Below are 65,685 nucleotides of genomic sequence, written 5' to 3'. Positions count from 1 at the left end.
TTTGTTAATGCAGTAGCTGACAGGAAGTGATCTTGGATCGAAGCTACTGCCCTACCAACCAAATGGCAATGAAACAGTCTATACTCAGTTTATCCTGCTGAAATGTAACCAACAATGGAACCTGCAGTGTGTGCTTCCTATGAAAACAGATTAGTCCCTGAAATACCAATGAAAAAATGTTATTGTTGTTATCCTTACTATTTTAGGGTTATGAATTACAGAAATATAAGGAAACCTGTCTAACAAGAGACAGCGTTAGGAAATGAATTGGAGTAGTGAACTTTGAAAACGTATTACAACAAAGGGTCTGTCTGAAATATGCAGGTATGCCCTATGTTAGATTGTTAGAAAATGTTAAAAGGACTTTTTTCTACAAATTAAGATTATCAAATGAAACGTATTGTTTTGCTTATTCCAGTTCCCACATCTGCTGTTTCCGATACGGGAACTGGAATAAGCACACAACATTCTCGCTCTCAGTGCCCATGTCACCAAGCATCCATTTGAACAAATCATTATTTGAATAGGACGCGCATTTCTGCGTCTAATGCTGGGCTTGCATTAGGCGTGTGTTTATATACTGTATGTATAGAGCTACACCGCAGGGCAAGACTGAGCCTTCTCATCTTCTCTTCAGCCTCACTCATTAAGGTCCACATATCAATAACTGGTCCCTTTTGATCACCCCATTACTTCATTTTTCATTTGAAATGCAATCAGTTATCCAGGGCTAACAGCTCCCCGCTGAATGCATACGTATACAGCAATTGGACTTCCCAGTTATGTGTCACTCATTTCCACTATTGCTCCTCTGATCTCACCTTTATAGCCTCCAGTTTGCTCTCCCATCCATCCGTTCATCGATTCATCCATCGATTCATCCATCCATCCATTCATACATGCACACATCCTCCCCTCACATCTTCTGTCCAGTCAAGAACACTTAGTGCTGCACTTTGGTTTCTTTCCCATCAATCCCCTGATGCGTAACCATCTTTCTCTGAATCTCTTTGGCTCGCTGTCTTCAACTCACTTTCTATTTCTCTGTCCGTGCCTCTCTCTGCAAAAGCATTTTGACGACACCATGTTTCAAGCAATGGCCGTGTCCGTGGCCCACACTTTGGCCTGTAGATTTGCTGTCATGTGACAAATGGAAATGTCACAGGACTGCTCATGAGACGGACAGTGATAAATCTCCCTTAAATGACTTGTGACGGCTGCCATGTCCAGGAGGACCACGTATAATTTAATGTGATGTAGTCTCTAGGCCGCCTGTGCGCTAGCCTCCGCTCTGAGCCAGCTGGTATGTCTCCCCATGACTGTTGTTTTCTGTTGTCTTCCTTCAGAAAAGAAATGGACATGAAGTTGTACTTTAACATTCCTCTCTCAACTCTTTGTTTCCCAGAAGGTCTACCTACTCAGGCTCCATGCCCTAGGCTTTTTATCTGAGGCAGAGCTTAAGGCACTTCTTCTTTTCCCTTTTGTCTCTTCTCAGTCTTTTTACTCTTGTCGTTCCACTCGTTGATCCCAAAGTATCAACTGGTTTCAGTCCGGTCTCCTTTGTATCTCACTGTAGCGTTTGAAGTTCCTGTCAGGCAGTCTTGTTATCATCCCCCTACATTTCCGCATAATTCCACTTTTCATCTCTTTGCAGTCCAAAGTTTTGGCGAAGTGTTTTTATGTGTGACATTAGCTGCCTGGTCCCCCAAGAACAGTATATTCACAAAAGTATAATTAAAATGCTTTGAAGACAATGTTCATAGAGCATGGCACAGCATTCTGTTTGGGACTGGGAGCAGAAACCCACCTGCAGGACTACGAACCACAAATGCATTTGGTGCATCAGTGAAATAGCTTATTAAAAGTACACACCCTCAGAGGATTAGAAACAACCAACCCGTTCTCATTCCCAACCCGTCACATACATCCGCTTGGTCGGGACTTCTTGGCGTAACTTTTTAGCGCACCGGGTAGCCTACCCCTTGACTTCACTTAGGTTTATGCAACAAAACTACTTAGTACTACTTAGATTAAAATAAGTACTCTTGTTTTGCAACTTCAGTTATGTATCCTGCGTAGCAATGGGTGTTTTGAATGGGGTTTTGTTAAGATGCCTGAAATAAGGTCTGTGGTTAACACAAGCTTAAGAGATTTTAATACGGTATAAAATACGTGAGTAAATACCCCCCACAGGAATTTTGAAGCTTTAACGTGTCTTGAAAAGGGTGGTTGCTAACAAGTGGCTAAATGAGACTGCTATACCTCATCACGTTGACTAGTCCGCCTTTACAGCCTCGTTTTGTTTACTTGCTCATGCGACCGTAGTGTAGTTTGTTCATAGCCTAGCTTTAGCATTAACGTTTTACTTTTGCCAATTGCTTTGAAAGTGGTGTCAATTGTGAAGATTATCTTGCTGAACAAAACGTGTCATAAACATTTGTTTACCACAAAACTGCAATTATCCAAAATCCAGTGGAGAAATACCATTGGCTTCTTTGTCGAGAGAACCAGTGCGACTCTAAATTATTGGGTTGGCCTACAAAAGTACGTCATCCCTGCAGCACTCTTTTCAGGAAAGTATTACAGGCCCCTGGCTGTTTGAATTGTTTAGTCTTGCATTTAAACTAGCTATTATGTAAGCATTAGTCTGCAATTTTGCACATCAGTTAATAAATGAATAAATATTGGTAAAGATCACCGTCTTTACACTTCAGCAAAATTACAAATAATCCTTTGAGTTGATTAATGATAGGTCACCTGATGTTTTTTTTCTTGTGCCTTGTATGAACAATTAATTATATACTGTATTATTAACAGCAGGATTTACACTGAAAAGTGACCTTTTAAGTAGAGTAAAAAAACTGTTTAAGCGGTCAATTTGGATTTGCTAAAAAAGCAGCTGCTGCGACGCTCTCCCATTGGGATTTGTACCGAAGCCCAGCGGAGATGAAAAATAGAATAATCCTTTGAGAAATAAGCTGCTTACTCCCTCGATGTTAACATCGTATTGTCTGTCTTCAGCCAGCCGCCACTTGTAATGGCTGGGAGTTTATTCAAGCTTTAAACCCTTGTATCCCCCAAATTGGAAAACATCATGGCATCATGAGTACTGTGTGCAACAACGCAACAACCATGGGTAATTTAATGGATTGGTTTTGTAGCCAGTGATGTGAGATAATAACCTTCAGAAAAGGCAAACTGACACTGTGACTCAAGGTGAAGGCATCTACCTGAGTAAGTCAGTAAGTCACGGACTCTTTGACCCAAGATGTCGCTGGTAGGGCTGATCAAATTTGCATGATTTTAACAGACTTCTAATCTCAGATAATAACACCCAATTACCCATCTGCCTCCAATCCTATCTTTATCAAACTAACATTTATCCCTTTATCCTTAGGGATAAGCTCTGCACATTCTGTAATAGGCAAATTTTGTGTTGATACAATAATAATTTTACACCGTAATATATGAATGCATACCGCACTTATTTTTTGGAAAAGTGCATGTTTAGCCAGTAAAAAACAGTAAGAGACACATTCTCCTGTCCACTTAGCTCCTGCCTGCTCTGCCCTCAGGTCCACTCAGGCTCTTATTAGAGCTGTCAGCAGCAGAGAAGACTGAAAGCTCCTCTCTGTGAACAGAACTTACAGAGACCTACCAGGAAGGAAAGTCCACCTATCATATCAGACTCTAACCTATATCACACTAGCCAACCACTTGGGAATCTGAGCATTCCAGCATCAATCAGGCTGCAGTTTTCAATCTTTCATTCGATCCATAAATCTCGTCTGTCAGCACGGCATAATAACGGAACGGAAAGGAAATGTCAAGGCAGGGGTTTACGTTTGCAGGGAAATGCTTTTAGATGTGCGTGCCAATGTTAAACTACAAGGTGCCGGTGGGACTAGTTAACAGCAGGTGGATGTAGTGTGGAGAAAAAGGTAGAAGCTATAATAGTGTGAGGATAATCTCCAAGGAATGGAGCGCCAAGGTGGTAGAGCTTCCTATACAAACACATTGGTGCTTTAGGAAAAAACAGATCCGTTCTCTTTAGCCGTGCTGGGGAGTCTTGGTTATTACCAACTATTTGACTTCCTGTCACTGTCTCTATCCTGGCTCTATTGTTCTTCCTGTTTCCACGAGTTCCCTGCCTCTTCTCTGTGCGATCCACCGAGACTCTCTTTTTCTGTATGGTAACTATGAAGTTGTCGCTAGCTAGCTGGTTAGCTTAGCATAAATAGGCTACCGGAAACGGGGGAAACAGCTAAACAGCTATCCTGGTTATATAATTCACCTTTCAGCACCTCTAACACTCACTAATTCACACTTTATATCTAGCTTGTTTAATTTGTACGAATCCGAAGCGCAAAATCAACACATTGTCAATTTACGTGCAAAGGAAACAACCCTGTGAATCGACAATGTGTCACTTTTTCACCTATTTCTTTTTGTATGTAAAGAAACAAGATATAACATATCTACCTCTCTTTTAACCTTCCTTTCTCACTCCATCTCTAGCTGTCTCTCCTCTCAGTTGTCTACTTCCAGCTATCAGTCAGTCCTCCTTTTGACAGTCAAGTGAAAGGTTATGTCCATTCCTCTAAGTGCTCCGGTGTGTATTTATCAAGTAACTGAAGTGTGAATCCATCAACCTGCCTGGTGGATCCCTCGAGGTCTCACACAGATTCAGGTCGTCTAATCAGCCATAGCCCAGGCAACAGCCAGGGAAAAAAAGGACAGGTCAAGGGTGTAAACGCCCCCAGTTTTGCTTTAAATGAGAATGTTGTGGGGAGCGTGGTTATTTCTGCTCATTGTAAACCCTGCACTGTAATGTCAATTACATTATGACTCATTCGCTCTCCACCAATTCCCTTTTCTCCTGACCTGCATCTGTGTATTCGTCGGACCTAAAATGTAATTCCATGGCTGTATTTAGATTATCGTGGCACTTCTTACCTTTATCAAATCAGTCTACTGATCCATGGTCTCTCCTTCCAGAATAACCCATTCTCCCCGAAGCGAGTCTTGTCCCTTTTGCCTTCACTTGAAATTCAGATGAGTGGAATGTCAGCAGTGGTTATCGTCTGGACCTGGGGTGACATCTCATTTAATCCCACGGGAGGGAGAGGTGAACAGGGAATTCGTTCCCTTGTCACCTTCATCCTGCCAGCTCTGATGGGCCACGGGTGCTGAGAAAAAAGAAATAATGCCATGAGGGCCTCATCTTATTCTGTCTTTATGTTGTGTACGTGTGGAAAGTCTACTTTTGTAATTTATTGTCATTTTTAAATTTCTGTAAAACTTTTTTGCTAATTGATTTAATTTCAACCATATGCTTTATAAATTGTAATCCGTATTGTTTTGGTTTTGTGATGATTCCACTATCAAGATCTGATATTTTTTGGTTTAGTTTTATTGTTAATTTGGTGATAGAAAATTAAAATGTGTGACAACCTACAATATAATCACCACGGATTTCTTAGCCATTATAGTTCAGTTGTAGCGGTTATGACTGATGTGTATCCTCTTTTTCATTTATTTACTTAAATTTGAGTTTAACGGAATAGTTTGACATGTTGGGAAATTCGCTCATTCTTATTGCCAATAGTTAAATGAGATGATCGATAGGCTGCTCTCATATCTGTCCGTAAAATGTAAGGCTGTGTAAGGCTAACAGGTGGTTAGCTTAGCATAGAGACTGAAAACAGTAGGAAACAGCTAGCCTAGTTGAATGACAAACATGGCTGATGACGGTTTGTAGGGTAAAGCTCAGTTCTGTGACCGCTGACTCTCTCTCTGATCACTTCACTTGACTTTCAATCAAGCCACTCACACGATACAGATTATGGCACTGATGAAAGCTTGAATCACAGGTGCCACCTCCATCCAGACATTAATGATAACTTATGGGTTGCTGCATGCAATGAATATTTTAATCTTTTTTTTTTTTTTACAATTATCTTCCAACACCTGCGTAATGCTATTGGTTTCAAACACTATACAGGCGATGAAAGAGAGTTGGAAGCCACTAAAAGTTGGTTTCTCAGAAATTCCGACAAGTACAGCTTCTTCACCAACGACGGTGACTGATTGATAAAACATTTCCTGGCATTTTCAAAAGCACCCTTACTGGTGATTATTTGAGAAAAGTGTTTTATTTAAACACATTCACATTAGCAAGAACATGGTATTCACCTACTTGAAGTGCATCTGTGTGTGTTGCACACCCATACTGGTCCTCCTTTTGCCACAGGGATAAAGACACACCAATTAGCATGCACCAGTTGATTTACTCAGGAACTGGAGAAAAGCCCAGCGGGGGAGGTGAGGGTTCAGGAGGCCGAGGCGGTGCGCCTGGGCCGGGCAAACATTAGAGTGGCACTGCAGTAAGAATAATTAGCCACACAGTTGTTTCTTGGATGCGTAATGACTTTTGAGGAAACTTTAGCCACATAGCCAATTACCGTGTAACGGCCATTAAAACCCACACAGACAGCTGCAGTGGCTCTCGTCCTCTTTGTGTTCACAAACTCTTCTCCATGGAGATGAATAGGTGCAGATAGACGAGAGCAAATACATTTTCCTGTGCCGGTTCTCCCGGCTGAATATGTAAATTCCATGTCATACGCATGATGCATTACCCTCAATACATGAACAATGTGTAAGCTTTTCAGGGATTAACCTATAGACAGTCTTATTTTCTCACAAACAGCTGTTCATGTATGTGGTTTAATTGGGTTTTTCAAAAGTTGTTAGGCAATTACAACTTTGCTTTCATTCTCAATTTATTGTCACAAGGTTTTTTTATTAGGAACGAATTTTCTCTTTGCAAATGAGATCCAACGAATAAATGAAGGACACGGGTGAATGTGCAGCCACCTTCTAGGCTGCATTCATTCTGACAGATGTAGGAATTTGTGTTTGCAGTGTGGCTGGCTGGCTACTTAGGTGTGCACTGGACTTCTTGGTAGAAAATATATTCTGTTTTAATGATTGCTCTGGGAGCTTCTCGTGCTCCCTGGTGTCTTCTGAGTGTGGTCACACTCCAGTGGCTTTTGTTTCGATACAGATTCTCTTGTATTGAATCTTGCTTTTTCTTTTACTTTTCTGTTGCCCCCCCAATTCCATATTTCTTCCTCCAATGCGCCTTATCGAACGTTCGTAAATAATTCGCTGTCCTGCGCCCACATTCGTTATTCCTCCGGCCTGCTCTTGCTCTTACCCTCTCCGTTAGAACCTAACTTCCATTCTTTGCCTTATCTATATGGAAATGAGTCAGTGTGAAAGTGTGGGAATGCTGATAGCAGTGCAGGTTACAGTATATGTAACTCAGACATGTGCAGTGTGTATGTGATGCTCATTGAGGCCCACCATCCAGTCACAGGCTCTGGCTGATGGAACAATTAACTTTGACATCAATGAGTTCACGCTCAAAGTCAAATCCTGCATTTCTCCGGTTCAAATTGCCGCGATCAATTATTCAATCTTGCATCAATGAAGCACAAAACTGCCCAAAAATGCTGCTGTATGAATCATATTCTCTTCATCACACTCACTACACCATTAATACAATAAAAATCATGCTTGCCTTTGTTTATAGACCCGCTAAGTGGCCACCATACAAGGGGTCCAGTCTTCCAGGATTGATTATCTTCCCAGTTCAGTCATGTGAAAAAAAACACACTTCACCGGGACAAAGCAGCCAATTCATTTACCATTGATTTTCCCTTTAACCTCCAGAGATCTGCAAAGTAATGAAAATGCAATTAAACTTGAATAAAAAAAAAAAAAGGAGGTTGGTGGCTTTTGTGTCTTCATTATGGTAATACAAATAGCATGGTGAACACACACACCCACATGCACCACTGCATATACGCTGAGATAGCTTGAAATGCTGTATGTGTAAACTGTAATGGTTCAATGACCACTAAGCAGACTCTTTCCTTTTAGGATACCTGTTCCTACATGTTACTCCAGGGCAGGTTGCTCCACACTTGAGGAAAGACGAGTAGTTTGGATTTGCTGTATCCTGACTGTCTGGTACTGTTGTGCAACACCCACATGCCTTACTGAGCTTAAGCAAACCTCTGGAAGTGCACCATATACTTTCTTAGAAACCAGGATTACAAAAAACGTTTTTTTACCCGATCTGCTAAGCACCCCTTCCTTCTGAACAATTTTCTGTTGGTGAAAAAGTTCCTTGATGCCTATTTAGTCTAACAGTCATATCAAGAGGTTGTTGTTTTTTGCCCCTAATGGATCTGAGACTAGAAATAAAACAAAATATCCATATAGTTTCCTGCAGTCATAAAATGGGATGTTATTAAATCATCCAAGAACGATGGTTATTGAGGGGCACGCAACTTTTTTAACACTACCTAACTAACTTTATTGTCGTAAATCTGTCTTGCAGCCACATAATCTACATAACAATCATTTGTACATAATAAATACACAAAACAAAATACGTCAAACCAACAAGCTCACATAAAGCGATCTGTGACAACATAAACATTCATGGCACAAGGAGACAAAGAATCCCTCACCCTGTTAGGCCTCACATGGGCTGATAACATATTGCCTATCTCTGTCAAACTCATCACGATTTAAAAAAAAGCTGTTTCTTTTGCCAACTGAGCCAAACTGCTGTCAGACGTTAAATAAATGACTTGCATTATCGCTCATTGTATCAAACAAGATTTTTATCTGGCTAGCCAACTTATCGCCTGAGTTGTAGAGCATCAAACACAGACTTAATTTAAACGTTTTAATAAAAGACACAACATACAGGGAAATCCCTATCGGTACCCATCTAACCAGTGGAGTCAGGATCCTTGTTTTTGTCACTGAAGTCACAGCGGTGTGTCACAACACACGGCTTATGAGGGTTTGGAAGACATTACCACATCTGATGTCTCCGAGCGTGACAGGGCCGACGGTTTCATCGAGACGTTTACTGTTGGTGTGACATCTAATCCGTCAGCGGTGACCTCCAGGCCCCCCCAGCATGGCTTCAGACTGAAAGCTTTACGATTGTAAGTGATGTCTCCTCCGCTGAGATGTATTATCTCTGACACCTGCTCACATTTGTGCATGTTTGCCCGTGAAATCTGAATATGTGGCAGAGGCATTGAGTCCACTATGGTTTGATATTCACATGTTACATTCAAAAAACTAAATTATAAGAGCTTATAGGCAACTTCTCGTGTGCAGCCACAAAACCAAACTGATTTTCTCTCCCTCTTTTCCAGTGCAGAAGGCTGCTGGAAGCCTCCAAGTGAGAAGATTCTGTTGACACTTACATATGCTGCAGCTTATCTGCTTGTTTACAACATAGAGAAGTGTGAGTAGTTTCAAGAACACCCATTGAGCTCTACGCACATTGGTGAGTCCTTCGAAATTCTCAGTGTGTGTGTGTGTGTGTGTGTGTGTGTGTGTGGCCGATGCAGCACCAGCTTGCTGCATTAAATGTGCAGCATGCGTGAAATGCAATATTAAGAACTGGATTAGTTATCAGGGGCAAAATGCATGGATTCAACTTTAATAAGTCTGTTAAAGCCTTTTAACAAAAAATCAGTAGATAACCATGTATAACTAAAACCTGTGATTGTAGTAAATATCTATACGTCCTGGTTAGATGTATCACATGCATTACTGAATATTTTCTGCTAAATGCTTGAACAAACCGTTTTTATGAACACCACAAGCATCATCATTGAAGAAACTAAAACAAACAAATAAAAGAAACCACATGTAAAACAAAAAATAAACTGTGAGGTTTGGGTTACATCGCCTTCCAGGTCTGAGCCAAATCAGCTACAAAAAGCACGAGCATGGAAAATTCTTACGCCGACATCTGCCCGAGGCTAAATTTCAGTCGTAGTCCATGTCTGAAGCTTAATGGTCACATTTTCAGACTGGAAACTGAGCCAATTATTGTTTGTTTTTCTTTCTCTTTTTTGGGTTTGGTTTTCTGTTGAGCAATTCATCTTCTAAATGGATACAGTTTGGATCTCGCTCATGCTGCCTGGTCCGGTTTCAGAGCTGGTTAATGGAAATAAATGTGAGTGCATTAGTGCACATGCTGCCTGCTGAACAGACACTGTCCTCACCCTGCATGCTAAAACGCAGCCTCGTAAAAGTCTGTGTGATTCAGATGGTATGTGGAGGATTTGCTATGCAATTCTTTTTTTTCCATCCAGAAGGATTAACGGTAGATAAAGCTTCATGAGAAGAATAAAATGTTCCATTACATTTCCTCTTCGCTTCGCATTTTAATAAAGACAGACAGGTTTTAAACACTCTATCATCAGAGGCAATAACTGAAGTGCCTAAATAAAAGAACAGCCCTTATCATTTTCTAAGCATGTTCCTTCATGATTAACCATTATAATACAAAGCATTCAACAGTTGTTGAGACATTCCAGTCATGACCAAAGTGGTGCACCGACCACCCGACTGACAGACCTAATGTACACGCCCTCCTGAATCTCCGGACTTTGTTGTTTATTGTAATTCTGCTGAGACTGAACCCCCCCACCATGTCCAGTACATGCCTCCCATCAGGTAAACTGTGACAAAGTTCAATTCTCAGGCAATACGATGCATCCTTCTTTTTCCCTCCCTCACCTCCAAGCCCTGTTCATATCGCCACGTTTGCTGCATGTTGACATGGAAAATATTTTAGGGTGCAATAGCGATGATTCATATATACACACAGTCTCAAAGCGCTCTGTGTTTGTCTTTAAACTTCTCTTTTCCCCAAATCGTGTATATAAGCCATGTTTAGGAAGGGGAATATCATTCCCTGGAGCCTGAGACGCCTGGATGCACTGTTTTTACACAGAAGGAGCCGCTGCTGTTTTACATGTTTTAATGGAGAACTTTAATGAGATTTTGGCAAACTGGGACTTTTCCTTCTTTATCTAAACTGGGACTAAGATTGGTGATGGCAAGGTGGCGACTGTCTGAGAACTCAGACGTCGTCAAAGCATTTTGTGTGTGTCAAACGTCTGCCGACAGCGCTTCAAGACAAGCGTGTAAGAAACTGTGCTACAGTAAGAACACTGGATTCTAACGTTTTTTCCTATTGACCTCTAAAGGAGCACAAAAAAAGGTTGTTCAATGACTTCCAGATAAAAGGCAAGGTGTTTCACTCCTTTCATCACCTGTATGCGTGTGTCTGGAGTGTGTGTGGATGTTTACACATAACAGCGAGCTGGTAATGCAGAGCTGAAGCACTGGGCATGACGACATGTCTCCAGGCCTTGACGTTCTCTGCTGCCGTTTACTAAACAGCCTCGATAGGACATGACTGTTTTAGTAAATACAGAAGGTGTGTGTGTGTTTTGGGTTGATCTGGTACCAGGACAGTTAGCTTCGTTTTTCAGGGTTAGCGGTTATCCAAAGTGAAGTAGTGCATCGCTTCACTTTCAGAGGGGATAAACAGATTCACGAGCTGCAGGAGAGCGAGGTGTGGAATATGTTTGACGCCGCAATAATCAGGACACTTCTTACACACACACACACACACACACACACACACACACACACACACACAAATCTCTCATTGCATACCAGTTTGTTCTCTGTCTGAGTTTACAATATAAACACCACTCACTTGTGTGCCCTGCAGTGCACACACACACACACACACACACACACACACACACACACACACACCGTCTGTGTGTGTGTGTGTGTGTGTGTGTGTGTGAGGGGGGCGTGCATTCCGTTAGTTCGACAGGTGTGTGGAAGACTGCCACGAGCCGGGCAGCAGGTGGAGATGAGGATTTATAGATTTTAATCGCATCACTCTGTTGAGCAATAATTCTACTGCTCGAGGCAAAGACGGTCTATCGCTACAGTAGCGTGTGATTGATGGATGTTGCCTCGGGTATCCCTGAATCATTGAGAAACTAGCCTGCCCTACAATACGTGTGTGCTGCAATGTACGACAGCTTCATTTTCTCACCGAATGCACGTTGAGGTAATCAAACAGGTGAGAGTTTTGATGAAGGTTTTAAGTGGTTTTGTCTACTGGAAAAGAATAAAAAAAAGGATATGAGAAGAAATGCCAGGAGGAAAAACTGTATAATAATTGGATGTTATATTAAATTTGAAAGGGTTGTGATCTGTATATGAGGTCTGTCCAAATAAAGATTATACAAGCAACAGACCAGGGGGAGTTCCAAAATATCTGAGAATGTATTGTGTTGTGTGTTTCAATAAAGAGCTAATTGACTTTGGTTTTCAGGAAGCCGGAGGAGGTAAATCCCTCAGTTTTTTAACCGTTTCTTATCTGGAGAGCTTCATCTGGAATGATGCACTCTCCCCCTGACCTTGTCATCAGCACGGCGTGATTAACGGCTGTGAATTTGCATCAGTTTGAAACTGTCTGAATAAGACGGCAGAAGGCGACGTGTGCTGTTAATGAAGTCGCAGAGACAACAGCAGCCTCGCAACATTCCGGTTGGCAGATCAAAAAGGACAAGGCAGAAGGTCACCCCTGCTCTTGATGCCACGTCTTTCACCTGCCAGCAGCACAGTCTGAACGAGATAAAGAGACAAAAACAAACCAATTGGCTGCATTGGGGCGACATGGGAAGGAAGTGCGACATGTTGGGACAGTGATGTTCTGATATTTACCCTGCTTTTCTTTTTTGTCTCCCCCTCCTCTCTGCTTATCTCCCGCTCCTTTTGCTGCTCTGTCTTTCGTAAAAATCTTGTGATCCCCTCTGTGCGGGAAGAGATCATCTATTTGCATACGGACCTGGCACAGCCAGGATTCCCTGAATGACTACTGAGGTTTAAGGCGCAGGCATTTCACTCATTTAAATCAGATAGTGTGCTTCCACAGCTAATAAAGCGGGACTTTATGATCCATCCAAGTGCAACCTCATCACTTGTTTTGAAATCAGTTATGCAAATTTTGAGAGGTTGACCCTTTAACCTTCAACCACTGAAGCACTTTGCCAATTGCACCAGGATGTTAAACTCGTCTTGTTCTGGGTTGTTCTCCAATGTGTTCTCTTTTCTCTTTCTTTCTGTGTTTAGTGTAAATGACTGTCATGCTGCCTGTGTTTCAGGGTAAATACAGGCCTCAGGCTGACACCTATCAAAGGATTTATATTGATATAGATAACACACTGTCTGTGCAGGATAGCTAAAGAAAAGAATAAAACTAAGTAATATGATTATTATCATGATTTGTGACAGTTGAAAGTTGCGTTCAACTTTTGTTTATTCAATTTAGAAAATGGTTATTACTGATTGAAAAAGTCCAAATTTACAATTGGACAGGGGAATCATAGACTCATGTGTTCTAGATGTTGGGAAATAAAATGTATTCAACAATATTATATTACTGTATGAATTACAAATGCTGTATCAAGACACATAACAGAAAATAGTCCATCTGACTTATTGCACATTTACACATCTGACTTTACACAAGTACATTGCAGTTGTTGGTTTTACGGTCTCTTTATTTTCAAAACTGTTCTTATCTTACATTATGATTGTTTCTTCTACTGCACATTACTGTTGTTATTCTCTTCATGTAACCTTTTTAAGAATAACAGTTTACAGAAGAAAGGCACCTATGAATTTCTTTGTACAGCAGAAACCTGTTTCTCTGTGCCTGTGGCAATAAAGTTTTTAAATTTGACTTAATAAAACCTACTGCGTGTACAGAATGTTCTTGGTTTTTCTTTCATGGTCTCAACTATCTATGATGTTGAAAAACGTTGAATAATATTGGTTAAAATTCACCAATAGTGAAGTGTTAAAGCGAGTGTTTAATTCACGCTTCAGCATCTTTACAGCTTTTTTTTTTTCCGGGTTGGTCCGCCTCTCCCCAAATGACGCTTCTTGCATCCACTCAGCAGTGTGTGAACAGATTGTGTGACGGACAGGGATTTCAGTGTTGTTTTGTGGAGCAAAGAGGGACATGGGAATGTTTAGGAGAATCAGTTAACTATCCATCACACAAAGATCGTGTTACACCGACATGCAGGTTCTACTCTGCCGGTCATCAGTTTTCTGACAGGACTGTTTTCTGTCGGTGGGCGCTTATTGCCTTGCTTACTTTCTGTCTTTTTGTCGTTTCTGAGATTAGGCTGCGGTGTTTGAGAGAAATCTGAGTCATAATTATTCTTCATGAAAATAAATTGAGAAATTGAGAAAATGTGTAGAACTCTAAAACCTTTTATTCATATCAAAAACACAACGCATATAGCATGTACCATTCATTAGGAATACATTTTATACAATAACAGTTGTACCGACAAACCAACAATATAAATGCATAACAATACACAAAACATTAACATATTTACAAAGCACAATAACCACTAAAAGACATCAGATTATTTAAGCTTTAGTACTACAAAAAACAACTTCTACCTTTTACCTTCTGTTAATTCCAACACACTCCCATACGTAGACAATGGTGTAATTAACTACTCCTCTAAATGTGCTGTCTGAGCGTTGTTTGTATGGTTGATACCATCAAAGAATCACAGATAGCAGTGTGAAATGACCTGGTGTCAGCAGATCAGATTCAGGATCTGCTAATAATGAGTCAGATCTGATAGAGGCCGGCTTTAGATTGAGTAAAAGCTGACTGAGGATCTGATAGCGGGGCTGACTACGGTTTCAGGGAGTGACACCCGTAGTAGCTGACTCAGCTGTTACTGTGGGAGTCTAACCCCTTTTTACTCGGCTGTCACACGCTATAGTGATCTCAACTGTCTCAGTCAGCGCAATCTGTGAGTGTGTGTGTGTGTGTGTGTGTTGTCTTTCACAACCGAATCTCTCTCTCTGACAAAAGTGACCAGACAGGTGACATTTCCCATCAAGAGTCTTTTCAAACCCAAACTTTCCCCCCTTAATGTCTCATTAAACCTCTGTGCCCTCGCGATGGTAGATGATTCCTGTCGAGCTCAGCGTAGGGTAAAAATGCCCACTGGACCCACTGTACTGGCTGAGGATGGGGCTGGCGTAGCCTAGGGAGGCGTGGGTGGGTGAAGAGGAGAGCACGGGGGGAGGCGGCCCTTGCGGCGCCCACTCTGGCCCAACTGAGTTGGGGGAGTAGCCCCCAAAGCTTCCAGGTTGCGTGGGTCTATGAGACCCATCTAAAGGCAGGTTGATCTGCAGCGGCCTGCTCAGCACGTCGCCTCCCACCTCGCCGGCTGCTCCGGCCGTCATGCCGGACATCTCGGACAGGAAGCTGCTGAGGCAAGGTGCGGGGCCTGACAATGAAGGGGAGGGGATCCTGTCCGGCGTGGAAGAGATGTTCAGGCCGGCCGAGTGTTTGGGGCTTCCCCTTTCGCTGTCACCTGACTCTGGAGCCCCCGAGCCGCCATCAGCGCCTGAGAGGGAATCGGACTTCCTCTTTCTTTTGCGACGGAAGTTTCCGTTGTCAAACATCTTCTCACAGTTTGGGTCAAGCGTCCAGTAGTTGCCCTTGCCTGTAGCGTGAGAATGCTGAGTTAGTGAGGCTCAATTTAAATTTGAAAATGGAAAAATGTCTTTAAACACACCGATGAAACACTACAGCACATTAAACACAAATATTACCTGGATCGTCCTCGTCTCTTGGTACTTTCTTGAAGCAGTCGTTGAGTGACAGGTTGTGTCTGATGGAGTTCTGCCAGCCTGCTTTGCTCTTGTTGTAGAAAGGGAAGTTGTCGGCCACATACTGATAGATCTGACTCAATGTCAGTCTCCGGTCTGGTGCTCCGTGGATGGCCATGGCGATGAGAGCGGAGTAGGAGTACGGCGGCCGGACCAGCTTCATCAGGTCTTCTTGTGAGGGGAGAGAGAACCAGCTCAGCTCCCCTCCCGGACCCCCGGCTCCGGCGGGACCCAGGTAAGGCCTCTGCATGCCATAGTGCTGAGGGACGAAGGGGGGGCCGGGGTTACCGGGCGGGCCGGCGGTAGCTAGGTACTGCGGCGTGTTGATCCCGGAGCCGTTGAACCAGAGGTAAGGGTTCGGGGAGGAGGTGGTGTAGTCGCTCAGGTCGTAGGAGGTCGGAGTGGTGCGCTGAGGACTTGGCAGCGAGGGAGGAGGGTAGTAGCAGTCGCTGTACATGCTGAGCTCAGGGGGCTCCTGGCCGAGGCTGGGGAACTGTGGGCCACACCGAGGAGGAGACTGTCCCTGGGCCTCAAACGCAGACATCGTAAAAATGTCTTCTTACTGCTCAGAGTCTGCTCGAAAAGTCCTTCTCCTTGTTCAGACCTTTGCAGGTATTTGAATGTGAGCTGGTCCAAATGATGGTCTCGACACTTCCAAGTTGTAAGCTACTCTTCTCCTCCCCCTTTCTGGTCCGTTTGCCCTTGCTTTATGTCAAGATGTCACCTGTCATACCTGCTTTATCTGTTCCTCTGGAAACGCCCCCTGCCTCGTTTGATTGGTTGTTTTTTCAGGTGAGAAGCCTGTTCCTACTTTCTCTCAGTTTTTTTCCTGGTGTCAGCTGGTTCACTTCCTCCAGGGGTTTTGTTCACCCTCAATTAAATAATTTTCCACTCAAGCTGTTCAGTCATCTGGCCTTTATTGATGATTATGATGTAAATTGAAACACAATGAAATAATTTAGATTATACATGTAATCATTCTTTTTTCTGCTTGCTAATCCTGGCCAGTTTAGTCATTATGAAGATGAACAACTGTCTCTTACAGAACAGAGACTAATGTTTTCTTATTTAATTATGGATCATATTTAGAGTTACATTAATATTAGATTGCATCCATATTTTCTATAAAGCTTTACCACACTTAAAGAGTGATAACTATCATGAACAAAACAAAAGCAATTGTAATGGCCTCTTAGCTGTAGCAATATCAAAGGAATATCATAAAAGTAGCTTCAGACTACCGCAGTAGTAGGAATAATGGGTTAATAACAGCATTACAGTAACAGTAGTTTATACGGTATCATTTGAATATAATAGTATTTTGATATTATTTAGCCAATTCAAATGGCAACTGTAGGCGGCGTAGCATTTCCTTTTATATATGTTAGCTAATTTCCCCCAGATATTTCCAAGCAATACAGGCAACATTACCTTACATTATCTTTTTTGATAATGTTTCGAATTATTGCCAAACCAGTGTAGCCTGCCTACAGTCAGTGGAAGTTTTTAATACAGTCATTTTACGTAATAAGGGTTTTGTGTGGCGAAAACAATCCCGAATATCGTAGGAAGTTACATCATGACGTTCTAAAATAAGAATGCGCATCGTTTTTGGTTTTTTTAAGTTAGCGCGAGAGCTTTTTATTTCAAACCTTCTTACCGAAGAAAGACGCTCGACCGTAAGTTTTGCACATTTTAAAATGAGATAATACACATTTAACCCCATGAACTACTTATTTGAACTACAGCTGTTGTTTGTAGATGCTGCTGTTCCCCTTGACAGATGAAATTCCGTCAAAATTGTATTTTTAATCGTATTTCTATCATGCTAACTTGACCGTAGCTAACTTAATACCACAGCGCCGCAAGCTAGCTAGCTTAGCTGACGATAGTGTTGTCGGAGAAGTGTCTGTGTGACGGGACAGCTGATTAAAAAGACAACCGCCGGTTTGTAATTTAAGATGGCCAACTCGTCATCTCTCCCCGAGCTACCACAGGACAGCGTGGACGACGTGTTGGAGCTGAACACGGACTTGGAGAGAATGATAGAAGCCGTTGAGATTACATCAGGTGTGTAACTTTGTCTCGTTGTAACACCGCGTTAGACAGGCTTCTTTTAATATGGCTGCAATTCGGGAATCAGATGTCACATACCGGTGCATGTCTGGTAATAACCACCGTTATCTTCGTGTGTGTCCACCTGTAGTGCAGCTGACTTGGATGAGTTATGACATGGTGGCCGTTCGGACCAGTCCTGAGCTGGGGACCTCCATGCTGAAGCTGAAAGAAGACTATCATAAGTGCCGCGCTATTATCTGTGGAGACCGAGACCAGGAGCCAGAGATGGACATATAAACTATTCCTACTGCCTCAACATCTATTCAGAGCTCATATCAGAGTTTTCAGTTCCCAAGACGATGTTTCTTTGTGTTAAAAATAACGATGTTACATTCAGTAATGACTTATTGTTAGTTGATGTTAGCAAGGCCTTCAGTTTGTGTTAGATATGTGGGTTGTAAAGTATTCTGATGGCTTTAGCCTGTTCAATTGAATAATAAAAACGCATAAAGCCAGAATGTCTTCTGTGTTGTTGTTTTTTACAGACATAGACTTACATGTCTGTTGTCACCTACTTTTGGAATGTATTAAAGTGTAATTATTCCCCCAGGATTTACCAATGATCTCATGTCATAGATAAGTACCAAATAGGGTAATCTATAGGGTAACCTTCGGGTCTGAATTAAAACAGTACTGAGCCATTTTCAACCTTCAAAACCCAGATCTTTATAAACAATGTCAATGTTAACACCTGCATTAATGTCTTTCATCACACTACTGTTATATCGTTCACTTTACAGCTCAATAAATCACATTTCAATGTGCAGTACCTCTTTTTAATGTTCATGTTTACTTGGGATATTGTACCAGTAGTCAGAATTGCACTTTCAAGTTTGTAAGATTTTGTGTGGTATAATTACAGTTGACATAGTCTGCTTTGTTCTTATGCAATTACTTTTTCAGATGGAGAACACAGAGAAGCGCACAGAGCAAGCTGCCTCAACTGCCTGCATTGATCTGGAGAACATGGTGAAAGGACTGGACTCCTTATCTCACTGCATGGATCAACTGGCATGTATGTTTGACTGTTCATCTCCAAAAAATGTCAGTAAGAATCAAATTATGCCACTAAGACGGCCTTGATGATCGATTTGCAAATATATGCAAAGCGTGTGATGTAACTGTTATCCGAGATGTGAAACGTGATAACCAAATGGGATTACTGCGCACCAACTGCTGCTCAACTTAGCCTTGCTTGTAGATGTCAGCGGGGCAGAGTTGCACGATGCTACATGACAGTCGGTCAGATTGCACTCTGCAGATGGGCCGATATGAGTAACGGAAAGATTTCACACATGTGGTTGTCCATCATGCCGTTTGATGTGAGGCATGATGTTGCAAGTTTATTTTTTTTATTTTGCCATGGGGGACAGTCTTGGGCAAAGACAGTCAAAGTAGTTGTCAGTCAACCTGTTGTTTTGGAGAGCTGTTGCCAGCTTTCAGATTTGAAAACAAAAAGAAAACGATTTTCTCAAAAGATCAAGTACTCGTGTCATTTTAGTTTTTCTGTTCCCCAAATTGTTTTAATTGTTCCATCTTTAATTGTTGCTCCTCTGTTTTCATTGCGGAACAATTTTGTTCATCAACACCGCCCTCAATAATCAAACTTATTTAGTATGCACAGTGCAGACTGACTCTTGAGTGAATTTTATTGAGCCTGTTTTACAGAGCACATTTTAAAAACCTGGTTTGAATTCATGTGTAAAATAGATATGGGAATAAATATACATTTCTCATTGATCTCAAACACAATGTACTTATGTTTGAGTAGCACATCTTTGGGTCAGATATACAGTGAAGACCAGTACTACTTTATAATAACAGGATAAAATAGAGAGGCATGTATCCAAGTTTAACATTCAGGTTATTTCCTCTTAAGTACTCTCATCCTTGGTGTGGAAGCTTCTATATTTTGAAACGTGACTTTCGGACATCTTAGAACTGTGTTGACCCGAGGCACTTGTGAAACCAGGTTTTCTGGATTTGTTTTCTGCCTGCAGTGCGAACCCAGTTGAGGCAATGTGATCTGATTGTTTGTGTTGGCCACCCTGACAAGTTGGCGCTGAAGCAGCAACCCCCCCAGCTGGACCTGAAACCGAGGCATGAAGAACAGAAGTAAGGCTGTGTGAACGTAGTTTAGTAAAATATACCAAAAAACATCAGCCGTGTAAAAAAAAAAAAAAAAAAAAATTATAATTTCTTTTCTCTCATTCTGTTCACTAAAAATGCAAATGATGTTACAAAAACAGAGGAATTACACAACAATGACCTTTTGCGTTTTGCAAAAAGTGTGCCACTGGTATGCATGCGCAGAAATTAGCATAGAGAGTCGGATGCAAACACCCACGTTAAGCTCGGTGCTGGTCAGAGACCCGCAGGGTGCAGCAGACAGCAGTGGCTCTGCGCTTCAGCGCTCTGGTCTGTGGCATCGATGAGCAGCAGTGGGGTGTCTGTGTGATAGATAATCATCTCCTTCACCCCGGGGAAACTCTACACACACACACACACACACACACACACACACACACACACACGCGCACACACACACAGGAAAAAGATGACAGGGGACTAATGACGCAGCGCGGCACAAGTCAGCATCAAACGCTCCCCTGAGGCGAGCCACAAGATGTGAACTTTTCAGTTTATTTTAAGTGAACACAGACCGGCTTTCGCCTTCCTCATTTCAACATTATTTTTTAATGGCATCAGCATTTCCAGTTTACCTGGGTCTTTCTCAAGCCAGTGCCGAGGGAGTAGGAGTCGCCTTGGTTGCGGATCATGATGTTGTAAACCCTGCCTTGTGTGAGCAGCATCAGGGTGTAGGGGTGCTCGGCCTCGCCGTGTGAGCTGTCCCTCACCACAAATGCCCCGTCCTAAAAACACAAACGTGGACAAATCCACACGGACACACATTCAGCCAGTTTAACACGATATTGCAAATACCATCCTGGTAAAGCTGCATGTTTGTGTGTACGTGTGTCTGTGCTCCTGAGAGAGGAGGGCAAGACTGACCTTGTTCACCTCTCTGAGGGAGACTTCAGCTTGGTGTCTGGTCACCTTTCCTCCGTACCAGCTGGGATCCAAACCCTGGATACAACATAACAAGACAGTCGTAGTAAAGACTACAGAAACCGGCTCTTCCTTCTCATCGTAACAGGTATTCTCAGTTAACCCAGTCTAGTGAATAAAATCTCTTGAGTTCATAGCAGACATAAGAGTCCCTCTGTCTTCTTTGTTTTTACAACAGCGCCATCTGCTGTTCCCCTACTGAAATTACTCAAACTGCACAGAAAAGCACCCTCTTAATATCACTGGTGCTCACTAGCAAGCACAGTTTATATGGAAGTCATGGCTCATTTGTCATTCCACATTTGCGCCTCACCTTACTTTGTCCTGGTATTGAGTTGGCAACCTTAGCAGGCTGTGTTGACACTGGAGGAACTGGAATGACTTTAGCTGCTCTGGGAGTGGAGAGATGAAATGGAGCATCATTGAAATAATACTCAAATAATTTCATTACCTGGAGTGACAGGCTTGCTAGACTCATAAGCTGTTACGGTTGGCCTACCTGTTGGACACATCTGTGGGTTTGGGGACTCTGGGTTTAGGGATAGTGCTCGTGGATGAGCCAGGAGCCTTGACAGCGCCGCCCTCTTGTGGACAAAACGGAATGTGAACAGCAATTTTGTTTTGCAATAACATTTTGCTGTTCAACCGGTACAATCGCCCCAAACAGTATATAATAAGCAGCACCTACTTGATTTTGTACGGTCTGTCTGGGATGGGCCAGATTGTCCGGGCTTCCTGCTCCTGTCGATATGCAGGTTGTGTTGGCTGGCTGGTGTTCAGAATGGGACAACATGTTTTACAGAAGGATTAGTTCATCATCATCATCATCATCAATAGCTCAGGTGGTCATGGAGTCAGTAAATGTGCCGTCACCTTGTGCTTTGAAAGGTCTCTGAGGCGTCGGGTTCACTCTGGGTGGACAAAACGGTGGAGGTTTTGAGGTCCTTTCAGCAGTGGTCGGCTTATGAACAGGATCTACACACACACACACACACACACACACACGTGTTTTAACTTAGGCCTGCAGGAAATGGGATCACCAATTCTGCTTTCCAAGCACATCAAACGAAAAGGCAGGAGATATGCTGATATGTTTTTACATGTTTCTGTCACCTCTGCAGTGACTATCCTGAAGTTTAGCCATTCTGGGACGTCGAGGAGGCTTCGGTGTGTCTGCAGAGGAAGGCCTCTCGCTGGTCTCTTCATAGGTCTCCTCACCGTCTTGCTGCTCAGCTGTCTGTGGCTCAGTCAAAGCACAGATGTAGTCGTCTTCCTCTGGACCATCATAGTCGTTATCACTTTCATTGTCCTGCCCCACACACACACACACACACACACACACACACACACACACACATACAACCCAGACATGTGATCTATTCCTTGTGTTATGTGTCACTTAATTTGCTTTGACGCTGACAATTTTTTTTAACATTAAAAGATGTGTTTTACTTACAAACTCATCAGAGTCCCAGTCTTCTTCCTCCTGTACTGTTGGAAAATAAGCCATAAAAAGAACAGTATCATCAGGCCTAAGGAAGGATGGCTTTATGATATTAGTGGCATAGTCTAACCCAAGTGTCCTTTACCTTTTTTTGGGTACTTTCGTGCCTTTGATCTGCACAGAAAATGAGAACGTTATGCATTGTTGTTACAGTTTCACATCCGGTATGAACTGTAAAATGAAATCTGTTTTCCTACTTTTGACCAAAAGCCTTCTTCTGATCCCCCTTGTTGATATCACTTTGAATCTTAGTAACTGATCTATGAAGATACAAAACCCTTTTTAAAACAATATCTTTGGTTAGGATTACTGTTCGTTGTCAATGAAATAAATGTATTTTCAGTCGGACTCACGGGACATAAAGGCTGGGGAACACTTGAAGGTTGCACATCGTCATTTCCTGGATGACGTAGATTTGAATATTAAAGAAAAATAAATTGTATTTCAGAATGGTAAATGCGTGCACAGGCCTGCAGAGATGTAGTACATCCTTACCATGAACTGTGCTCCACTTATGCTCTCCTTTATCACGAGTTTGTCGCAGCCGGATAACTTCAGCTGAGAGGACGTCACAGACTTTTAGAGCAGGCAAATCAACTTTAACTGCATGTCTTGAGTTATATACTTGCCTTGAAATATCATAGTAGCTCAGTCTATTCTAACAGAGTGAACCTTGAACTGCTGCTTGCATTACTCAAGTGATATATTTGCATATACTGTAGTGTTTACTTAGTTTTATATGTATTGTACAGCCCCGGCCTTTTAAGATTTGTCACATCTCAAGTTTTGATTTAACTTTTTAGAAAAAGTAACTCCAGTACTTGTTACAGAAAACACTTTATTTCAACCTCAAGCGGTTCTTTTGATACTCACCCTCCTCATGTAGTCGGCCAGACTTTGGGGACTCCATCCCAGCACCTCCACTTTAGAGGGAACATTGTTCAAACTCATGCTCGTCTCCTGTAAGCGTCACAAAATGAAGGGTTTAATCGACTTGCTTTGCAGTGGTCTCACAAAACTGTTGCTCTTGAAGTCTTCAACGCACTCGACCTGTAAAAATGAAAGTTAAATATGACCTCTCTGCCCTTAAATAGGCACATTTGTGTCATCTTCGCCCCCGTCTGTTGTGTAAAAAGGCTGAAGTAGCAAAGTTTCTGTGGTTTTTAAGCACTTGTGATATCAATGATATATCTGTATTTCCTTCTCTAAACATAGAGCCTTCTGATTTCCTGTCACACACCTACATGCACGCCACCACATGCTTGTAGCTGCAGATGGTGGTTATTTTAGTTTGCGCTAACTGGTGTTGTCCGATTGCTGACTGAGCAGCTGGATCTTGATGTGAGATGCAGGTTTAAGTATGTTTAGATCTAAATAGACTGTGTAGCTCACGTCTAATGTGAATTTAAAGTTGACATACTCTTCTAAATAGATGCATTCGTATGCATTGGTTGATGTTTGCTGCTCAGAGATATAAGTCATGTTGTGATCACATGCATGCTTTTCATTCTAATTCATAACACGGCTTTTGTTGAAGGCCGCGTCGGGTCTGGAGTCCCAGCCCTCAGCCTGCGTCAGGCCTCTTGGCATCTCACACCCAGGTGAGAGAGGAGGGCCGCAGAGAGGAGGAATGATCAATCACGCTCAGATCCCCCTACACCCCCGGGCATGTCTGGGTGAATACATGAGTCCTCCTGGGGGGTCTCCGTGGGAGATCGACCCCCCCCCCCCCATTCCCCCCTCCTCGGTTTTCCTCCTCTGTCCTGATTGGGAAACTTTCCCTCCAATGAAAGACATGATACTGCCACACATGAAATAGAGTATAATTATACAGCAAGGTGTTGAATCAGTGTAAGATGATATTCAGTTACTGTGGTTGTTTCTCAAAGCAGGTAAAAGAGGAATAATCGGCAAGCTTGTGATGTGCAGCCACAAGCAACAGCATCATATGGACCAATATGGAAGCAATGATGCACTCAGTGGAGAGCAGAGGGAAGGGGCGGAGCGGGGGGGGGCTTCCATTGGGGCGAAACCTTCATTAACGCACAGCAGGGCAGCATGGGAAATACAGGACATCCCCACAAGCAAACAGACAAATGGGAAGCATGGGAGGGAGTGTTTTGGTCTGTGAGAGTGTTACTTGTTCCTTCTACAATTACGTTTTTTTTTTTTTTGTAGTGGTAGTTTCTCAGCTTTTTAAGTGTTTCTGGCTGTTTGTGTGATTTATTTTATCAGTAAATCTAACTCATTTTCAGTTTGTCAGATTTAGCTTCATTGGTCAGATATGAGTATCAATTTGACTCTGTTTTTGTTTCTCTCAATTTACGTGCACATAAATAGAAATGCAGCTATAGCCAGGACAGCTAGGTGTGTATACACATACAGTATGTATGTATGTGTGTATTGTGTGTATATATATATATATATATATATATATATATATATATATGTATGTATGTATGTGTATATATATATGTATGTGTGTGTATATATATACAGAACAACAACATACAATGTCTATAAGTAAGACCGTTTCTATTGACTGTAAACAATACAGCAGTACAATGGTGCATGCTGGAATAAATATTGAATAACCAATGTTACAGGTTGCTGTATATTCAGTATATACAGCAACCTGTAACATTGGTTACAGCTGCTTAGATTTCTATTTGGCAGTGACATGTACATGTTACAAAAAACAGTGTGCATATTAATGATAATATATATAATTTGACTGAAGTGTTCAGAGTGACGACAAGCAGTCTAAAGTCACACCAGCCGATCAACTGGTAAAGATAATCCATGCTGTAATTTCTCATTTATCTCCTTCTTTACTGCGTCTAACTGGTCTTTAAATTTAGTGGAACAGCCCCCTCCCCCTCTCCCCCAGGCATGGACCCCCTTAAAAAGATAATATCCATGCCATCACTCATTCAGCTGAGGCAGTGGCAGATTTATGACACGTCCAGCTGAGAGGAAGATTTTTGGAGATACAGGGGGTATGAGGAGAGAAGGAGGCAAATGAATGGCTCCTTAGACACAGAGAGGCCGGTGGGTGGAGACCAGGCTTCTCTCAGGCCTAATTACTTGCAAATTATAAGATTAGAAATTAACTTGCTTTCATGGTGGAATCTTGACTCATTTAGAACTGTTGCCTGACTTACAATGCAGTGTCTGGATTTCAATGTGACCCACTTTGCTGAGAAACAGAGTTTGGTTACAATCTGTTTGCCCTCTTGATGCATTGTGATACATTTGCATTGCCTGTGGTATGCAAAGACTAGTAGGCTATATAGGCTGTGGTGTCACGGATTATCAGGCCAAACAGCAACTTGTAGCGGTGGAAATGCTTCCCTGTTTTGTCTTTCAAAGCCTCGCTGCTCTTTGAATGGCATCAATACACGTTGAACATCAAAGTGATAGCGGATCAATGCTGGATCAACACCTTGGCTAGGTGCGAACTGCACCATGTTATCCATGTAATCCTCTGTTAAGTGTATTCGCTCCATTCTCATTCTAATAGACGCTTGTGCGCCCTGTCATAAAATCCCATTGACCCTGGGATTTACAAGGTAAAGACGAAATGAAATGTGACATTCAGAAGCTTTATTTCTAACTTGTATTTGAATTAAACAAAACACATAAATAGACACTCAAGTATTTATACAATGAGACGTGAAAAGTGCAAACGGACATTTAACATCTTAATATGGGCCATTATTTAACAGACTACTGTGATGTAGACAGGTAATAGATCCACAAATATACATATATTATTTTTTTTTCACTTGGGTCCACGGAGTCTCCGTCTAAAGCCGTTCCCATCAGCCCCTTCCCTCCTCGCGCACACGTGTTTGACGATGACCTGAGAGCAGTCGTCGCAGTTCACCGTGCAGCACCAGTGGAACTTGCAGTTGCAGCTGCTCACGACGTCCGTGCGCCTCTCCTCCACCCTCAGGCCGCACTCGTGACACAACCTGCGGCAGCTGCGCCGCTCCCACACAGTCAACCCCTCCCCGTGCTGCACGCACTCCCGGCCCTCGGTGCCGTACAGCCCCATGCTGGTGTTCCTCCGGCAGTAGTCCGGGGAGTCCTCCAGGTAGATGAGCTCCGTCTGCGAGACGCCGCCGAACGCGTCCACGACGGCACCCCGGTTGTCCGCGCTGTTGCCAGCACGCATGCGCTTTTTGTCGATGTCCAGCTTTTGGGCCTGGCCATGCTTGATCTTCAGGTAGTTGCCGATTTCTCTGAAATCGGACAGCTGTGTCCAGCAGGTTTGGACACTGCAGCTCTCCGACATGCCGTGACATCTGCATATGCGCTTCATTGTTGCCTTCACAGCCTGTTGGAAACCTGGTAAAGTTAACAATTCCTAACAACTTCAAATGGTGTAACGTGAGATAAGTGCTTGTGGCGTGAGCGGAATTTACCTGCCGCCCAGCCGCGTTGTTGTGCAGGTTGACAGCAGCCCTGGAGTCCTGCCCCGTCTCCTGCGCATCCACGTACTGTTTGGAAATCCTCTCTCCGAAATCCACGTTGTCACTACAGCCACCCCACAACCAGCCACGACCGCCTGTACAAAAAAAATAAATAAAAATGTAAATCATGTCTCCCAATTGAGCCCTCTAAAGTTTGGAAATAATATAAATTGTATGTGCACAGCATAAGATTACAATCTGAGTTTTGCTTAGAAGCTCACCAATTTTCCCGTTCTTGGAGACATCGCAGCCGCAGTTGTCGAGGTCTCCCAGACTACAGTTCCTGGTCAGAGTGTACATGACCCCCGCGGAACTGATGGCGTGGACGAAAGAAGACTCTCTGGTGGCTGTTGATGAGGAAAAAAAAGAGCAACCACGTTTTATAAAGGCGAATATAAAACTATAAAACATTCAGCGAATGTTCCTCTGTATAGGCAGCACGTAACATTAATATGTTTCTATGATGTCCTGTGTTATTGTATATTCTTGACACATTTTACGCATGCATTTTTTTTTCTTCTCCATTTTAGGATCTGCGTACATACCTCAATGAAGGAATTGTTATTTACAATCTCAACCTACCGCGTTTTAGTCCCTTGAGGTGAGTGGCGGAGTCGGGACAGTTCCATCTGTCCCACGCGAACTGGTGTTTGCACTCGTCGATCCCAGTCTGTGCGCCCCCCTGCACGCTTCTTGCATAGGTGAGATAGGCCTGCAGGAGAGGCAATGTCATGTTGTTGGCCCGATTGACATTTCGAAAAGATATATAAGCTTGTCGGGGTAATCTAATCTATTTACCTTGGGTCCCGTCATGAGAAAGTTACTTGCCACCCTGAGAGGAAGACAGATGAGGAGAATGAGACCTTAGGTTGACGCAAACACTTAGAGAAGATACCGGCAAACAGTATATAGTCTCTTACCAAGCATGTCCCGGACACGTTTTGTATAAAAGAGGCAGGAGCCAAAAAAACACATGCACCATTTTCACCTACACAGTTGTCCCTCAAAGTAGAGATCAATTTGTCCCTGTGTACTGCAACTTTCTCTTTTATTTGAATGAAGAACAAATGGAACTCTTGTTCTTTGTCCCACGAAGTCCGAGGCCGCTGATTGGTTGACGAGTTTAGGAAACGCCTCTGCGCACATCAAAGGATGGCATTAGGCACCAGCTTATTTTCTTCCCCGAGGCTGTATGACACCAGGACACCAATATACAAAATTCTGCCCCTGACAAATCAGTTGGAGTCATACGTATTGTAGAAAAAATATTTATTGCGTAACCTTTTCAATTAATAAAAATACATATAAAATATTAGACAATTTTGAGACTTCACAGAAGACAGTCGCAACAAATCCCCTTAACGAGAGAGCATGCGTGAAGAGTTTGGTCCTCAAAAAAACCATGGCGTGATTTACAGGATCAAATCAATAAGATCAAGTGCAGGCTCCAGGTGATCTGATGAAAATAACATTCTTATAATACAGAATAATGCTCATTGATCTCCACAAGGCTGTAAGAAATAAAAAGTGATGAAGATAGTCTATGCACCAAATGGCAGTCAGTTCCCGCGCGCACGGTGCCTGCGCTTCGTTTTATTGTGCGGTTTTCTCCCACCTTCTTTACGCGCACAGTAATATTTGGTAACAACCTGTGCGCATTTGTCACACCTCACTGTGCAGCACCAGTGGAACTTGCAGTTGCAGCTGCTGACTACCTCGATGCGCTTCTCCACCACTCGGAGGCCGCATTCGTAGCACAGCCTGCGGCAGCTCTTTCGCTCCCACTGGGACATGTTCTTGTTGCCCTTCAGACACTCCCGCCCCTCGGTGCCTGGAAATCCCCTGCTCCGGTTCTTGACGCAGTAATCCGGGGAGTCCTCCAGGTAAATTAGCTCTGTGCGGGCGATGCTCCGGAAGGCGTGCGCTATGGCCCCTCGGTTGTCCGCGCTGTTCCCGGCCTTCGCGGGCTTCTTGTCCATCTCCAGCTTCTTCGCGTGTTCGTGCTTCACCTTAAGGTAGTTGCCCACCTCTCTGAAGTCGGCCAACTGCATCCAGCAGGTTTGGATGCTGCAGCTCCCGGACACTCCGTGACACTTACACGCTCTCCTCATGGTCGCTTTGATGGCCTGCCAAGAGAGCGAGAGTGTTAGTGATGGAAATGGAATGATCAAACGTGCGCGACTTTCTCCTTGTTGGATTTGAACCCGTGCGTAAAAGCCGCTGACAAAAGACATCACTTTTCCTCTCCCATTACACTTGTTTACATTTGAGAACACAGCCCATACAAAGCGATAACAAACTCCAGTTACTAATAATTGTACACTCTTACCAGTCTGCCTGCCTCGTTGTTATGCAGGTTGACCGCTGCGCGCGAGTCATGCCCACCTTCCAGTGCGTCCACAAACTGTTTGGAGATCTTCTCTCCAAACGCCACGTTATCACTGCAGCCTCCCCAAATCCATCCTCTGCCACCTGGGGATTCAAAAATGCACATTTAGTTATCAGAACAAAAAGTCTCACGTAATAAAAACTTAACTGTAACATAGACCAGACATGCCTATTAGATGTGCAAATCATAGAAAATGTACCTGTCTGTCTAATTCTGGAGTCATCACAGCCGCAGTTGTCAAAGTCCCCCATACTGCAGTTCTTGGTGAGCGTGTACATCACTCCTGCCGCGCTGATAGCATGGACGAAAGACGTCTCTCTTGTGGCTACAATGAATGACAAAGAAAGCGAATCACTTTAGTTTGCGATCCAATTTGGGGCCATAGATGCGCAAAGGCTGCGCTCATATACTGTGCGTAAAAGGCGCGTAAACCGCGCGTAAAGGCAGTACAGGAATCGAATAGGGTAATGATGTTTGGCATGTTTGGTGTTTTATAAATGCGGTTCCAGCAAGTAACTGAAGTGTATGTGTGTTCCCTCCTCCGTTGAGGTCACAGCGCACAGTCGGTCACAACACCCTCTCTGCGCTGGAGGATTAACTCTGTGCAAAAGAGCGACATTTGCTGAAATTGAACTCATCCAGCACTCCACCTCACTGCTGCAAGTCAAGCATATGACACAGACACATGGATGTTAATATCTTACCACTTCGAAGGCCGTTGTGTGTGGACAACTGGAGCGTGTTTTCTGGGCAGTTCCACCTCTCCAACGCGAACTGGTGTTTACACTCATATATTCCACCCTGTGCGCCCACTTGAACACTACCGGCATAGGTGAGAAAAGCCTTGGGAGAGGAAACAAATAGAAACGTTGGTCATTACTGCATTTAACCAATTTTTTTTTTTTAAACAAAGTCATCTAAAATATTTAAATTTAAAGAAGAGATTTCACGCCCAAAATGTATTTACCTTAGGTCCAGTCATGAGGAAATTATTCACCGTCCTTAAGAGAGAAAACAGGACAGCCACGTTAATCCAAGGTCACTGACAAACACGCACTGTTGTAATTTGAAATTAATTCATCCAAAAGTTAGCGACATACCAGGCTAGTGCAAAGTGAGCATGACAGAACATGGACAGAACCACGGTTGGAAGGAGATTCAAAGGTCCCATAACAGCTGTAATCCAAACCGGAGGACTGTGTGTTTGTATCCCAGACGTGAGAGCCCAGAGAGAGAGAGAGAGCGAGAGAGAGAAGAGGGCAACTGAAGTTGTAGCCAGACTCCTCGCTGATGATATTTATATGCTCCTGCCCCTTTGATTGACAGATTTGTCCCGCAGGTAACGTTTCACTGTGAAAATGCGTCGACGACGACATTGATCGCCGCGTCCTACAGACAAATGGGAGCCGTCGCTGCATAAGTGCACTTCAAAGAAGCGACGCAGACACTTAAACAGCCCCTCATTCATTCACCTGCCGTTCCCAGGCTCCAATCCTTACACGCTTTTTCCCACGAATCGAAGCTATGCAGTGTATATCATCCTGAGCGTTACAAATAGGACACATAAACCCCATATTAATCATATATTTTAATTTCAGGTGTATCATGACACATCACTGTAAAGCTACTATCCTAAAGGCATCTATCATAGTGCTATAGGTCTATTGTAATGATTTATTGTTAAGGGATTTGAAGAGGGGTTGAGGCCACAACACATGCAGCTCAGACATTAAGACATTAAATATGGCTCCTCTTCATCACATTACAGTCAGAAATACAGAACTGAAGGGCAGCTTTTGGGGCTTCATGTGTAGTTGGAAACGTTTGGGAAATGGCACCAGTGCCTCAGGGGGAACGACAAAGCCATAAAGTCTTTCAGGACATGATGGTATATAGTCATGTAAATACTGCCTCACACATCGGCGACATTGGCATCGTCTTGATAATAGGATAATAGATGTTTCCCTGGGAAACCGCTTGGTGTGAAAACAGTCTGGAATTGACAAGAGTGTAAACAAAAAAGAGCTTTTACGTTTTATACATTTTATATTGTACGGTCAATAGTTTGTGTTTCATAGATGGTGTTGATTTGTAAATTTAAATAAAAAAACCTGATTAATGTTGATCCGTTCAGTGTATAGAGGTCTGGGATTAATTCTGATTATCCTTGATTTAGCCTCTATAATCACATGCGTTCATCAACAGTCAACACCATGCCGGTTTCTACCATTTCATACTCGTACAGTGATTTGTTGTGAGAGAAGTTACCGAGTTATTGATTGACATTACAGTTTTTTTAATTTTTTTAAATCGAATCGCTTACACATGTCAAATCCACTTTAAACCACTCAAAATCCCCTAAAACAACAATTCACTCCGCGCCGTGGACAATAGACGGGCGGCTGGGCGAGGTCCACACAATAGTGGAGAGGTGGAGGTGAGGATAATCCCCACTAATTAGATATCGCCCGCATTCACGACTGAAACCTCGAGTCCATCAACACCTTGTTGGGAAGTAATACAGAGCGATTAGATATCCATCTGCGATGCTTCATAATTTGTCCTCAACCCAAGGCTCCTTTATCAAATTTAATGGGTTAATAACCTGCAAACAATAGTAGTCAATGCAGCTGGGCGTGTTTCAGCATGGGCTAGTTGTCTCATACTCACCGAAACTCTCAGGGACATATCACGTGGGTTACGTCATTTAAAGAAATTAATTCAATTTCATTATTATTATTATTATTATTAAATGACAAAATGGTCAAAATTGGACAGAAGTCTATTAGATAAATAGTGTGTATATATATGTATCATATGTTAATGTAATTATTTCCATATATTAGTAATATAGACTAAACGTAAAGTTAATCATAATAATAACAATTTAAGAGCTCCCATGGATTTTTATTTTCCATGTAAGTTATGTGTATTCCAGCTCGACCACTTCCAAGAGAGGACACGTCAGGGTACGGGGGACCCTCTTTGAAACACACTGAGCTTAAAACAACATGAAGTCCAAATGCGCGCTAATTAAATTGTTCTAACAGACATCTCGGACACATTAGGCCGTCCGGGGAGCGTTGACGAGTGATTCATGAGCCATGCGAGGTGAGAGAAATGGAGCAATAAAGGCTCGGGAGGTGACGGGCTTGACAGGCCGGGGATGGGTGGTAGGACTGCTGACGCCAGCCGGCGACATCACATGTGGGGCTGTAAATGACCATAGAAGAAGGCTGCTGTTATAGAATTAGAAAAAACAACTGTAATAAATAAAGTATAGGCCACATAAAGAAGCATCCAATCCTTAATGCAGGAAAGTTCGGTAAAAAGTTAAATAATTCAAGAACGTGTTCAACTGAAATGAACACCCCCCCTTCCTCCGCCTTTCAGCCAACCACATTCCTCCAGCCTCAAGCATCCTCTCTATTGCCAGCTAGCCAGGTAGCTCCTGCTAGCTTCACAGCACTGTCTTTGCTGGCACTGCGGTGTGTCTTCACTGCTGTGATGCTGCTGTTAGTCTTCGCTGAATGAAATCAAGTAGGGCTCGTTTAGTTGATAATAGTGGGGAAAAAAAATACCCATAATTATTCCCTAAAGCCAAGGGGCGAGGTCTTCAAATAGCTTTCTTATCCCGATTCAAATTCTAAAGCCTAATCATAAAAGACTAAGAACAATAGCAAATACTCACATTTGAGCTGGACTCTTTCAAACCCTTGACTTTTTTTTTGCTTGAAAATTACAACAATTAACCTATTATTATAAATTTTATGTCCATTTATCAAGTAATGGTTTAAAGCTCTAATGCCAAGCAAAAACTCACAATCTAAGATATCTTTAAAAATTAACAGACTAGCTGCCTTGTTGAGCCAATTTAAAGGAGAGGATCAAACTAGTTCTCATAATAACGAGTTGACTTTTGTCATAAATGTATTAATATGTTGGTATGATGATTTGCTTAATATTAGCCACTTGGAGTACATTACCATTATAGTTAAGGTATAAAAAAATAAGGTGTGTTGCCAGCCCGTGTTCTTAAATGTTTCTTTTGGTAAACTATACAGGAACACGGTCCCTGTTTGTGCATTGAACTATGGACATAAATATGCACTCATGAGGTGTGAATTACATAATTGTACTATGCAATACTTGTATACTGTACAGGCCAATTGCAAGCAGTCTAGAAAAATCATTTTTATTGTAATGTGTATTTCTTCCATGGCCGCGCCTCATGAGTGTCTATAAGAATCTGCACATGAACACAAAAGAGACAGCAACATGCACAGGGCTGACTGGTTCCATGTCTTCATATTTATTTCATAAAGAAAAGTAAAAAGTTTATTAAGAAAACATCCCACATGATTAGACTCTGAGTGCTCCCACGACTGTAGTCACCCCACCCCCCACCCCCCTGTCCCCTATAGCCTGGGTGCCTGTCTATCTCTCTGTGCTACATCACTACACCACTCCCCAGTTTGGCAATATTGGAGACATGTTAGCAATAGGCTAACAGTGCGAGACAGGCACCCAGGCTAAAGTTTTTTAAAGTGGTAAGAGAGCATTCCCGTGTGAGGATGCCACATACCCCTTACGGCAACCCCAGGGAGCTCAAGAGCACCCTCATCTGAAGACAAAGTAAGAGATTGAAATACTGTGATAATCAAAAGAAAGTGCTTTTTTGTTGTGGCATCTCAGCGTCTTTTTCTTCATGTGCTCAGGAGTCAAGGTGTGGCATCGCCTTTCCTCTCTTGCTCGATGGCTGAGGAAGAGAAGAGGAAGATGGTTTAGGTCAGCAGGCTTGTGTTTGGTGCACAGGATTTAATGTATATCAATGATGTGCTGATGTTGCAGCATTTTAGTTGTTTTTTTTTGCTGCTGCTGCTCTGCTAGCTGAGCATGTAGTCATTTGTCAGCAGTGGAGGTGATGAGTAGCTGCTGACAGGAAAATTGTTGCAGGGGGGGATGGAGGCTTCAACGCCGCCTAGAAACACACACAGAGACACAGACGCAAGGGGCACTCACTCTCTTTGGTGGGCAGAGGGTTTTTCTCTTTTGTCTCCGTCTTCTTCAGCTTTGTCTTGTCAAAACGGGCGATCTCGGTCAGGTCGGGCTTGTCGGACATTTTGGCTGTGAAAGAAGATGAGAAGAACACCTGAGCACACACAAGTTTGACCTTTCCCGTCAGCCATCGCGCTGATAATGCGGCATTACATGATTGACACAAATCTATTGCATTGGACATATTCCGTAGTGTGGGACCAATGTTTTCACCTGCCTTAAATCTTGACGGCTTTGTCCGCCGTCGAAGATAATCTTTGTAACCGACCGCACATAAAGGGAGTGGCTACGACATGTGCGACTCAGCCATGTCCACATGGATGCCTGTGCGTGGTCGCTGCCTCACACACATGTTCTGTCTTGATATTCCCCTCTCCAAAAACGCCCACTAACATGTGCTTATTTTTACATCGCTCCCTTTTCCTCCCTTTGTCTTTGCCTTTCCCTCTCCGAGGCTGAGGTCTTTGTTCTCTTCCTACGCATCCTCTCTCTCTCTCTCTCTCTCTCTCTCTCTCTCTCTCTCTCTCTCTCTCTCTCTCTCTCTCTCCTCTCTCTGCCTCTGTATCCACCCCTGCAGCCTCGTGGATCCAGGCACTGCAGTCATATTCCTTCGACCTAGCCGCAGGTCTGACTAATCCGTCTCGCGCAGTCCGGCCCGGTCACGCCTGTTTGGACCACTGCTCTGTCAGAGACTGCTGTGGAAATGTGACAAGCCCTCTAGCCCGCAGCCTAGTCATTTTGCAAAGCAAGCCACTGTAAAAATCATCCTCACTAGTCTGAATTTGAATGGGGCCTAATAGAATGGGTTTGACATAGCAAGTAGACATGCTGGGCACATGGCCAGAATTTGAAATATTTCACTTTCTTGAAACGAGGCTCACCGAATCATTTCTCGATTACCCTCTAGCTGCAAATGGTGTCTGTATCCAGCCCTGCCAAGTCCTGATATCAACAGCAGCAGTCGTAACCTCACCTTTTTTCCAATTCGTCAGTAAACATAATTATTCAAACATTTGCTCTATTGTTCCCTTATCAGCACCATCGTCATCCTACTCAACATCCCTCTTCCACCTCATTTCACAGCTGCCATCAGCAGTCAGCCTCCGCTCACCCAGCCACACCCCAAATCCTTTGTTTGGCTCCAGTAAAACAGAGCCAGAACAGAGACACACAGACACAGAGACACAGAGAAACACACTGACGGCGAGATGGGTTCATTCTTACCGGTGTTCAACACAGCAGTGCGCTAAAATCCACCGGCGGAGAGAGAGCAGGGAGGGATAGAGACACAGAGATGGAGAAGGGAGAGCGATGCGGAAGCTGAGTGAATCTGCCGGTGTGTGCACGCCTGCCTGCATCTAGGGTGTGGGTATAAGAGGGAGGGAGGGGGAGAGGGAGAGCGAGAGAGAGAGAGAGAGAGAGAGAGAGAGAGAGCTTGGTCAGCCTTCCTCCATGACATCAATATTAATGTTCTCACGGGAAAAGACCAGAGGAAACCAACCCCTTATAGGAAGCAGATGTGCTGTTCATGTTCATCTGAGATGGATTATGATAAAGCAGTTAGGTATTACATACATAAAAGGTGGTCAAAGTGCTCATCGGTATCTAATCTAATGCTCATTCAATCACAGATGCCACAGCCTTCAGGAGTAATTTGGGGTTCAGTTTCTTCCCTTTTGGTGTTTGACCAATAAGAACTTACAAGTACTGTGACTGTGCTTCTTTACTTTTATAATATCCATTACATACTGAGAATGTGTCAGAGATATCTGTATTTATAATAAGATTGCAAGTCATGTAATGAGTTTCTTTTTAGATTACAGATCTTTCATGTTGGCTTTATTTTTAGAGGGACAAGTGAACCAGTGCCACATACCACAGCATTTATAGTCCAAGATAATTTGCAATAATCATCCTTAGAAGGACACCAAGCTCAATAAGAAAAAAATTACAAAACACACCTTAAAATTACCCTAAAACTCATCTGGCTAATAGCATGTGTCCATGGGAACGGATATGTAACTCCTTTATACCTGAAACTGAGTATTTACAGAATTTAAGTTAGTGTGACAGTTCCTTCCACTCCTTGCATTGGTCAAAGCAATGTAGAAAGCCCTATTTATATATGTAATGTTTATATTTATACAGGCACGTGTATAGCATGGACCAGTGCCACATACCACAGCATTTATAGCCCAAGCTAGTTTTCAATGACCATCCTTAGTCGGGCCTTTATAGAAATACACAAAGCTCAACATGAAAATACATATAAAACAACACAAAACTCAAAAAATGTAGGTGAAAATATATAAAACGCACACATAATACAATACATTTAATAATACAATACATTCACAATAAACCTCAATGACAAGCATCGATTGTGACTGAGTTACTGATCGCACACATTTAGAGCTGAAACAGTCGATCAGCAGAAAATGAATCAACAACAGTATTTTCATAATCAAGTCGTTTTTAAATTTCTCAATTGAAAATATTTGCTGGTTCTCTTAGTGCTAGCCCTACACATAATCATACACAGTGTTTTTTTTTAATATACACTGTCCTTTACCTTTTCTCACGACCAAATTACAACTTATTTTCCAACATGTTTTCGCTGGTTATTGTCTGCATCTGAGCCGGTTTTTACATGTACGCTTTCAGCCTCGTCACATCTTTTATTCTGCGGCTGATCAAGCAGCTCTTGATCACATCAGGCTCAAATACAGCCATGACGTGCAGAGCTCGTCATTCACCCTGCTGAGTCTTTACTCTTTAATATTGCCAGAGGGTTACAGTTAAGGCCCGCCGATGCAGAGCAGACGGCTCATCTCAGAATAGCACAGCGGCCGATGAGTCAACGTGACCTCAACTTTGGAAATGACACAATGAGCCAAGCGAACGGGTCCTGGTAAGCGCCCTGTTAACGTGTGACATCATATTACTGGATCACAACGAGGTCTCACACACATCGCACAGGCCTCTGAGTGCTCTGTAAAGATGCTGCACCACCACCTGCTGGCCGAAATGTGGAACTGCCTCTTTTTAACAAGAGCCGGTATGGATGTGGACCTCACACATTCAAACACAATTAATAACAACAACACTCTCACTCAACATGAAGTTTGCTGAATGGAACACACACACACACAGACACACACACACACACACACACACACACACACACACACACACACACACACACACACACACACACACACATTACCTCATAAACCAGACTCACCTTTGTGATCGCCCTGTGGAGCTCATTATGAGTCGGTGCTCTTCAAACCACGCACTGATTCAGCCTTTCAGACGCCTTTCTACTGAGTTGTTTGTTTCTTCGGGATGCTGTGTGTGTGTGTGTGTGTGTGTGTGGAGGGGGGGGGGGGGATCTTTGACCTTCTCTACATTTGCCTGAGCCCTCCTATTAACCTTTCTGTTTGAAATGTTATCATATTTGAAGCTTGGAGACAAGATGCACATGGACAAAGGTCAACTATAGCAGCCGAATGACCTATCAGAATCAGTCAGACAGACCGCTGGTTGCTGGTTGCTGGTGGACGGTAATAGACCAGTAAACCTTTTCTGGCATCAAGTCTGTCTCCGCGCTGTTTTTCAACGTCTAGAAGACATCACGGTGTCACAGATGAACACACTTTGAGACACATCTTCATATGCAGCCCGGTGCATTTGAAGATGTTTCTGAAGATGGATAAATGTTATAACTGCAATATCTATCTATCTTACTCTACTTTATTTAGCAATATTCAAAATATATAGGGAGACTTTGTTAGTGCGCACTGAACAGCCATGCTCACATATGGTGTAAACACAGGATGGCAGCACAGGACTGTTAAAGAAAGTGTTCATGCACTGAGCTGCACTGAGAGGAAGAGTCCTCGAGAGCCCACCAGGGTGCACTCATCCCTCAGCACTAAGTAACAGCTTGTAGCAGCTTGAGTCCTAATGTCACTAATGTGACAAAAAAAAAGATTTTTCTTCACGCTTTTCCAAACACAGTTTCTTCCACACTTGTGTGCTAATAGCGAGTAGACCTTCAAGCCAGATAGTTCAGTGGCTTAGCATGACACAGAGAGAGAACGGGAGACAATTCAAATGAGTGGAAAGAGAAAAATGTTTTTCAATTCAGCAGCGAAGCTTCAAGTGAAGCAACATTAACTTTCATGAATATGGAAAAAGAGCATGCAGTGTGCATCATGTACTGCAGCTCTGTGATCGATTTGTTTGAATGTTAATTTGTTTTTATTTAGTTGTGGAGTTGTTGTTGGTTTGCGTTAATGTCAGGTAAACAGGTCAGTGAAGACGCACTAAAGTTTAATAGTAAATACATCTAAACATGATGCCAAAGTTTCAGCGTGCCTGTACCGCCTCAGGGTCGCAAGTTAACAATTCACCCTCATCTTCCTACCTTCACACTCCTCATGCTTTTTCCCCTCCTTGTGCCCTGGTTTTCGTGTTAGCCAGCCGCAGCTGTGCTCTCAGACGCATTAAATGTTAACAGGAACAGACCCTTGCACACAGGTGAAGTTGTTTTACATCATCCAAGTTGATGGAAGGTGAGATCACGAACCACATTCACGCACGTTTAAAGCTGCCAGTTTGAAGAATGAAGTAACTCTGACTCCATCTTTTTTACTTTATCACTCATTGTAATAGTGCTGCATCATTGATCAAACAAATCTGCTTACTCCACGGTCAAAGAGGAATCAACAAAAATGTACACCAGACTGGAGTGTGTTTCGGGAGAGTTGTTGGATGTGGAGGACAGGTTAGAACAGTCCGGCCCCAGATAAGAGCTCCCGATCGCCTTCAACTAATGATGCAGAGTTTGATTGGTGACCCGCGTTCCATCACCCGGCCAATGAGCTGAGAGTATCTCAGTGTGGAGGAGTTATCTCACCTAGCCAGCTGGAGGCCGGTGACAGAGATGAAGAGAGGAGAAGGAAAACAGCAGAGAGGGGAGAGGAGATGGAGGCTGAGATGAGGGATGAGGAACTGAAAGAGAGAGAGGAAAGCGATAGATGGAAGATTAGGCGGCCGCTATAAAAACCAAACACGTTTGTAATGCACCTTATCAGGTAACTCTGAATTTAATGCCCATAATGGTCAGTGTGTGTGTGTGTGTGTGTGTATATTACATCACTCTTCCTGAAATATCTATAGGGTGAGCTTAAGCTTTGTTTGCAGAGCTTAACACTTCAAAGTAAATGTCCTCCATGCAGCGTCACCCTTTCAACATCCCTCCCTCATCTCCTGTTTTAGCGTTTTTCTCTACTTTCACTCAGGGATAAATGCAATATATTAAGGGTGCACACACCTGAAGGATTGAATGGATCGAGCGAACGATCGATCCTTTAAATCCACGTAAATTAAATGAACAAATGAGCGGTGACACAAAGAAATTAACTTATTTGGAGCGAGGGTATTGAAAGAATGATCTCTTGCCTTAAGGAATACAAAATTGAGTGTGTTGCAGAGTTGTTTATCACTGGCAATTAGAATGACAATGAGTTACTAAATGTTGTTGCAGTAATGCAGCTTTACAACCACTTTATCAGAGGGATTTCATCCCCCTTCTTTCTTAATAGAAATTATAAACCTGCTCGGCAAGAATGCCGTTAGAGGCAACACACAAAATGAAGCAACAATAACGATGCTTACAGGTACACTTTGGTGAATCCGCCACTTTCAGTGGGTTGTTTTTGATATAATTGAGTTTATGACGAGCAGTTACATATTGCTGTACAGCTAAACACACTGCATGTCTGATCAGTATCTAGTTTAACCGAGGTGACACCTTCCGATGTCTCCTTTTGTCCAAAGCATAAAGATATTCAGAGAAAAGCAGCAAATCCTCACATCTAGCAAAGCAAGGACAATGATCTTTGTCATTTTTGACTCAACAATGATCCAATTATCAAACTATTTGTTGGCTACTTCATTGATTGATCGACTAAACCTTTCAGCTCCAAGTTCTCCTCCATTTTCGAAACATTTTGTGCCTTATTTTCAGTCTCTTCTGTTGCACGGTGACTACTTCCCCCCCGTGGCTGTCTTGGATTTCTGTGTCCGTCTGAATATGAGCAGACCGGTCGCTCGGTGTAATAGTTCGAGATGTATCTCTGCTTTTGATCTCATACGGAGAAAAGATGTTCGGCCAGTTTGTACTCAGAATTCAGGAGCAGATAACAGTCGTGTCTGCGTTGAATATGTGTTTGATGTGTTTTCCAGATAAGAATCATAATCGTGTTTGTTGAGTGATGTTGTTTGAGTCCAGCTAGAAGCAGTGCTAGAGGGATTTTTTATCATGAATCTCATTACCAGCTGACACAAGAGGCTTTTACGTGGGTCATGTTTTAGATTTGGAGTCTTATATGTTTGCAGATTTTCAAAATTCTTCTTTGAATATACATGTTTTTTTTAAATATCTGATGTTTGCACAAATTTGTCGATTTCTTGAATGTATTTCTACACAACTTTCTACACCGGCCCTCCATAGGATGCTTGTCCCGTTTGGTCATGTTGCCAGTGAATATATATCCAGCACTCTGGCATCAAATGCATAATAAATCCAGAAGCGCAGGGACATGCACATGAACAGAAGAGGGAGCTGAGATTACACATATTCAGCACCAGCTAATAGCATAAAAACACAGGCAGCAGAGAGGTCTGACGTGTGAGCTGTGGACACCTGCATTGTAATGTGATAAACAAGTTGATGGGAAAGAGGTAAGGAGAAATGCAGAGTGGAAGTCATTCCCCAGCAGCTCACGGCCATGCTGGGACAGCCACCCTTTCAGCTGTCAGACAACTAGTCCACTTAAAAAACACTTTTTAAATCACGATTTTGTCTCCTTGTCTCACCTCTTTGGTTAACGGTAGAGATAAAGTGGCATGTTTTCTAGTCGCCATGGTTGTTTCTAAATTCTAAATACAGAGGGTACAAAATGTAAATACATTGTAAAATGTTCTGTTTTCTAGCGTGTGGCAACAAAGATCAAAATTTGGTGGTATTTCAGGCAAAACTAAAATTCACATTACTTTAATCTTTCATCATTTTTGCAAAATTATGATTTTGCGAGAACAGAACATCTCCCTTTATTTTAACAGCGCTGAAAGCATTTAATTTTCCCTTTCTCCAAAACCAAATAGAAGACGCACTCATGCTCTCCTTAGTCAACAGCCAACGATGATGTAGTGCTTTGTGATCCCATACAGTAAGAGGGCTATTAGTGTTTACTGTAACATTCAAATAAAAGCTGTGTGGGCTGAGTGAGTCATAGCGGCTTTCTAGCATCTAGTTATTTATACTGTACGGTCTGAACGACCGATGGTGACCAAGAAACTGTAACATGTCCACGTCTCTGACACAGCCATGGGGGCCTTTAATGGACAGAAATAGAGCCAGGTTGCAGACTAATTGGAGACCCAACACTACTATCAATTGTAGAGGAAATATCAACAGCCTTACATATACAATACTGCAGCACTCACTGATGTCTTTGACGAGTTGAAAATGCCAGTACAGTATTAAACTTCCCTATTTGCAGATATATATTGTTTTGTCATGGGACGGCAGAAAACCCCCCCAACCTTTTTAACAAGTGCCTTAAATCATTCCAGCACAGTCTGAAGTGTATTTGATTTGGCCGTGATGAATTGTAATGGCTTTTGTCTGAGCCTTCGGAATGAGGAATCAATGCAGAGGTTGGCTTGGCACCGGATGTGAAGTGGCGAGGTCAGCACGTTAGGCGTGGTGTCAAGCTAAGACAGCTGCAGAAGAGACGAAGAAAAAAAACTAAAACTCATTTTATCAAAGAAAGGAGCACTCTCACAGTGACACACACACACACACACACACACACACACACACACACACACACACACACACACACACACACACTTTTAGCAAAAAGACAAATACATTTTTTCCCCCATCCTCAATTCAAATCAATAAGGTGACAGTCGGGTTTCTGTTACCTTGACAATGAGGAGTCAAATAAAAGCGTGAGCTTCACCATTCCTCTTCTCTCCTTTTGAGAAAATATTAAATAAAAAAATCATCTTTTCTGTCAGGCACATCCAAACTACACATGTGACCTTGAGTGAGTCATCTAAAATAGTAAAAAAAAAAAGAAAGAAATTGAGCCATGATAATAAACCGGAGGTATATGTGGAAGAATAGGAGCTGGGGGCGGAGAACAGAGAGATGGAGCCTTTTTTAATTGTGCACCTTCCAGCAGGAACAGCAACAAAACAAAACCGGTTTTGTTTTGTTGCCGCAGCTTCACACTGGGTGGATACGAGGTGACATCTGTTCAGGAATCCCTGCTCATACACCTGAAAGGCTTCGGCGCGCTTCTTCTGAAATAGAGAGATTAATAAATGTCCCGATGACTGCTTTAGGATTAAAACACACACACACACACACACACACACACACACACACACACACACACACACGTTTGTGTGTGTGTGTGTGTGTGTGTGTGTGTGTGTGTTATCATCGTCGGCACAATATGCTGCACGTTATCTCCGCACAGCCACCTGTTTATATGAAGGGAGTCAACAAACGTCATATGAATTCCAATAAGGCTCACCCTCAGAGTACACACACTTCATCGTCATGAAGCTGGCTCTGTTCACTGTAATCTAAATCCCTTATTTGAAAGCTGTGTGTGTATGTGTGTGTGTAAGAGAGACGGGAGGGATGGCGGCGGGGAGGGAGATTAAAACTGTCAGTTTTTCAGTGGTGTTATAGGGGCAGTGTGCAGAGAGGGGTTAAGATAATGGGTCTTTGGTATCAACATGGGATTGATCGCAGGATTAATTAGCAAGAGCGGCGCTCATCATGAAACTGACAGGTAAACCAGGAGGTGCGTGTGTGGGAAAACACACTGAAAAGGAATCTTTGATTTGAGTCCCAGATATGTGGTCATCTCCACCACAGCTCCTCTTTTTCTTCCAGATGCTTAAATCAAAAATACATCATCATGGCCGTAGACCGAAGTTTCTTTCATTCAAGTAGAACAAGGAGGAAAACTCCTCTGCCGTACGCTTGAACTAGTTGAATATTCCCCTCACGTGCTGCTCCCATTTTCAGCAAGGAAATAAGACTTTTTAAACTGGAAATGTGTTGAGAATTAAAGCTGCTAATCCCGTGGATTAATACAATTGAGTTTGCTGGATTTGGGTAATGCCCTGTTTCCTAAGCTTTGCCCATTAGGCACCTGCTGCTGTCACACTCCAACGGCCTCACAGGAAATTGCCTGGTTTTTAGGAGGGCGAGAGTATGCCAGGGCGTTTGAACTGCGATACAGAAAACCACTCGCACACTACACAAAGGCAGGGGGTGAGATTTTGCTGTTCTTGTCCTTTGGCTTTATGAGCCCAATTACCAGCTTCAGTGTATGTGTGTGTGTGTGTGTGTGTGTGTGTGTGTGTGTGTGTGTGTGTGTGTGTGTGTGTGTGTGCAGGTGCGTCAGCAGAGCCTGACAGTCAGATTTCATGCACCACAGGCCGTGCCACAAACAGACGTACTCTGTCTTGCAGTAGAAGAGATGATTGGCCCGTGGCTCCTCCAGGACGCTTTTGCAAACAGGATGATTTCGAGGAGCTGATTGTGAGCGAAGCCGGCGGCTCGCCCATTACCACACCTCCTAACCTCGCCTCTTCGTATCGACTTGAAACAAAGCGACGGAGGCTGCACCGCGTGTCACTTCAGATCCTGTTACCAAACGTCGTAGATGGAGCAACTGCTCGTTAAAAGTTTTAACATCATTTGGATGGATGACGTTGCTTTTTCTACAACTATAGTTAGCCATCTTTGCTGTGGTAGTATATCCTTCAAATAGCCATGTAACCTTGCATGCGTTCACACATTTTAGCGTCAGAGAGGAGGAGTGGCTTATCTCCATGGAAGCCGTTATCAACTAAGCCTTTATTTTCTGCCATCAAACATGGAAGAAATTAACACTTTTTCTGCTTAGTACTTGTTGTGGATGTCCCAGATATCCCGGGAAACCAAACGCGACTTGTCTTGGTTCATATCATCATTTGGAGGCGCTCTGTGGATTTCATCGACGTGTATTCACTGTGTCTAGCAAGCCACACGTCGGCTGGTTTGCTATAGCTGAACCCAAAATAAACAGATTTTGCTGTGACTTAATTGCAATAAATGGACAAAAAGGATGCCGAAATAACTACATAATGATGCTGATTTGTAAAAAGTCTGAATTCAGATGACAAGCAAATAACTTTTTAAAATACATGTTTTCTCAATGGCGCGCCGATCGATCGGTGCTAGGCTATGCTAACATTGTAGCAGCTAAAGTTCTGCATTACATAATGGCCGAAAAAAGTAGCAACAGCAGCAGCAGCAGTTTGAAACTGCAGCTGTCCAGATGTTGATGATCTAAAGGCATGTAAAGAACATTTGCAATAATTTCTTATAGATTCTTCAAAACCTAATATTTTGTGTTTGACAGCTATACACACAGAAAAACAGCGGCAGAAGTGCTACATACCTGTCGGTGGTGGCATTGACATGTCTATACTGTATAGAGCTGGATTTATACTTGACAAAAAGAGGTAATGGGAGGTTTTTCTTTATAATTTAGCATGTGACAGTGGGATTTTGGGAAAGGTTACATTTCTTAGGAACTCCTAGACCAAAACCCATTAATGCACAACTATAAATCTGCCTGTGCTGCACTGGGTCAAGAAATGTGGTGATGTAAAAGAAAAAAAAATCAGAGGCCTTTTACGGATAGAGCAAGTAATTGAATACGAATAAAAAAACAACTTTTAATGGAAGTCTATGGTATTGGTTGGCGCTCTGAAAAGCATCTGAGGCACACTATAAATCTGCCTAATGTGCCGCTACTGTTACTTTCCCTTCCTGCAGGTGTAGGTTGGCATGTGTAGAACCTTGGTGAAAATCTGCATGCTGCTTTATGTGAAGTATGAGCGAGTTGCAACCTTTGCTTCCATTAGACGTAAAAAAAAGAAGTTACTTCTGCGGTTAGTAAACCTCTTAGCTGTGTGCCTCAAAATCGGCTGAAAAAACAAACCAAAAACTGACCTCGGCCCTTTTTGATCAACCTGGTGGAAACTCACCTACTCTGTTAGCACGATGCTTGAATCAAACCTCTCTGAACCTATTCACCCTTTTTGGCATCCTGTTTTGATCCATCTATATAAATCACACACCGGGCGTCTGATTAAGCACCAGTGAGAGCACACGTACAAATGTATCACAGCCACGCCGAGGCCGATGGGAAAAAACAACAGACGAAACGCTCCGTCTGCAAGGTAAACGAGTGGGCCGCGGAGGAGCTGATAGAGGATGCCGTGTACTCAGTCGCTTTCACACTTTGCACTTTGCTCATCCCTTTCGCACTCAAACCCATGCGCTGCGTATAAATAGGCCCGGCACATGTCGTTATCTCCCGTTTTGTTTTTCCTCCGTGACTCCCTCCCATGTTGCTCTGCGGGTGAGGAAATTACCAGTCACTTCATTACATCCACAGCGATGCCTCTACTGACCCCATTCTCATTTCTCCAGCCCCCCCCCCCCCTGACAGCATCTCTGCGTACGGCCGCCCCTCAGGGAGGAAAACTAGTAATTAGTATGCTGATACATGAGCCAGCGGTGTTGCCATAACTAGTTAAGCAGCTATTTCCACCTCTCGCTGCGTCGCGAAGCACCGAAGATGCCTCTGATGTGACTGTGTGTGTGTGTGTCTCATAATGAGGCTGAAGAACATGGCGGTACATACTGTTCTTGTCACAGTGAAAGGTATACCGTTGATGACAGATGCTCTCACTATGTGGTCTAGCACTGACTCACTCCCATCTCTCTGTCTGTCTGTCTCGTTGTGCGTGTGCGTGGGGCTGTGGAGTTACATAACAATCCACACGGATTCTTGGGATATGCGCTCTGTTCGCTTGTGCAAGCGAACGAGGCGAGGGAGCGTTACCATGACGATGGCATTAGAAACCAATCTTACATCAAACCGTGTTTGTGTGTGTGTGTGTGTGTGTGTGTGTCTTCCTGTTGAGTTTTATTCGTGTCTGTGCACGTGTGCTTCTGCATCTGAGATGGTTTCCATTAGAGCCAAACCGGAGAGAGATGGGCCTCTCTGTGCATTGAAAGGGAAGAAGACGAAAAAGAGGAAGAAGAGGAGTGGGAGGAGGATGCAGAAGAGATGGAGAGCAGAGGAGAGATTTTTTGGACGGAAAGGGGGAAAGGATGGAGATGAAAACTGAGGATGCACGGGAATTAATTAGAGGGAGAGAGATGCTGATTGTGGACCCAGATGTTTACAAATGATCTGTTGATACCCCCCCCCCCCCCCCCCCCCCCCCCCCCCACACACACACACACACACACACACACACACACACACACTCTTGCCTAACTCTCCCTCTCTTTCACGCCTTTGAATATGTCATTTTGCCAATGCTGTGAGCAGCCTGTGCACTTTTGCCAAAGCTATGAGTAAGCTGTGTGTGGGCTTGTGTGTGTGTTTGAATGCGACAGTTGGAGTGTGCACTTTACCGCGCCTGTGCCTTTTCGAATGTGCACATATCTTTGACCTGATCAGATTGCGGTGCTGAGAGGTGTGAGTCCATGCTTGACCCACAGCATGGGTCACTTTCATTCCTCTCAGGTCTCCTACTTAGGTTTCATAATCAAGTTGTTGCGTATTTTCTTTTTTGTTATTTGATATTTCAATAATAATTTGAGGTAGATCATGAGACAAGGGAGACCTTATATATTTTTCATACTATAAGACCATGCTTAGACTGACAAAATGCCTTACCTTGTACTAACTACATATTCAAAATAGTTTCTTTGTCAATGTCATCATACAATTTATTGCTTCCAATTACATTCAGTCGCAGCAGGCTGCATTCCCATAAGATCCACATAGTGAGATATACAGACTGGTATTCGGTCCCTGACTTGAGGTGTCGGAATTGGTTTTGCTTCAGTGCATCCCTAAAAGTGAGTTGTAAAATAAAATCTCATAGTGTTACAAACTGCTGTACAGTGTTTTGGCATCCGATAAGCCTTTAAAGTTATTGATGTATTACTCACACTGGACTTCCTGGATTATCATCTTCTTATTAGTAGCTTTAGCAACACGCCAACACAGCGTAGCTTCTCAGCAAAAGGCATATATTGTATCGATCAAGACGCGATGTCAGCTCCATTGACTGCTGGGTGTTCATTTCAGCTACGTGGGTGATTTGCACCTTGATAATGGAGGTCACATGGGACTCATGTAGCAGAGTCATCAGATTCACATGAATGGATGGATGTGTGAATTGTTGTGAAACCAACGGGGTAAAGTAGAGCGTCGTCGTCTCGTGGATTTCCCAAAGCTGTGATATTGACGGGGTGCTCGGGTGATCCTCCATGCCGATCGTGGTTTTATTTGACTCCTACGGAGTTCTGTCCTGATTTCATCAACCAGCCGCTGTTTGCTTCGGTTTTCTACATCTGGAAGCCAAATGTTTACTTTCTAACTCAGTCTACTTTTGGTGTTGAAACAAACATTTGCTGTTGACCCTGCTGAAGTGCATCATGGGGTATAATTATACAAAATGTCTGTAGTCTTTTTTAATATAGCATGACTCGTTTCATAAAGCGTACATTATTTTTTAATATTCCACCCAAGTAATACAACAGTAAGGATAGTAACATGTATCCTGTGTAATGATCAATACTATCACGCAACTACACACCAGTGCATGATTTGAAATTCCTCCAGAGACTCGCGTCCCTTTAACCCAATTTAAACTCTACCCTGATAACACGTACGAGACCCGGCTATCTCCGCTCCGCTATTCTTCAGCTTTCTCTCGCACAAGTCTATCAAGTGGGTGTTTTCCTAACTCTGAACACGGCTTCCTTCTGTTTCGCTGAGTCCCTAAGAGACCGAGGGACAATCTCACGCCCTGCAAAAAAAAAAAAAGTTAAATAGCTTTGAGAAAACTTCAGTGTTCCTGTTTGCGTTTTAACTATTGCTTAGGATATTATCCAATCATTTGCATGTGAGGGGAAAATACCAGCTGTTGGTTATGAATATGGCAGAAATCTGCTGACAAATGTCACAGAATGACATTTGTGCATTTAAAGAGTCAAAAGTGACCCAGCTGAGTGCAGAGATACAGAGAGAAAAGAGGGTCATAGCTAGATAAATAGATGGAGAGAAAGAGAGAGAGAGAGAGAGGCTAAACAGTGTTGGAAAGGGAGTGTGTGTGTGTGTGTGTGTGTGTGTGCGTGTGCTTGTGTGTGTGTGTGTGTGCTTGCGCATGCATGTGTGTGGTCTCAAAGTGCTCAACCTGTCATTCAAGCTTTGGTGGTTTATCTTTTGGAGCGAGGGCACCTGGCTTAGCCGCCTGTGCGGTGTGGACGGTAGATATCCGTGTGTGTGTGTGTGTGTGTGTGTGTGTGTGTGTGTGTGTAAGCTCTCTGAAGATGTGACAGCAGGTATCCACTAGGGGGATGGGATATGACACCGTGTCATTATGTGCAGCACATAAAACATTCACGGCAATGAGCTCTCCTTTTCACGTTCGCCTCCGTTTTGTTCTTGTCGAACATGCAAACATAACACACACACACACACACACACACACACACACACACACACACACACACACACACACACACACTCATAGATACTGGTAGAGCAGTGGGCTGGAAGAGTAGATAGAATAGAGCAGGGATACGTATGTTCGCCTCGGCCAGCTATCTTCCCCCAGTCAATGCGCCACACGATGACTCCCGGAGAGGCTTGAAATTACAATCATGCACATGTGAAGTGAAAATATTTTGGATGAGCGCATTCACCGGCTCCAGCCCCCCCCCCCCCTTTTGTGCTGACATCCACTTAGAGGCACACTTTGTGCACTTAACTGCATGCACACATACATGAAAAAAACCCCACACATGACACAAGCACACACACAAAATTCCACATGTGTGCAACTGGCTGGATGAATCCTTTGGACAGCTGAACACAGATGACGAGTCCCTGAGCTGTCTCCCCGAAAGACGGCAGGAAGTCCCATGAGGGGTGACATTAAGAGGTGACTGTGGGTGAGAGGAGCAAACAAAAACTCTAACTCTGACAAACACACACAAAACATGATGAATCTGCTGCACTTAATACATCAATCATGATCAAGTAAAGCACATAAAGAATTTACGAAGCGCCTTTCCTACATGGATAACTGCTCGACGTGGACCAGGTGTTAATCAATGCTGTGAATGAATGCATCGTAAGAACAAGGTGAAAGGCATTGATTTAACCGCTGGCCCTGAGACACTGGGCCTACAGTACATCACATGTCCTCGTGCTCCTCCGTTTCAGGACCACAGGAGCCGCTTGTTTGTGATCTTTGTGTGCAGCCCCACTACCACTCCACGTGCCTCCTCACAGGGCTCTCTGCCTCACCTGTCATCATGAAAAGTAAAAAACAAATAATGCTAATATAAATATTAATATTTCTCTACTGATCTGTGCTATAAATGTCATTTCTGTATGATTCCAATCATTTCAAGCATTTTTATAATCAAAATCGCTGAATTAGCGCATGTCCTGTTCAAACAGAGGAGACACGTGAGGTGAGGCAGTGACGAGCTGAGCCTCACCTCAGATTGTGAATCCCTCACTAACTGGGTTGAGCGCGTGCCTTTTGCTTTCTCATTGTTTGTCACCACTGTAATATTTGTAGACACTTTTATTATATGTCCTTTCTTTACATAGAATATGTAATGTATTTCACGTATGTGTAGAACATATTTAGTGTTGCTGATCTGACAGAAACCGCAGTGAAAAAGCACAGAGAGGCAAACATAACTGCCTCAAAGAAGAGAGCGAGCGAGAGCCCACGGGTCGGGTTCATGCTTGTTCTGTCGTTGCTCTTCTTCTACACTTCTCTTCTTATATTTTGCTTTGACCACAAAAATGTAAGATTCACTATCCAAGCTTAAAAATGTCTCAAAAAACAGGGAAACATGACCAAATCAACAGCAATTCAACGTCGGACAGATAAAGTAACCTTTTATGTGTTTGTTGTTCTCTTTATACATCCGTGGTTGTTACACAGATTATCGCGGAATCTCACGATTTTCGCGGGTGGCGCCCGCGAGCGCTCCGCTTCTGAAACGCTCCCGGTGGAATCAAATATGTACCTTACCGATGTGTGTGTAAATAATGCTAATATGAAAAACAACCAGTAGTCAATGTACAAGCTGCCAATTGAATGGTGATGTAAGCTACTCTATTGGATTCATATATTTGTAAATCTGATTTATGTAGTGTCAGTGCCTCACCAGCCACCAACTGGTCCTCCAAACATCCAAACACCTCTGACACGCTGAACTACTTCCAACCCACAGCTGTCAAATAAACAGGCCTGTGGATGCATCGCTGTGGATCCCACAACTGTGTTAAATGAACATTATAATTGCAATAGAGCAATATTATATTATATTATATTATATATATACACTATATATATATAATACAGCTGAATGTCAACATTTTAATTGTCTCTCAACGTGTCTATTATTATATGGTTGAAACTTATTTAATATACAATCAATAAGGTCAATTAAATGCACATATTGTCATGTTTTATAGTAGTTACCTAGCAAAATATGACTTTTTTTGTGTTTAATAACTGCCGACTTTAAAAAATGTTATTGTATGGACCCAGCAGTAGTGGTGAAATGTTGACCAATATTCATTTGGAGCACGTGGCCCTATCTTACACATTCCACCTATTAATGACAAAATAAAAAAAGTGTAAATATCAATATGAGATGCATAGTCATAAATATATACAGGGACATAAATACATTTCATTTCACTTAAAAGCACATCAGATATTTTTCAGACGCTGCACTGAGAGACTGAATTCACTGATTTACTGACTTTCTTATTTGGGTATTTCAATTACTTATTGTCCACTTTTTAATCATTCTTATTGAAACATTTCATAAGTTACTGTTACTCTTTCTGCTCATCCCCAGTCTCTCCCCCAATTTCACTCCCACACTTCACTCAAACCATACTAATTGGTATTGTTTCGTTCAATGTGAGTATCAAATGTTACATTTTAAAGTGCAACACCCACCAACTTACAGCAGGCTGTAAGAGTTAATTGACTGAGACAAATAATTCATCTGTCTGATTGTTTCACAATAATGAACATCTCATCAGAGAAATGGGTAAATTAACTTTAAAGACTGAAATATCTTACATTTTAGTTACAGAAATCTGTCTCTGAAATAAGCCACGGGGGGGGGGGGGGGCACTTGTTATCATCATAATCCTGACAGTATCCTGTGAGCATTACACTGAGGAAATGCAGCGATAAGGCCGTCTCATATCTTCCTGTAAGGCTACCACAGCTAAGGCCAAAGGCTGGCTGGAAGATGTATTCGCCAGAGCACATCTCCCGTTTCACGAATGTAATTTCTTCTCTTGATGCCAGGAACAGTGGTAACAGAGAAGGAGTGAGACGTGGCATATTACACAATGCGGTGTGTTTGTAGGACACACACACTTGTTCAAAATCACATCTTTGTCTCTCTTTTGTTTCTCCTGCCACCTCATGCACAAATTTGTATTTGCCCATTTCGGTCGAAACCAGAAAGGATTTGCATTTTTTATTCTAACAGAACAAATAAGGAAGGAAAAAAAAAAAATCTCTCTTCAGCATTCAGTAAGAGGACACGCTGTCACTGGAATTTTATTGGCCAACAGGACATAGTTGTCAAATCCTCCAGTCGCAAATGGTAGCCAGTAGGTGTGTTGACAAGGAAGGGGACTGGTTCTCTCTGGAACAGCGAGGTGCTGACCTTCTCACAGCAGGGTGAAGAGCAACAAGGCCCCGCCAACATGTGTACTCTGACAATCTGACCGCATGGAACCTCTGTGGCACTCGATGGGGACTGGCTCGGTCTACGATGAGCACAAGAACACGATCCATGAACTAGTCAGTAATGTAATCGGTAGAAAGTAAAAGTTATGGAAATCTAGTTATTGCAGTGGTGGATCACATATGGTGCAACAGGTAATGTAAGCGGGTTTTTTTACACACATACACATACATGCACAAGCTATGCATGGGAGGGTCCTAACTTTCTCCGTCTTCCCATCGAGAACCATTCGAATCTGCCATCTGCTCTCGTGTCTTCTTCCTCCTCAGTCCTCAGACCTCTTCAGCCAAGGCCCTTTCCTCTTGGCCCATTACATTTCATCATCTCCGCTATCCCTTCTGTCATAAGTGGCCATCGGCTTTTAACAAGACGCAGGAGGCCAGTGAAGCAAGCATGGTTAAACGCTCTCTGCCCCTCCATTTCCCCCACTTGAGCACACTGGTGATGGAGTCTCATGTCTGGAAGCCTTATTTCCCCTGCGGGCACTCCAGCATATTGTGGGTCATTTGTAGCGCTTAGATGGCTGAGCTAGTGAACAGATCGCAGCCTATAAGCTCCTCCACAGAATGCCTCAGACGGGATTGCAATGCATGATCGCTTCCCTGCCACAGTGAATGAGCTGTGGGGGCGACGGGCTGTGGAGTCCGCCGTCGCCGAGAGGATGTAGTGTCCACCTCCATGAAATATTCCGCGTATTATCATGTGAACCATGCATATCTGCCTTATGGCGGGTGCTTGTGGCAGTAAAAACACTTGGTCCTGAAAGCCTAATGAGAAATGTTCAACGACCAAAAGACAATCCGATTATTCCTGTTGTGGCAAAAACAAAAGACTAGCTCGGCTGTCCTTGATTGCTGTTACAACCCCTGTCAAGCGGTACGTTCTCATTTTGCACATATTCAGTTTACAATGATAATGATGTCAAATTTAACATTTCAAATTAGTCATTTTTGCAACTATAGGTCTTTAACTTCAGACAATGTCAGTAGGCTTATAAATTCTGGACAGAAATCTTCTCCGGTTAGCTAATTAAGCTAACGTTAGCTTTAATAGTTGGTTATAAATGCAGTCTCCGGCTAACTTTTCATTGTTTCAAGCTGACTTTAAACATTTTATTTTATGGAATCTCTTAACGTGGGCTTAAATACGCACTTGATGGCTACATGTAGTACATACATACTAAAAAGCTGAGGCTAAAGCTACATGTCTCAGGTAAAAAGTCTCATTCTCCGCCGGTTAATGATCCATAAGACATAGGAATAAAGCATTGATCTCGTATTGAAGAGTAGATCTGGTTAGCTCTCTTGTTACAACACTGATATGGTTACGGTTGATAAACTGTGATTGGAAAATCCATGTTTGAGGAGGAAGTTTAGTGAACGGTCAGTTTCATGTTCCACAGTCGTTTTTGTTGACAGTTCAAACACTGTAACTGCAGTCATCAGTCAAACAAACATCCACTGTACAAACTGCATCCGTAGACGCTTCCAAATGGCTGTTCAAACAGACATGGGCGAGATAAAAAACAATTATGAACCAAACAGGAGATTAATCCACAGCATGAAAACAATTTACTGATAACATTTAAAAATTCTGAGAAGGTTAATGGAGCTCAATCTCCGCCGTCAAACATGCGATAAGGTGTGATAGAACACGCCGGTCTGGCAAAATGTGTGTTTGGAGCCGGGACGAAAGCCCATTTGTCGATGTGAGCGGAGAGGTAAACAGAACGAGAGGGGCGGAGAGAAAAGTGTGCAAGAAATAAACTGGAGGCATGAAAAGCGTATCGATATCATCCTAATTGGCATGGACTTACCTCTTTCAGTGCCCCTGAAGAACAATCTCAGTGCAACTGTGTGGTGCAAAGACCGAGTAAGAGACACAAATCAAGACGGATGAACTGGTGTCCTTTGTATCGCAGAGAAAGCTTTTTGATGTGTTTATTATGTGACACGGGTGTTTAGTCGGGGGGGGGGGGGGGGGGGGGATAGTGACATCTCTGTGGCGCCAGTGTTGTGTTTTTTTCTGAACGAAAAGAGAAACCGAGCAAGAAGACAGTCCTCGCCGGATATGTCAGGAAGCATCAGCCTCATTATGACGTTGAGCCCGGCTCTGTTCGTTAATGTCAGATGGAGTTCTCTTTGCTTTTTTTTCTCCCTCGAACTACTATATCGTTTCACGAGCAGGCGCAATGCTGCATTCTTTGGTCCTTGCGTGTGTGTGTGTGTGTGTGTGTGCAGGGATATGCATCAGTGGGCATAGGTATGCATACTGTATATGTACATACGTGTTCTATGTAAAAGTACAGCATACTTTTACGTGCTCTGCTGCCGTCCTGGCTGAGATGCAGAGAATGGTGCGGTTTCTGTTGGAGGCACACCTGCTCTTTGGGGCCGTTAGCTTCAGCCCATCCTCAGTGATTTTCAGCCGCTCTCATTATACGGCCCAGAGCTGCCTCCACACTGATTCCGCCAAAAAAAATCCTAATGGAGGATAATGAGCCACACAGTTTCCCCCGCTTCCTACCAGACATCGAGCGGGGATTCGGTAACCACAGAGTCACAATCCCAGACAATTCATCAATACAGAAGAAAGAAAAAAAAAAAAAAAAGATGGGCTGATGTGAATAGTATTTTATCATTCGTAAATTGCTTGTTCATGATGTCTCTGCTTCAGTGCGCCTGATGTAAACCTCAGTTGTATGCCTGCACGAACCTTCCAAAAAAATTGCAGCAGTAAATAACCGGAAAAAAACAACCCCAACCCATTTATTGGCCGTTACATCTCAAAACATCCAAGCAGAAAAAAAACAGACAGGTCTCATCGAGCTGCTGGAGGCCAAATTGGAACAAGTAATACCAAAGTGAGGCTCGTTGCCTTCTGTTTTCCGTTCAGATCCAACATCAGTCGGAGGATTTTGGACCTGCAGGTTTCCTTTGGATCGAGGCATCTGATCTGAAAGACCGAATTTGGCCGCCGATGAATGCAACAACATTGCATAATGTACGCTATAGGCTGCTTGAAGTGTGAAGGGGAGTTTGGAGAGTTTCAGGTGGAATGCTAGTGCAGAGGGGGGACAAGCAGAAACTGAGTTCAGAACAGCAAAATGTCAAACAAATTCCCGGCATATTTGCATTTGGTCCACAGTGGCTGCTTCAAAGACGTCCTTATCCACAGACTCTATGGGGCCTGTCTCCACTGGAAATTGGAATATAATTCACACTTTCCCTGAATGGCCTCCTGAAAAAACAGCACAACACATAAAAAGATGGTCAATGACAGTAGTAACCTTTGTGTAAAAAAACAACAACAAGGACAACGTATATTGTTTTTTCTCCTCTGACTTCATGATTTCCTGTCTGAACATAACCGCACTTCTTGGCTCTTTGCAGCACATGCTATTATTTAGGCTACGACACATTTTAAACTTCAAAGCAGGCAGCCGGCTCCCCTATCAGTCAAAGTCATTTTCTACGTGTCACGTCGGTTTCGGAGTGAATGAGAGATAATTAGAAGCCGCATCCTTTTATGCCGGGGATCACTATAGAGACCCAACAAGTGGCGGCATACACTTGCTGCTCTCAAACAGAATTGCCTCACTCACTTTTTTCGTACTACTGCCATAGGCTGAGACGGTCTGTACGTGTGTGTGTGTTTGTGTGTGTGTGTGTGTGTGTGTGTGTGTGTGTTGTGCTGTGAAGAGGTTATTTGTGGCAGACTACTGTGGGGCCTTTGTTTCCCTCGTCTCTTTGCTTCTGACAGGAGGAGGAAAGAACTCTAGCGCACTGTTGCTTTGATCACACACTGGAACAGCTTCACATAGATAGAGGGGGGGGGGGGGGGGGGGGACGGAGTGATGGAAAAGTGAAACAGAGTTCGAGAGCAGAGGTGGAACAGAGGGAGAGAATGGTGGTGGGGCAGAAGGAGCGAGAGAGCAGAAAATAAAACGAAAATGAACTTCTGCGGCTAATGAAAGCTCTGAGATTTTAAATGCATCCTAAATCAGCGAATGGCGAAAAAGTGTTATTTGACATCGGCACACTTGCATGTGGCTTCATTGACACTGCGGTAATGCTGACATGGCGCCATGTCCATCACTCTGGAGTGTCACGTCAGTTTTTGAGTGACATGTCAATCTAAAAGTAATGTGCCGCGATAGGCTGAATGTCAATGTGCCTCATCTCTGACGTAGAAAACCATTTTCAAAGGTTGTTTAAAGAAAAAAATGGAGTCAGCAGTTTTTGACATTACATTATATGCAGTTATGAGTTTTTATGTCAAGGTTGCTTACAATTATATGCCTTATAACAATGGTTCCCAACATGAACTGTCTGAAGAACCCCTGCAGCCATGTCAGATAAACTCAAGCACCCCTTTATTGCCACCACTCACCACGTTCCAAATATGTTCATTTGAATTTTTTTTCAATTGGATGACATTTCATAACATGTATTGCATCATTTTTTTATGTTATTGATCTGTCAATGTTTTGGTCAAGTTTGCATTTGCACAACAGTGACAAAAGTTGGATGTTTCAACCATTTAATCGTTACTTAGCTATCTATTTGAACCATTTATATATTATTTTTAGCTAATTATTTCATTTTTTGCAGTAGCTAACTGTGTTCACGGTAAACCCATTACTTTTAGGCTTTTTGCCATTTATCCATCACATTTAGCTAACTAGTTCAACCATTAATCCCTTACTTTTGACTAACTATTCAACTGTTTATCCAATACAGTAGCAAACTGCTTAGACCTCTTTGGTCGCTTGCTAACTATAGCCTTCAAGCGCTCTCAATGGCAACACGTGGTGTTCAGGTGTTACAGCTACAGTAAGTATATACATTTTTTTTAATGACTTACTCTTCAGTCTTTTTACATTCATACACTCTGGTACCTGCAGAAGTATCCCCCGGAGTAAAAGTACCTCTAGTTGGGAGTTACTGCTTATAACAATGAAAACATTAATCTTTTTGGTCATACACCTTTGGGCCCTATCAACTTTATTTGGTCAAAAAATTCAAAGTCTTTATTGCGTGACTGCTTCAAAAGAACATTTTACAAGCGACTGCACCATGTTCAATCACGGAATTAAACTGAACTAAGAGCTCTTGGAACTTTTTTTTTAAACTCCCATTAAGCAACAAACAAACCAAGCCAAAGAGCATTTTTAATAGACATAAAACAAAATGAAGCAGGCCGGTTTCCTTTTTTTTCAGTGAAAGCTCTATTGTTTGAGTTAATATACCGCTGGGTTCAGAGAAAGCTAATTTTTGCACGCACCCCTCCATTGCTGCACAATAGTCTGAGTAACACACATGACAGGGGGAAAAAAATGAGAGCAGAGGGAGGACACAATAAGTATTAATGAATTACATCCGCTCTGTCAGCAACATCCTGAAAGCTATTTTTCTTCCTTCATTCTCTGGCCATCTGGGCCAAGTTTGTTTTCACCGCTGACTCCTGTGCCTGCATGTAGCTGTGGGGTTATGCAAACACAGCCAGCTACTAATGAAATATGGTGATAGGTGTCAAACCTTTTGGTCCAGATGCCTCTGCATGCCTCTCGCTTTCGGCAAAGAAAACACCTTATGTCAACACATTCACCCGAAGAGAGCTTTCGTCTGGATGTTCGTTTAGTTATATTTTTTTTACATTTGTTATATATTGTGTGTGTGTAGGGTGGGTTGATTGGCACACTGTACATGTTGGTGTAATACTAGATTCACGTGCATTTGAAAACAAAGTGAAAGCTTTTCGGTTTAGAGTTACATCTACCTGCACACATATCAGCACCGTGTCCTTCTCCACTCATCGTTTCTCTCCAAGGCAAGTGTAAATTTCAGAAACAAGGTGTGGGAATGAATTGATTTGAGTTTCCCTTAAAATTCCTGAAAAAGCCGTGGGTGGGAAAGAGACACAATCAGGCTGAAAGAGCCGGGGGTTGTTTGAGCTGCTGTCAGTGACAGCTGCCCTCGTTTTCAGCTTAAGAGATGATTGATGAAGTCGTTTTGCTCTCTATTTGCAAAGTTTCGTGACATTTCATAGTCGCAACTTGATCGTCATCAGATCTTGCACGTTTTTGCGTCATTTCATGTTGATGCTTTTGTATACCCACTTCTAAAACAGTATGCTAAGATGATCAGTTTGTGGTACACACTGTATTTATCAGTAGTGGATTTTTTTGTAGTTCCAACAGTGGCAATAGAGCGATATCGCGTTGCATCACGTCATTTCTCCCATTGTTTCATTCTCCCAGTTAAACTAGCTTGTAAAATAAGATGTGCACAATGTAGTAGTCAGTAGTGCTGGGCAGTATGACCAAAAATGTGTATCACGGTATTTTGTAAGATTATACCGGTTTCACGGTATTTTTTTTCTGCATTAAACGTATTCATTAACTAACGCCAAAAATTATTTTAGCGCGCGTTTAATTATTAAGTGGACATTTTTAACACAAGAACCGGCCGGCCAGCGGTGAACAGCTGTGTTTGTGTGGCGTGTAACTTCCGTCACTTCCTGTTTCTTTCACCTACATTCCCCTGGGTCCTAAGCCCCTCCCGTACAGCTTCTTATCACCCTCTATGTACCAACGTACATTTATAACAAATACCGCACATATTACACGGTACTCAGCGTTATGTGTCTAACCAAAATACCCAAAAAAGCAAAAGTCTCTTTGTTCCTCCTGCATCGCTCTTTTCTGTTCTTAATGTAGCAACAGAGCCTCTACCAGCTGTTAGCAGACTTGTACTTACCGGGGTAGCTACCGAGCTCTACCCAGCATGCCGTTCGGCGGTGTAATTTTATAAATGTACAATTATTAGTGTTACAAATTGTTTATGTGCCACAAACTGTTGTGTCGTGGTGTTTTGCCCTGTTAAAGAGCGTTAGTTGTGGGTTGTGCAACAAGTTGGGTTGTTTCGGCTATGCACCGGTAAGGCGGTAGCTATATGAAAAATTAATATCATACTGGAAATTAAAACCGGTTTACCGGTTCTGCCCAGCACTAGTAGTCAGTACATTTTTAATCAGCATCTAAGTATTGATATTCAAACATAAGTATTAGTTTTTTGGGGGCCACACAGGGTTATGATGTCCTCCAGTCCGGTACAGTTTGACTGTTACTTTCTCCTGAGGCCGAGGACCAGATGTATCAGAATGTAACTCCTTGAACATTTGTCAGGCATTGGTTTGGTTTCTGCCCATGTGGGGGAGGGAGGAGGGGGAGGGAGGCCTGGTTCTGCTGTCTGGATCTCTGTTGGGCTGTGGGGAGATAAAGAGTTGGTGCAATCAGCTGGTTTCATGTTAGGAAGGTGTCGCCTGTCTCTGGCCCGTGCTGTCAGATAAGGGTATAACAAGCCGCTGCTCAGATTGCCTCAGCAGCTCTTAGCTGCCAGAGCGCCCGGGAAAAGGCAACACTTCTTGTTACATAAGGAACACGAGCGGGAGACGGTTACATCTGCAGATGTCAGTCATTGTATGACTGATTGGAGGCGAGATTTTGAGAGTATGTATTCGCTAAGCACGTTCCACACCTTGGTGAAAACCTAACAAGCTACGGTGTCGCTCCAATTCTCATTTGCCTTGGTCCAGTTAACACTGTTCTTCTGTCTTCTTTTGCAGGAAATTTGTGAGTTAGTTTTCTTATTTCTGATTCAACTAATTAGTTGATTCTCTCTCAGAAACTGCTTACGGTTTCCTCATGTTTCCCATAGGAAAACAAACACCTTCTTCTTTAACACCGCGCAAATTCCTGCCGCATCTTAAGCCAGAGGGCAGAGGTCTAAACTACCGGCGTGCGAAACCCATTTGTGCCGAGATGTTTGGAATCAAATTGCCGATGAATTAACACAGTAGATGTGGGAGGCGGGGGAAGAGACTTGAAACTCCTCTCTGATCACTCGCTTTTACTGACAGATGGAAACCGGCCTACGCCAGATCAGACAATGCTCAACTCGGATCACTCCCACTGTGGCTCCAGCGATGACAGGAAGCGCAGAGTAATGACAACCGCTTTTGAATATAACAAGCTTTTGTCCTATTTAGGATAGGATGAAAGCACACGGGATAGCGATGTGTACATTGTGCACAAATGATTAAGAAACAGACAGTGGATTTGATGAAAAATACCAAAAAAAAAGAGGATTAATACTGGAGTCTTTTGAACTTCAGTGCATCTGAGAATGTTAGCGGGGAAACGGTTAAAGCATTATGTTGTTTTTCTAACCTTGTTATTGCTAAGGGAGCCCACAGGCACCACACAGGGAGGATTTATTCCACTAATATTGATTACACTAATTACACATTACTGATTATGTGCCGAAACCAGTGAATGGCCATGCATCTTTCTCGGTCAAAACAATGGATTGCAATTATGTTCAATGAAACACATCCTCGATATCATCAAATTAAACATGATGGAAATTAGACACACTTTTGCTTCCAGTCGGAAAGAAAAACTGCCACTAATTTTAAAAAACAAAATACGTCTCCTCCCATTCTTGCTGTTATCTTACGTCAGATGTAATTTAATAACACAAAATATGATTGACTCCATGCAGTCGACCGCCTGTATGCTTTTGAAACAACAAGACGGATGAAAGTCTAAATCTGTTTGTGACAATATGTCCGGAGGAATGGGGACTAATTGCTGATCCTGTCCCTAGTTTGTCTCCAAGGAACCACAGAGCTCATCCGGAGAGTCTACAAGTGGCCTAAATGTATTATTTAACAACCTATGGAGTGCCGATACGGAATGTCAATGACTGCAATTGATTCGGCATTATAGACATTAGCGTCAGCCAAGAAGGTGATTTTTATTGACAACATGACACTTAAAGGACAACGTTTGAACCAGGGATCAATTTCACAGAGAGGGAGACCGGCTGCCTCTGATGTTAAGCAGATTCACGTCCATGGGATGAAGTGAACACAGGGTTGAGCTAATGCTTAAGGACCCACTAAAACTTGACCGTTTGACTTCCTGGTTTGATAAGTTCATTTTATAAAGTGGGACTATCTCGTGCAGTTGTCACGGCCATGACTACATCGTCTTGTACTTGAGGAAACATGTCCATATCTGTGACAGATTCCAGTTCAACATAGGTTTTTCCATTTGCTGCTCTACACATCATTTGCTAAAAGCCACATAATCTTGGAAAAATCCTTAAGCACACAGGAAGCGATGTATTTCACCTTTTATAGAAGCAGCAGTAGCGTTTTGCAAATGGAAAGAGAATGTGGTCGTTTTAACAGTGACTAAGAGCACAAAAAATAAATACCTAAATGAGTTCAATCTCATCAGCTGTCCACTGGACTAATGTACTTCCTGCTCTCTGGCAAAAGAAACTCTTTATAGGTAATTATAAACTCAGCCAACAGGGTTTTAACTGCAACAAAGATTAAAGATCATATTTCACAGGGCCTGGCATCCCTGCACTGGCTACATGTTGCTTTTTTCCAATTGATACAATCTAACTGATCACCTTTTAAGCCCTGAGGGGCCCAAAGTCATATTTCTGACCTTCTTTCATTGCCTTATGTTCCCTCTCCCTCCCTGCGATCCTCAGATGCTTGCTCTTCTTGTTTTTCCAAGATCCAGACTCAAAGGTTACAGGGCCTTTTCAGATAGGGCTTTGGATTGACTTGCCTTAGAAGAGCAGGGCAGCAAACTCTGTATCGTCTTTTGAATCACTTTTAGGAACCCACTTTTTTTTTTTCTTCTAAGAAGTCACTGTATTTATCTTTAAAGCATACATAGTCTGCTTTCTGTTATCGACTGTAAGCAGCTGTCATAGAATATGCCCAAATACATGCTTTCAACATTCATATAATACTGGTGTGTGCATGCATATGTTAGATTTTTATTCCCCACGTTGTATTTTTTTCTTCACAAGGTTTCCTTTGACATGCTCTGAGTGTGTATATTTTAACACCTGTAATTAGAGAATTCTTCTGTGCAGTAGCCTCACTGATTCAAGGAGAGAGATATGAAAAGGGAGCCAGCCAAGCCGGTACTGTAAGACACCAAAGTCGGTACCGAGCCCGGGGGTCCGGGTTTGTACATTTGAAGAATCACTGTGGGATGGGGATTGGGGGGGGGGGGCAGAGCACCTCAAAATGCTAATTCCGGTTTTGTATTATGAAAACGTAGGAAAAACGCTTTTTCCCACCATCAAAGGATTATATGAAGGAGATCAGCCAATTACTTGTTCACACCTTGGAGGAGATCAGAGAGGGAGAGTGAAGAAGGGAGAGAGAACAAAAGAGAGATAGAGTTGGAGAAAGGAACGCTGATAAAATTGACAAAAACAGTGCTTGTAGATTGGGGGGGGGGTTAGATTAAGCAGGAAGTAGACCGGTTCATTGCCACCACCAGCAACAAATCCCCAAATAATAACTGCACCCAATTCCAGTGTTGCAAAATAAAGAAATAAAGGAACGCGGCTTAGGCATCAAAGCGTGAAGAATCCCTCTGTGTTTGTGAGCTGGATGCATGTGGTCTCCCTCCTGGTATTATGGCAGATCTTATCAATGGGTGGGGGTGGGGGGCATTTTATTGGCAGGATTACCCAGGCTTTGTGAGAGGGGATATTCATTAACTCCTGTTGACATCGCACAGAGTGATCATAATCCCACTGAGGAGCAGAGGACGGAGCCTGTGAACCGGAACAGAGGCTTTTTGCTGCTCGGCGGCGCCGAGACGTAGCCTTCCTTGTACGTCAAACGCCAAAGGTTCACTTACGGAACAGTGCTTTGCCCGGCAAATACAAGGCCGCTTAAGTGGCAAATGACATTAGATCGTGAGGGAAAAAGCGCAGACCGTGGAAAAGCCGGCTTCCGATGCCACCCTCTTCAGGTTTCTGAGGAGACTTTTGAAGCTTGGTTGTGTGCTCACTGCTTGGCACCAGGAAAGCGAGTCACAACCTGACTGAGTGTGATTGGCTGTGTGGACACGCCTCTTAGGGCCTCGGTATTCAACGACAATCAAACAAGCATGCCCGCCTTCAAGCATGCAGCTGATCAGGTGTGTAGAGGGGAGAAAGTGAGCATGCTTATTTTTTTTAAAAAAAATTTCAATTCTTCCCAAAACTGCTTCCTTCGTTTTTAGCCTGACAATGAGTTTCATTATCCCCATTAGCACAACATGTTACCTGGTTTGTTTTTGAGAACATAAACGCACTGCTCTTTAAGCCTTAATGAGCCACGTACGTTGTGTAGCTATTACGATGGATTACCATTTGAAATTCAGTAACGCCAAGAGTTCGATGAAGGCTGATATCAGTTTTGACATTCAGGAGACACACTGGTGCAGTAAGTGCTAGCTTAGCACAGGGGCCGGAGGTTGTGGGGGAAGGCTTCTACAAACCGAGGAGAACTGCATCCACAGGCAACCCAGTTTTTAGCTTGACCGCTAACGTTAGCTACGGGTGAGCCTACATTGGAGAGTGTGTGAGTGACGCCACGGTCTGCCTCAGTAACAAATGTGAGCTGGAGTTAGAGAAACGTCATCCACGGATATCTTGAATGCGTGTGAGGTTACTGGAGTAGAGGAGAGAAACATATATGAGGCCTCGTGATACTGTCCACCTCTACCCCCCCCCCCCCCCCCCCCCCCCCCCGCCCTCTCTCAGCAGGCTCTGCGGTGTCCACAACACCTTGATGAAATATGCATCAGCCGTCTCCACTCGCCTGGTTCTCTGTCCACCCCCTTCCACTCATGGCCGAGCAGAAAACTTGACCAAAGCCAGGTGAAGTTGTCAGTCCAGACAGACAGCCGTGCGATGTTCGAAGCACCAGGGAGCTCTTACCTCACTGAGGTGTGCCTTTCCCAAATCATTATTCACAGTGTTGGCAAGTGACAGAAAAACAGAATGTGGTGGAAGCAGAGGTGGATGAGCATACAAAAAATCTCCTGTGACCTGCATAAACCTGACATTCTGTTGTTTTTGACTGAAAGAACCTGGTTACCCCAACATTGACATTTACGTATTATACTGTAATCTCTTTAATAATGTATTTATTTTCAGGGTTATCCGAGACATTTTATGGATAATAATAACTGTGGTTATTACAAAGAAGGTGTTAGCAAAATGTCATTGCCTTTCATTATAAGACATTAGGTAAAGTCATTAAACATCATTCAAATTACAAGCAAAAGACCACATTTCAACAATTTGATAAGCGTGTATTACTTTTTTTTTGTACTTACATATGTTATTGTACCGATCATAACAAGTGTATTACCACAGAGACTGGTGGTAGGTCCGTGTAATGAGTAAGGCAGGTTAATGGCAGTAAGTCAGCATTAATGTACGAGTCAACAAAGAGTATTAAGTGACAGGTAAAGAGAGAAAGGTAGTGGGAGAGCTTTTCCCATTCATTCGTTTTTTTTCTCACATACGGACACTCTTATAATAACGCGACGGTACATGACAGCCAAATGCTGTTTTTATAAAACTAACACTTTCAAACAGCTTTGGATTAAACTAGCTGTGTTATCTGTGTCCATGTTTAGCTTTTTTTTTAGCTATCAGACAGGGGAATCTAATCGAACAGCACACCTTTAGGATAAACAAAAGCCTGTCAATCATCTTTAAAAGTCCCCACGTATGAAATATGAAGTCACATCAGTGTCTCTTCTTACACAAATCTGTTTAATTGATTCGATGTTCGTCTCCCGCCTCAGTGATTAGGCCCATTAAAGCTCTTTTAATAGGACAATCTCATTCAAGTGATTGATATTTGGGGAGAGGAAAGCACAGCTCCTTAGGGGCTGGGCTATACTGGAGTTTGCAACAAAAAAAAAACTTGCAATAAATTAATGTCTCAGCTAGACTTGGTCGGAGCGAGAGGAGAAAAAATGGGCCATTAGTGAAGCCAATTATGAATTGAATAATCAATACTTTGGAAAGCAATTAAGAAATTTGCTAAAGTAATTACTTGGTTGAAAGATGTCTACTCTACTGTATATTCTGGACATTGTTTTTTTTTTATTGTTCATGCCTTTTGTTACTTCTTAAGACATCTCTTTTAATTCTGACTAGATGTGCTCTGATCCCTGGATCATATACATGGCTATCATTTTTTAGAAGGTAGGTAAATATGGTTTTCCTACTTTAGTAGCTTGGAAAGTGGAGGTAGCCTCAGTATGATCAGTGTGTTGAAATGTCGAAAACAGCTCCAGGCTATAGATTCAGTCTGCCTCACTCTGGCTCTCATGCCTGTAGGTAAGGCCCCTGGCGTCTCCATTGGAGTGATCCTCAAAGGTACTCGCTGTGTGTATGGGTGCGTGTTCATGCAGCTACATGTTTGTGACAATCAAAGCCATTACTCATTTGTTGGGTGTATCCACACTGCACGGCTATCTGCAGCCATTTGTTGTTATTTTTTTGGTAAAATGCCTTGCCGGCGTCATCTATCACGAATGATC

General features: G+C 42.9%; 6 protein-coding genes across 6 annotated transcripts; 1 reads left to right on the top strand and 5 right to left on the bottom strand.

The window, feature by feature from the left end:
• Positions 1-14,223: 14,223 nt before the first annotated feature.
• On the bottom strand, positions 14,224-16,485 carry foxi3b (forkhead box I3b). The gene is made up of 2 exons (XM_068714405.1): positions 15,583-16,485; positions 14,224-15,473 (listed from the first exon to the last, which is right to left on the bottom strand). The coding sequence occupies exons 1-2, from the start codon at positions 16,181-16,183 to the stop codon at positions 14,902-14,904; spliced, it is 1,173 nt and encodes a 390-aa protein (XP_068570506.1). The 5' UTR covers positions 16,184-16,485; the 3' UTR covers positions 14,224-14,901.
• A 923-nt stretch (positions 16,486-17,408) lies between these two features.
• On the top strand, positions 17,409-18,048 carry syce3 (synaptonemal complex central element protein 3). The gene is made up of 2 exons (XM_068714408.1): positions 17,409-17,709; positions 17,846-18,048. The coding sequence occupies exons 1-2, from the start codon at positions 17,601-17,603 to the stop codon at positions 17,992-17,994; spliced, it is 258 nt and encodes an 85-aa protein (XP_068570509.1). The 5' UTR covers positions 17,409-17,600; the 3' UTR covers positions 17,995-18,048.
• Positions 18,049-19,757: 1,709 nt separating this feature from the next.
• lcp2b (lymphocyte cytosolic protein 2b) lies at positions 19,758-23,362 on the bottom strand. Its single transcript, XM_068714404.1, has 15 exons — positions 23,204-23,362; positions 22,826-22,888; positions 22,684-22,730; positions 22,528-22,590; positions 22,416-22,444; positions 22,283-22,317; positions 21,940-22,135; positions 21,700-21,801; positions 21,515-21,595; positions 21,326-21,410; positions 21,140-21,218; positions 20,770-20,844; positions 20,481-20,630; positions 20,105-20,247; positions 19,758-19,846 (listed from the first exon to the last, which is right to left on the bottom strand). The coding sequence occupies exons 1-14, from the start codon at positions 23,279-23,281 to the stop codon at positions 20,122-20,124; spliced, it is 1,209 nt and encodes a 402-aa protein (XP_068570505.1). The 5' UTR covers positions 23,282-23,362; the 3' UTR covers positions 19,758-19,846; positions 20,105-20,121.
• A 2,630-nt stretch (positions 23,363-25,992) lies between these two features.
• On the bottom strand, positions 25,993-27,807 carry LOC137875869 (protein Wnt-8a-like). The gene is made up of 6 exons (XM_068715378.1): positions 27,729-27,807; positions 27,607-27,640; positions 27,391-27,520; positions 27,030-27,155; positions 26,761-26,903; positions 25,993-26,672 (listed from the first exon to the last, which is right to left on the bottom strand). Exons 1-6 carry the CDS (start codon positions 27,788-27,790, stop codon positions 26,115-26,117), a joined length of 1,053 nt encoding a protein of 350 aa, XP_068571479.1. The 5' UTR covers positions 27,791-27,807; the 3' UTR covers positions 25,993-26,114.
• A 560-nt stretch (positions 27,808-28,367) lies between these two features.
• LOC137875868 (protein Wnt-8a-like) lies at positions 28,368-30,368 on the bottom strand. The gene is made up of 6 exons (XM_068715377.1): positions 30,298-30,368; positions 30,165-30,198; positions 29,902-30,040; positions 29,397-29,522; positions 29,138-29,280; positions 28,368-28,934 (listed from the first exon to the last, which is right to left on the bottom strand). Exons 1-6 carry the CDS (start codon positions 30,366-30,368, stop codon positions 28,368-28,370), a joined length of 1,080 nt encoding a protein of 359 aa, XP_068571478.1.
• A 3,118-nt stretch (positions 30,369-33,486) lies between these two features.
• tmsb2 (thymosin beta 2) lies at positions 33,487-35,620 on the bottom strand. The gene is made up of 3 exons (XM_068715376.1): positions 35,480-35,620; positions 34,220-34,324; positions 33,487-33,956 (listed from the first exon to the last, which is right to left on the bottom strand). The coding sequence occupies exons 2-3, from the start codon at positions 34,317-34,319 to the stop codon at positions 33,919-33,921; spliced, it is 138 nt and encodes a 45-aa protein (XP_068571477.1). The 5' UTR covers positions 34,320-34,324; positions 35,480-35,620; the 3' UTR covers positions 33,487-33,918.
• Between the last annotated feature and the right edge of the window lie 30,065 nt (positions 35,621-65,685).

This window comes from Cebidichthys violaceus, unplaced genomic scaffold, assembly GCF_023349555.1.
Source record: "Cebidichthys violaceus isolate CVI_PGR_0920_01 unplaced genomic scaffold, fCebVio1.0.p SCAF_2, whole genome shotgun sequence".
In the NCBI taxonomy this organism is placed as follows: domain Eukaryota; kingdom Metazoa; phylum Chordata; class Actinopteri; order Perciformes; family Stichaeidae; genus Cebidichthys; species Cebidichthys violaceus.
The sequence above is the reverse complement of the archived record's forward strand: the minus strand, read 5'-3'. Positions and strand labels throughout refer to the sequence as shown.

Bases quoted from the DNA above. Each gene is read 5' to 3' on its own strand.
- foxi3b (XM_068714405.1), bottom strand. From the start codon at position 16,183: ATGTCTGCGTTTGAGGCCCAGGGACAGTCTCCTCCTCGGTGTGGCCCA. The intron at 15,474-15,582 runs GTAATATTTGTG...CTCACGCTACAG, and splicing joins AAGAGACGAGGACGATCCAG to GCAAGGGCAACTACTGGACG.
- syce3 (XM_068714408.1), top strand. From the start codon at position 17,601: ATGGCCAACTCGTCATCTCTCCCCGAGCTACCACAGGACAGCGTGGAC. The intron at 17,710-17,845 runs GTGTGTAACTTT...GTCCACCTGTAG, and splicing joins AGCCGTTGAGATTACATCAG to TGCAGCTGACTTGGATGAGT.
- lcp2b (XM_068714404.1), bottom strand. From the start codon at position 23,281: ATGAGTTTGAACAATGTTCCCTCTAAAGTGGAGGTGCTGGGATGGAGT. The intron at 22,136-22,282 runs GTAAGTAAAACA...TGTGTGGGGCAG, and splicing joins ACTGGGACTCTGATGAGTTT to GACAATGAAAGTGATAACGA. The intron at 20,631-20,769 runs GTCAGTCTTGCC...TTGTGTTTTTAG, and splicing joins CCCTCAGAGAGGTGAACAAG to GACGGGGCATTTGTGGTGAG.
- LOC137875869 (XM_068715378.1), bottom strand. From the start codon at position 27,790: ATGGTGCATGTGTTTTTTTGGCTCCTGCCTCTTTTATACAAAACGTGT. The intron at 26,904-27,029 runs GTGAGCTTCTAA...TTTTTTGTACAG, and splicing joins CTCCAAGAACGGGAAAATTG to GCGGTCGTGGCTGGTTGTGG. The intron at 26,673-26,760 runs GTAAATTCCGCT...GGTTTCCAACAG, and splicing joins ACAACGCGGCTGGGCGGCAG to GCTGTGAAGGCAACAATGAA.
- LOC137875868 (XM_068715377.1), bottom strand. From the start codon at position 30,368: ATGGGACCTTTGAATCTCCTTCCAACCGTGGTTCTGTCCATGTTCTGT. The intron at 30,041-30,164 runs GTAAATACATTT...TCCTCTCCCAAG, and splicing joins TCCTCATGACTGGACCTAAG to GCTTTTCTCACCTATGCCGG. The intron at 28,935-29,137 runs GTAAGAGTGTAC...CTCTCTTGGCAG, and splicing joins ACAACGAGGCAGGCAGACTG to GCCATCAAAGCGACCATGAG.
- tmsb2 (XM_068715376.1), bottom strand. From the start codon at position 34,319: ATGTCCGACAAGCCCGACCTGACCGAGATCGCCCGTTTTGACAAGACA. The intron at 33,957-34,219 runs GTGAGTGCCCCT...TCTCTTCCTCAG, and splicing joins CCCTCTGCCCACCAAAGAGA to CCATCGAGCAAGAGAGGAAA.